Source organism: Sminthopsis crassicaudata, chromosome 4, assembly GCF_048593235.1.
Source record: "Sminthopsis crassicaudata isolate SCR6 chromosome 4, ASM4859323v1, whole genome shotgun sequence".
NCBI lineage: Eukaryota > Metazoa > Chordata > Mammalia > Dasyuromorphia > Dasyuridae > Sminthopsis > Sminthopsis crassicaudata.
The window spans coordinates 271,116,806-271,188,894 of record NC_133620.1 but is presented as its reverse complement, the minus strand read 5'-3'; the positions used below and the strand labels follow the sequence as shown (position 1 = coordinate 271,188,894).

The window sequence follows — 72,089 nt, the reverse complement described above, 5'->3', positions numbered from 1 at the left end:
TTTTCTGGATGCAATGAGCATCTTCTTTCATATGTTCTTTGTAGCTAATTTGGGTCTTTATAATAGTTTAAATGACTTACTCAAAACAACTTAAAACAATGTTGCTGTCACTGAACTAGATGATGAGGAAACAATGACAAAAAATCACAGTAGTCTTTTCCCTCAAGGAACTTATATTTGGAGGATAGATGAAGAGAAGAACACAATAAATATTGAGAAGATTATATATATATATATATATATGTATATATATGTATATACATATATACATATACATACACACACACACACACACACACACACACACACACACACACACACATATATATATATATATATATATATATATATATATATATATATATATATATATATATATATATATATAATCTATTTCCAGGGATGATGAGGGGATGAGAGAATATCACTAGCAAGTAGGTGAAACAGGATAGGTTTACTGTACTATCTCCTGTCCCCCCAATATAAAACCCTTGACAACATCTGTTTCCATTTTATCTCTGTGTCCCCAGTATGTAACACAAGGCTTGACACATAGTATATACTTAATAAATTGTTGAATTGAATTGAATGAATTTATTATCTCTAGGGCTTATAGTGAATGAGACCATAGATCTATTGGCATATTTAGTGATACATTGGAATGGTGAATGCATTGGATACATTTTATGGTGAGTACTGGCACAGGGCTAGTTGTTCACTCATTCATAGGATAGGGAAAATGGGAGCTCTGTGAATATGGTCATAGTAGCTTTTAGAATTGATTACTATGATAAGGAAATTGGGGCATTTAGACTGCATGGTGATTAAAATAAAAGATTCAAAATCAGGAAAGCTCATCTTCCTGAGTTTAAATCTGGCCTCAGACACAATACTAGCTGTGTTACTCTGGACAATTTAACATTGCCTCAGTTTCCTCATTTGTAAAAATGAATTGGAGAAGAAAATGACAAACTACTCCAGAATCTTTGCTAAAAATCCCAGCAAAAAGGGGGCAGAAAGAGTTAGAGATGACTAAAAAAATACCAACAAAAGCAATAGAGAATTTTACTGCCTACTATAAACCAGATACAAGCTAGAAACTGGATATTACAGAGACAAAATTGGAAGTCTTTTCCTTCAAGAAGCTAATATTATGCTGATCAATTGCCATTTGGACTGAGTTCTCTCTATCAGCCTTTCCTTTTTCCTAGGACCTCATTTTTGCTAGGATATGGGAGAATCAATCAATCAACCAACCAACCAACTAACCAACCAACCAGTGTTCTTTAAGTACTTACTATGTGCCAGGCACTGAGCTAAGCTAGGTGCTGGATACAAATATATAAATTATTTTCCTGAAGTGCAGGTCTGATTATTTCACTCCTTCTACTCAAACTACAGTAGCTCCTTATAATCCCTAGGATCAAACACTACAAACTGTGTTTGGCATTTAAAGCTCTTCACAATCTGTCCCCTTCATACCTTTTCAGTCCTCCTCAGTCTTCTCCTCCCTTTCCCTACCATTCTACTAAAGAAGTAGTCTGCACACATGGTTCCATCTTTTGTCTCTCTGATTTTCTACTTGCTTGTTTTCATCCCTCTAAGGAATTCACTTTCTTACTTTTAATTCTTGAAATACCTGCTTTCCTTCGGCATTGAACTCAAGTGCCACCTTGTACATGAGATCTTTACAGATCTCCGACCCCCATTAGTGCCCTCCTTCCCCAAAATACTTTGTATCCCTTTGTATTTATCTCACACATGTATATTGCACAATGTGCATTTCATCCATGTATATTATATGCACTGCATGTGTTGCATAATCTGATATACATGCTTATATGTGTACATGTGGTTCCCCATCTGAGCTCTTTCGGTAACTTTATCTTAACTATTGTTTTTATGTCCCTAGTGCATAACAAATATATGTTGTTGTTCAGTTATGTCCAACTCTTTGTGACCCCATGAATTAATACTGTTCTTAGATACTGGAGAGGTTTGCCATTTCCTTCTCAAATGAATTAAGACAAACAAAGACTAAATGACTTACTCAGTGTCTGAAGCCAAATTTAAATTCAGATTTTCCTGACTCCATATGCAATACTTTTTCTACTTGGAAACTTAGCTACCCAGTCTAGTGCCAAAGGAATAATTAATAAATACTTACAGGTTGATTAATAATTGGCATTGTATCCAAAATGCCTTGGTACTCAATAAATATTTAAACTGGGGATGTTTTGACTTCATATAATTCCTTATTTCAATATATTTTCCAAGATTTTGATTATAGCTTTTAATATTCTTTCTTTTTAAAATTAAAACAAAATAATGCTTTATTAATAAAATTTATATTTATAGCTATGTTCTCTGGTGTGTTCATTCCAATCCTTTATTATTATCATCATGGTTATTTATATTATGATTCTTATTTCAAAATACACAATCAATTCCAAAAATACAGTTAAAATGTTGACTTCCCCTCACTTATTCTCCTCCTTATCTGACAATCTCACTGCAATGCTCAGAGGTGAATTCCTGAACATGTTTAGTAACACGAATACATCTTTATGTTTAGCATTCCATTTTCAGATTTTAGATGACAATCATGAAATTTCAGGATTATACAGGGTTAAATATTTTTTCTGAAAGGCTTTGTATCTTCACATGTTAAAATATTATCTTTAAGAGGTCTCATTTGTATCCCCACCCTCATTTCACATCATTAGATATTTAAGTGGTATGTCCTTGAAATAATTGGCAGCTAGGTAACACCCTGGATAGAGCACTGGGATTGGACTTAGTAAAATTTATCTTCATGAATTAATTCAAATCTGACTTCAGATACTTAGTATCTGTGTGATCCTGGGCAAAATATTTAACCCTGTTTGACTCAGTTTCCTTGTCTGTAAGGATGTACTGGAGACTCCAGGATTTTTGCCAAGAAAACCACAAAAAGGGATCACAAAGAGATTGAAACAATTGAACAACACTTGAAATGACCTTTCATCGTCATTAAGGTTGCCCCAAATAGGGCTTGATCACTCCTACTTTTGACAGATTTCTTATACAAAACTTGAAAAAAAAACCCAAACTATTTTCTAGCAGGGCCAACACTATTCAATTCTCACCACATCCTGTTTCAAATAGAACTTGAGCAAGATTGATGAACATAGATTAAAATTCAAACAACATTATTAAGTGTTTATTATTACATACAATGTAGTTTGCTAGCCACTGAGGAATAGAGAAACTTAAGATGGTTCTTTTCTGATTAGAGTTTATAAGTTTGTTCCATCATATTTCAGTTATGTCTGGCTGTAACCCCATTTGGGATTTACTAAGTGAAGTTTTAGTTAATTGTTTTTGTCTTTGTTAAAAGGGGGAAAATATAACCTAAATTTTAATGCCACATTTCCCTACAACACTCTCCTGGTTTTAAATTATGATTCCCTAAAAGGTATATTAATTATTTCAGGCATTACTGAGGATATTGAAGCAATGACTTCTTTTTTTTTTTAAATTTAATTTTATTTTCAGTTTAAGTTCCCTTCCCTCTCCTACTTCACCACCTAATGAATCAATAAGAAAAACAAAACCCATTAGAAACATGTATTTGCAAAATATATTCCCATATTAACCGAGTCCATAAAAAGGAACAGAAAAGAAAAAAGGAAAGGAAATAAAATAGAAAAGAAAATATGATTCAATCTCTACTTTGTGTCAGCTTTGTCTTTGGAGGTAGGTGGCCTGTTTTTTTAAGTCCTTTGGAATTGCAGTTGGTCATTACTTTGATAAACATAGCTAAGTCTAAGTTGATAATTTCATAAATTGTTATTAATGTATAAATTGTTCTTCTGGTAATCTTTACTTCTCTTTATATGTTTTTATGGTTTCCTAGATATTTTAAAAACTATTTCCTTCATCATTTCTTTTTTTAATTAAAACTTTTTTATTTTCAAAATATATACATGAATAATTTTCAACATTCACCCTTATAAAACTCTGTGTTCCAATTTTTTCCCTCCCTTCCTTTCACTCCCTCCCCTAGATGGTAAGTAATCCAACATATGTTAAACATGTGCAATACATATATATATATATATATATATATATATATATATATATATATTGCACACACACACATATATATACACATATATATGTATATATACATATATATATTATTGATACAAATGCTGCACAAGAAAAATCAGACCAAAAAGGAAAAAAATGAGAAAGAAAACAAAATGCAAGCAAACAACAATAAAAAGAATAAAAACACTATGTTGTAGTCCACATTCAATTCCCACTGTCCTCTCTTTAGATGCAGATGGTTTTCTTTATTACAATACCTTTGGAACTGGCCTGAATCATCTCATTGTTGATGAAAGCCACATCCATCAGAATTGATCCTTTATTATTTCTTATAGCACAATAGTATTCTATCACCTTCACCTACCAGAACTTGTTCAGCTATTTCCTAATTGATAGGCAATCTCTCAGTTACAAAAAGAGATGCTATAAATATGTTTATTCATATGGGAACTTTCCCCCTATATTTTATTTCTTTGGGTATATATCAAAAAGCAATATTGCTGCACAGCTTAATAGCTTTTGGGGCATGGCTCCAAATTATTGCCTAGAATAGTTGCACTAATTCAACAGCTCCATCAAGTGTGCATTAGTATAACTACTTTTCCATAGCCCCTCCAGTATTTGTCATTTAAATTTTTTTATCTTTATAGTCAGTCTGAGAGGTATGAGGTGGTACCTCAGAATTATTTTAATTTGTATTTTAGTAATTATTAATTATTTAGAGCATCTTCCCCACATGGTTGTATTTCCCTTCTTCTCCCCCCCCCCCAGGAGAAATAACTTCTACTTTAGTGTTCTGAGAATTGATACAAGAGTTTCTGAAGAAGTGTGATTCATAGCTAGGGATGAGATTAGGGATTGGAAAAAAATTATCTTGTGATTTGACAGTATATTCTTCTTGTCATCTAACTAAAATGAATTCAATATTTATAGAAATTCTAGGTTAATTATCTTAATAAAAGATGATTCCTGATTTAATTGTTTTACAAATCTAAATTTTAGATAAAATTTTTCTGTATTAAGGTATACTTCTAATACCTTTTTTTCAGGAAATACTTTTAGAATCTTAAAGTTAAATCTACATAAGAACTCTGATAGTCACAAAATTACAAGATTTTCAGATCTGGAATGGACCTTTAGGTAGCATGGTTCAGTGGAATAAAATACCAATGACCCTGGAGTCAGGACTTGGGTGGAGGTCCCACTTTTCAAATGCTATGTCATAGAATTCTGGGTTCATTCATTAAGAAATGGATTTAAATTTGGTCTCATTATCTCATCTTTAAAGTATAGGAGTTGAAGTTGATGACTTCTAAAGTCTATGATCTAGTTCTAAATCTATGATCCTATGAATTATTAACAATAAGGAAGAGTGCCATATGGATCTACAAAGCCAAAGAAAAATGCCACTAAGCTCCTTCTTTCCTTAAAGGGTAATAAAAAGAGATGGGGCCTGAACCAAAGGTCACTTCCACTGTACTGGTAGGAGGCCCCTTGAAAGAAGACTTTGTAAGGAAACAGGGCCAAGGTCACAGTGATTGGAAGTCTGGGGAACTCTGGAAAAGTGGTGCTTTTGTTGGTATCTAATTCAATTAAATTCCAAGCTGAATTTAATTATTTTGAATTTACATATTTCATGCTTAAATCCTTTATTCCATCCTCCTTCATTTCTATTTCCTTTCAATAACTGATACAACTGCAGTGACTTATTAGAAGACAATTGTTGTTGTCTGATATAACTGATACAACTGCAGTTGTTATTATGTTAAAAAGGTAAGTTTACATTTTCCAACTACAGTTTTCTGTGACTAACTAGAAGACAATTCATTGTTAGAAAGCTAAGTTTGCACTTTTCAAGACTGACAATTAGCTGCTTCTCTTAATTTAATTCTGCAAGTATCATTAAATATCATACTAGGGGCTGAAGATAAAAGACCAAACTAAAAATAGATCTTCCCCTCAAATAATTCCCATTCTACTCTGTTTGACAAATTATGAGCACAATATTAATACATATAATGACAGCTTCATTGCTAAAGGAGTTACCTCTGATTCATTATAGGTCATTCTTCTTTAACAAAGGTGCAAGCACACCCACTACCACAATCAAGATCACTTCATTTGATGACATCATTGGGCAATACCTTGATTTTAACATCTTTGATTTAAAGAATTACATATACAAATACAATGAGTTATACTAGGTCTGAAGAATGAGATTTTCCTGCTGGGACATATATTTTATTCTATTTTTAAAAAATGTTGTTCATAGTTTCAATTATGTCTGACTCTTCATGTTTCCATTTGGACTTTCCTGGAAAACATACTGAAGTGGTTTGCCATTTCCTTCTCCAGCTCATTTTACAAATAATAACCTGAAGCCAACAGAGTTAAGTGCCTTAGCCAAGGTTACATAGCTTTTAAATGTCTGAGGCGACATCTGAACTCATGGAAGATTAGTCTTCCTAACTTCATGTCCTACACACTATCCATTGCTCCACTTAGATGCCCTATGTCACCTTTACTCAGTGAATTATATTTCCAGCAACTACTTGATTCAGTTTCCTGAATCCTATTCACCCAGTTCTCCTCTGCTTCACTTTGAGGGGAACTTCAAAGGAAGATGCCAGACATATTAGAATTGATCTAGTCTTTGTGTCTGAGATGAAACTTTTGCCAGTAGCACTTTATAAATTCCACATTCAGCTCTTGGAAAGTAAGCCTAAAGTAAAACTATGCCCTCCAATCTAACAAATGTAGATAGATGGCTACTAGGATTTAAGGAATGACTCAAGAATTTAGTGTAAATATAGAAGCCCAGTTTATGAAACAAAGGCCTCAAGACATTAGTTTTGGATGAAGTAAGGAAATTGAGGTACTTGGAGTTAAGATTCCTGAATTTGAATTTTAGCCTCAACTAGTGCCTTTACATCCTTATTTATAAAATGGGTTTTATAAATTCTTGTATAACCATGTTATAGTATTGATAGGGCTTTGTAAAACTTACACTGATAAATAAATGTGCATGGCATTATTTGCTGTCTAGAAATTAATTGCCTCTAGGAATGGGACACTTTGATCTTTTGATCTATGAGTCTATGTGACATAAATTCTTTCTAGCAGTAACACATACCCTTCTGAACCAGTGTGCTTTTTAGAAGCAAAACATTGTGACATGATCTAGAGTACCAGAGATGATGCTGACTGGATTCAGGAGAGATTACATTCTGGTTGGATACTGCTAAGGTCAATGAAAGAAGATAAACAAGGGACACTAAGATTGTTTACTAGGTTTATTTTGATCATTTCAAGAAAAATATTATATGTAATACTTAATGTATGTTCCAGACCTGTATATATACCTTTATATAACTTTACATATATATATATATATATATATATATATATATATATATATATATATATATATATATATATATATATATACTCTGCATCTTATTATGAGCTCCACAAATGCAAAGAAGAACATTGACTTTCACTTGAAAAAGTAGAGGTATATTAAACTGTAAATCTGTATAACAGATTATTTGATATATTATATTAAAATTCATATTATGTTTACATTTAACACCATAATATCCCAACCATCCTGATTCTAAGGCATCCAGGGTGCTAACTTGGCCTTCACAAGAACTGGGAAGAATATTCCTGCACCAATCTTCTGGGGTTATATTAGCTTTTGCATTAATTAAAATTGTTTTTCAACATGATTTTTCTTTATAATATGGTAATTACTGTGCTGTGTTCCCCTGATTCTGCTCACTTAACTGTGCATCACTTTATACAAATAGTCTTATTTTTTCTGTTTTTGTCATTTCTTATAGAGCCATAATAACTTAACTTCATATAATATAATTTGTTCATTCTCCTAGTGATCAGCATTTATTTTTGTGTTCCCAGTTGATTTCTATAACAAAAAAGTGCTGCTATAAAAACTCCTGTATATTTGGTTCTTTTCCTTCTGTGTGATTTCTTTCAACTATATACTCAGAAATATACTTTTGGATGAATGGTTTGTAACTTTTTGATCAGAATTTCAAATTGCTTTCCTGAATTATTTTATCAACTTACAGTGCATAAATGATAGATAAGAAATATTAGATTGATATGATAGATAAGAAAACTGAAATCTGAACTAAAATGAATTAAGTCACTTTATTTCTCTGTGTTTCAGTTTACTCCTCTGGAGTGTATATAAAGAAGCAGATTAAGTAATAAAGATTCCCTTTAGGCAGCTAGGTGATTCATAGAACACCGGGTTTGAAATCTGGAAGATTCATCTTCCTGAGTTCAAAGCCAGCCTCAGATACTTATTAGCTACGTGATCCTGAGCAAGTCACTTATTTTGTAATTGTCAAATGAGCTGGAGAAGGGAATGGCAAACCACTCTAGTATTTTTTTCAAAAAAAACCCCAAATGTAATGACAAAGAGTTGAACATTATTGAAGTGACTCAACAGAAAAAAAAAAAAAAAGTTTCCTTTAAAAGGGCTGAGCTGAACCTAAATGTGGCTTTCCTTTATTCTCAAATTTTTCATTGGGAGCATTTGGACATCAAGAATGGGGAAATGCTATAAGTCAGGACATTATGTATTGTTTTGTTCATAGTCTAGACTTAAGAATATGTTAATGATGCATAATAAACAAGAAAGTATGTACAATTCACAATACACAAAGTGAGTGAGAACTGAATGAGGACCTACTTCCACAGCCTTTACCATAAAGGGAAACATAATTTCTGGAATAGCTGTGATGAAAAAGTAATCAAAGTTTTTAAAGACAGGAAAGTAAAGAACTCTTCTACACAAGAGAAGATAAAAAAAGAAAGAAAACAGTTCTTTTGAAAGTGATGACAAAAAACAAATAATTGTAGAAGAAGCAAAGCAGATCTCGATGGTTGGCACTGCCATCCAAAGTTTCACATCATGAGTCAAGAAAAAAGATCTAGTATTTTTTATCTGAGAACCTGAATGTACATCTTTAAAAAGCAAGATTATTTGTCTAATTCTAAATTCTATACTAATTAAAAATATTTACAGGTTTTGTACATGAGTGGCAAGTAAACAACTTGGTTCATACTAAGGAAAGGTTTACTGCTTGGAGAGAAATTGGAAAGTGATGCAGTAGTTTTACTCAAAAGAGAACCTTTATAAAAGCTACCCAGAAATCACTTCTATTTCTGCAGTTGTATTACTTGGAAGACTGTAAATATAAATTTATATCTACACCCAGAGAAAGGACCATGGAAATTGAGTATTCCCACTCTTTCTATTGTTGTTTGCCTGCATTTTATTTTCTTTCCCAGTTTTTTTTCCCTTCTTGTTCTGATTTTTCTTGTGCAGCAAGATAACTGTATAAATATGTATACATATATTGGATATAACATATATCATAACATATTTAACATGTATTGAACTACCTGCCATGTAGGGGAGAAGGCGGGGGAAAGAAAGGGGATAATTTGGAACAGAAGATTTTGCAAGGATCAATGTTGAAAAATTACCCATCCATATGTTTTGTAAATAAAAAGTATAACTTGGCATTGAAAGCACATTTATGCAATGTTTGTCCACTTTAAGGAAAAATGCTAATTAAGTTGTCATAACTGTCATCAAATTATTATAGTATCTCAGTGTCCATTTCTATAATCTACATGACTTCTTAAATGAGGTAGTTGTTAATGCCTTTTTATTTTCTATTGAATTTACACTATAGAACAAAAGTAGGAGTTAAATGTTTTCTTCTTAGGCCATAGGGCCTTAAGAAAAGACCTTGGGATTTTGACTTGTCTTTTTTCTCTTACTAGATTGGGAATTCCACTCCCTCTGACTAGAAGTGAAAAGTACAATGTTTATCTATTTATTCCCTCTAATTCTTGCACTATTGTTTGTCTATTTACTTTTCCAATTATATATTTCCTGAATGATATGTGTTACCTTATTTCATCTACATTTTATACAATTTATGAGAATATATTGCAACTTCCTTGGATCTATCCACATAGCTCTCCTTCGTCCTTTGAGATAGCCAAAATTTTGATTCTTTGGAGGTTGTGGTGTTCTGTGATTAAATAACACTATAACATAGTATCACTGGGAGAATATTTGTATTTAAAAAGATCAGGTTTTCCAAAAGATAACAGAGCTTATAATTGTTGAAAGTGCCACAGTTTCTCAAGTACAAAATAGCTACTTCTTTTTCTCATGTTCTAGATCGACATAATCTCAATTGAAGATATATGGGTATATGTACTTAACCACTTGCCTTTCTTAGTCTGAAAAATATATATTCTTTGTGAACTTGTTTTCCCAGTTATCTTTTGCTTTTATTGTAGGCTTGGCAAATTAACACATATCTATCAAGGCATCAAAATATAGCTTATTTTTCTTCAGTAACCAAGAGGAATAACTATTATAGCAACAACAATAAGCATTTGGATTTTACAGCAGCAGTATGGTAAAGAATATCTTTCAGATGGTTACTGGCTATGTGACTCCTCAGGCAAATAAGTAGCTTACCCTTCCCATCCCCTGCCAATTCTAGTTTCTTCATCTGTGAAATGGGGATGAACGTAATAGCACCTACCCATTATTGAGGTTAGAGCAGTTTGATGACAAAATGGATAGAGCAACAGTCAAACAGACTTGAGTTCAAATCTGGTCTCAGATACTTACTAGCTTTATGACTGTAACACAAAGTCTTACAAACATGTATATTGAAAACTATCTTTACATGTATTTAGAAAAATGAAACAATATTAGAATTAAACAAAATAAAACAAATGCACTACTCTCAGAGAACTGGGTTTAAAGTAGAAAAGTTTAGTTGTTTTTTTTTTTTTTTTCCTGCACTAATGTCCTTATACTGTCTCTTCCCTGTCTTCTCTACTTTACTGATTTTAGACCCATATGAATTTTTAAAATAGGTTTAGATTAAAAAAAAACAAAAACCTTGTGACTGTTATATGGTTAGTCAATTGGAGCTGAAGCACAAATAAAGAAGGTGCTTTATGAAGATGTACCAATGTCAGGATTCCTCTGCTCTCATTTTCCCCGGTAGGGCCATCTCCAGTCATCTTAATCTGTATCTTGCCCCTGGTCTCAGATGGCTGCTGAGGAGGGAATGAGGCTGGTGATTTTGCACAGCCCTACATCATTTAAATCCAATTCACTTATGTGTCACGGCGTCAGTTCCCCGAAGGGAAGGACAAACAACAACAACCTCATACTGACCTCTAGTGGTCTAAAACTCCTCTCTAAAAGGCCAGTTCAGGAATGCTCTTTGCTGTACCAGCATAGCCAAAATTAGAAAACAGCTCAGTGAATCACAGAAAAACAGGAAATTTTTGTTAATTTTCAGATCAAACATAGAAATTTAAAGGAAAAAAAGCAGACTGTAGTTTTATCTATAATATTTTTAAACTACTTAGAAATACTCATGTTTAATGAATATTAATTAAGGTCAGGATTTTTGTTTCTAATTTTAAAGAAAAAAGAAGAAGAATCTTGATATGATGGAAAGAACTCAGAGTTTGGCATCAGAGGACTTGGGTGTAAATATTGTCTCTCTCCCCCATATTCCCTGTGTGTAGAGCCAATTAACAGCTACTCTGGGCTTTGGTTTTCTTATTTAAATGTGCCCATATATAATACACACATGCATATATATTTTTACATAGAAATATATGCACATGAAAATAAACATTGACTCTTCCAATTAAAATGGAATAGAGACAAGAAATCTTGAACTCATCTGTACTAAGGTATGAATAACCAACAGGACTAACCCTAGCAACATGATCTGAATTTTAATCTTTTAAAATACTAATGAATCTCTAATAGTTTTTATAATAATAACAATAACAATCATATTTTTAAGCCCGCTACTGTGTCAATTTTTATAATCATTATGACATTGTAATCCTCACAATAACCCTAGGAGGTAGATACTATTTTATCCCCATTTTGTAATTGAAGAAACTAAGGTAGAGGTGAGAGGTGTGCCCAAGATACCATAGCTATTAAGGGTCTGAGACCATATTTTGAACTCAGGTCTTACTGATTTCAGGCCCAGCGCTATCCACTGCACCATCCAGCTGCCCACATAAGTTTTTGATCAGAAAAGAGAGATTTTATGGAGGGAGAGGAGGTTAAATTTGGCTGCCTCTTCTAAAGCCCAAAGGGGTCCCCCAGAACACAAATGGAATAATATCACTCAGCCTGAATCCTCCTATCCTAGAGGGCTCTGGATAATGATTCAAAACATCTTTTAGGTCCTTCTGAACATAATGATTGCTGTTAAGTTCTTTAGCCCTTGATTTTACTATTCAAAGGGATAAGTTATGATGTGATTTTATACCTTGAAATATACCCTAGCCATGTTGGCTAGTATGTGATAATTTATTCACTGTTTCAAACCCAAAGTTCTTACCTCTGAAAAAAAGGGAGGAAGAAATGGCAGATTTTTCAAATAATTATTTATTTATATCAGATTATATATATATATATAAATAAATTTACAAGTAGTTGATAAGGGATTCTACATTCTTTCCTTTTATAAACAAAAACAACTCATTTGATGCCTCTTGATATTTTTAATGAATTGTGTTGTTTATTGGTCATTTTCAGTCATGTCCTACTTTTCATGACCCCATTTAAGGTTCTTTTGGCAAAAATACTAAAGTGGTTTTCCATTTCCTTCTCCAAATCACTTTAAAGTTGAAAAACTAGGTTAAGTGACTTGCTCAGGGTCACACAACTAGTTAGTGTCTGGCCAAATTTGAACTCAGAAAAACAAATCTTCCTTTCTCCAGGCCTTGTGCTCCAATTATTATAACACCAATATGCTTTTGTGTGTGTGTGTGTGTGTGTGTGTGTGTGTGTGTGTGTGTGTTTTAATGAACACACTCAAAAACCTCTAATAGGTATTTTCTGTGTCTTACTCCTCTACTCCTATTTACTTCTTTTCACCAACCGAAGTCTTAATTCCTCAAGATAACAAAAACCGTGGACAACTATGAAGTTCATTTTTATTAACATTGGTTAATATATTGTTACTTTACCCAATTACATGTAAAAACAATTTTTGATGTTTGTTTTTAAAATTTTTGAATTCCGAATTCTTTCCCTTTTCTAGTTTTGTTAATTAGTTCATTGTTGCGAATGTAGAAGACTTAACCAGTCAAATGCAAAATCTGAATTGAGAAACACAGATCTATCCAAGTTTCTCACTGTAAAGACGAAGGAAACAGGTTCAGGAAAGCAAACTTCTGAGTCCCCAAGGCCTAAAAAACTTGTTCAAAATCACACAATTAGCCAGTGATACTTCTCTAGCAAGTCAGAAACTTAAAGGCATTTAAAATAAAGCAACTACATGATAGAGCGGTGATGATAGAGTGTGATATTTGGGGAAGACACGACCAATGCAGGGATTTGTTTTTTGTTTGACTCTGTTTGTTACAGGATTTGAGTTTTTCTAACTGCTTCATTTGGGGATGAAGAGGGAGGTGAGAGGGATAATGCAAATCTGAAAATAGAGTAAAAGAAAATAACTACCAAATATAAAAATTACCAGTATAATAAGCCCTTAAGCTAATAGGAATAATGCAGGGATCTCATTATTTTATTTCATAATATCATTTTATGTTTGTGTTAATTAACATGCATTAGAATTTTATGCATAAATAAATATTGTCATAGCAACATTCCCATGTTCTATGCTCTTCCAAAGCAAAACAAAATGAAACTAAATATATAAAATCATTCTTTTACTCCCAACTCATCAGATACCTAAGGTCAAAATGCTACGAATTCTTTTTTTTAATATTTTATTTTTAAATTTTCAATAATTTTATTTTTTTTCAAGCACATGTAAAGATACTTTTCAACATTCATTTCTGCAAAACTTTGTGTTCCAGAATTTCCTCTTTCCCTCTTTTCCCTCTCCCCTCTACAAGACAGCAAGAAATCTAACAAAGATTAAATATGTAGTGCTATGAATTCTTGCTAATGCCTTTGCCCCTGGTTTTGTAAACTTATAGCTAAGGTCATCTAAAGATGCTTTAAAGGGATGGAGGAAGGGTCCTGGATTTTTGCTTTCATTGATGTAGGTCACTCTTTGTGAGAAAATTCCCTCTACCAATCAATTAAACAAATCACAAACACTAAGTATCTCCTCTGTTTGAGGGGGTGTGGATAGAAAGATAAAAACAATATCAATTCTTGCTATTATGGAGCTTCTATTATTTTGATGGAAACAAATATATGTGTGTGTGTGTATGTGTGTGTGTGTGTGTATTCATATATATTTGTTCAGTCACTTTTCAGGAAAAAAATCTAACTCTTCATTGAAACCATTTGGGGTTTTCTTAGCAAAGATATTAAAATGGTTTGCCGTTCTGTTTTCCAATTCATTTTACATATAAAAAATCTGAGGCAACCAGAATTAAATGACTTGCCCAGGATCACATAGCTGGTAACTGTCTGAGACCAGATTTGAACTTGTGAAGATTTTCTTGACTCTAAGCCTGGCACTTTATCCACCTAGAGATTCACATCCAGATGGATGATAAATATATGCATATATATACATATACACATACTTACATATATAGGTATAAATGCAAGGTATTTTAGAGAAAAAGGGTACTAGAGATTAGGGGTGTATTGAGGAAAAACATTATCTACAAAGAAATGCTGAGACTTGGAGCAAAAAGATGGACATTATGAGGTAGGGTTGATAAGAAAGAGCACTATACATTTGGGGAAGGGTTAGGGCAAATGAAATTGAAATTTATGTGTGAGGGAAAGCAAAAAGGCCACTTTGATTTGACTGAAAAGTATGGAGTAGAGAATAATTTATATTGAATCTGGAAAGGTAATTTGCGATCATGCTGTGAAGCTCCTTAAAAGGCAAATAAATAGCTCACTTTTTAGATTAGAGGCAAAAGGGGAGCAGCAGGAATACATTTAGTAGAAGAGTGACAAAGACAGATTTCTGTTTAATGAAAGTCACTTTGGCTGCCCTGTGGAGTATGGAGTGGAGTGGGGAAGAGATTTGATGTAAAAGACAAATTAGGAGGACTTTGGAATAATTCAGGTACTGAAGTGTTGAGGTCCTGAGCTGAGAGGGTTGACTGTGTGAGTAATGAGAAAGGGATGGATGCCAGAGAAGTCATACAGATGAAAATGCCAAGTTTTGGCAATTGAACACATTTGTGTGTGACAGATAATAAGGAGAGGAAGATAATTTTAGATATTTTTGATACTAAAGTAGTCATTCTGTGCAGCATTCAGCAAACTGTTGGCTCTTTGTTAATATTAAAGAAAATGCAAACAAAATTATTTTGCTGTTGTTGAGGCATGTCTGATGTTTTGTGACCCCACTTGGGGTTTTCTTGGTAAAGATACTGGAGAGTTTTAACATTTTCTTTCTCCAGCTGTCTTTTTTAAACAGATGAGGAAACCAAGTTAAATGACTTGCCCAAGTTTACACAGCTAATGAGTTTCTGAGGTTGAATTTGAAACCACTTCCTCTTAATTCCAGTCTTGGCATTCTATCTTTTGCATAACTTAGCTGCCCTGAAATTAAACATTTGACAAAATAAATCTTTCAAAGTGTATCTATACATGTAAAATGAAAAATTCAAGGTAAATTTCCACATAAATCAACCCCAAATTCCACTTTCTGTCTCAAAATTTTGTAGTGAAATTTGTTGAGGTTATCTAATGATATCTCTATATTTGTTCCATATGATCATACCCAGATTTTGAGTGCTCTTTTATTAGGACCAAGATATGAGTGCTTTTAACATAATCTGGCCAATCCCCAACATACTAAGAACACAATAAATACAAAATGACAAGAGGAATAACTTCAATGAAAATATGAAAATTATGATATGAAAATAAAAGTGGAAACTCATTTTTCTGATGATTAAAAACATAAGATAAAAGAAAGACACGTATCATAAGGTAATATATGACATGGTATACTGAAAAGATGGTTAGATTTATTTATAAAAATCTATGTTATAATATGTTGAAATCTTAGCTTTGCTACTTACTACTTATGTAACACCTTAGGTCAGTCATAATTTTTCTGTGACTTAATTTCCTCATTTATAAAATAAAAATGTTTGGACTAGTGAGCAATCTCTAAGGTTTCTCCATTTTTTTCATTGTCATGCCCCACTCTTCATGATCCCTTTTGGAGTTTTCTTGGCAAAGAAACTAGAGTGTAGATTTTTAAAAAATATGACAATATTTATATTTATATAGTGCTTTAAAGTTTGTGAAACATTTTTTACTTAATGTTATTTTATTGGATTTTCACAGGAACCATGAAGTATGTGCTACCTCATTCCCAATTTATACATGACAAAATTAAGGCAGAAAGTAGTTACAGTCATATGCTTAGTAAGCATCTGAGGCAGGATTTGAATCCTGATCTTCTTCCTTCCAGGCCAACACATTAGTCTCTCTAGCTACCATGCAAAAAGTCAAAAGAGTAATTTATGTAAGGAAAAAGGCTTTTTTGGGAGGTGGGCCCATGATGGCAGAGTAAAGACAGGAACTCCGCAATCTCTCCCAAACTGCTCTAAATTCCTTTAAATAATGACTGCTTTAAACAAATTTCAGAGCATCAAAACAATCAAAAAGAATGGATCAGAACATTTTCCAAGTGAAGGCAACTTAGAGGTTCAGCAGAAAAAGTTTGTGGCATCAGGGTGGGAGCCTCGTATACAAACCCAGCACAGGTCCTGTCTTAGCTCCATCTCTTGCCCTGACCCCAGCATCAGTGAGGTTTCAAAATTATCAGCAGTGCTGGAGTTTTCTGGACCTCTCAGCATGGAACACCAGGGAAAGACAAAGAAGGTCAGTGAAGAAGGTCTGTAGCAATAGGGTGGGAGTCTGGTGTGCAGTCCCAGTGCACTCCCAGCCAGTAGAGCCCTAGCCCCAGCCAGTAGAGCCCCAGCCCCAGCCAGCACACTGGATCTTATACTATGGGGTGGGGACACCCTAACAGCTCCAGGGGGAAAAAGAATGCTTGTGGTCAGACTTCCAGAAGGATTTCTGAAAACAGCTGTACAAAACTCCTGAAGCTTGAGAACAATGCACCCTCCATCCTGGAAACAGAGCCCTACTTTAACAAACAGTTAAAAGCTGAGTAATAGGCTAGGAAAATGAGCAGAAAACAAAAAAAAAAGTTTCTGACCATTGAAAGTTACTATGGTGACAAGGAGGACCAAAACACACACTCAGAAGATGATAACAAAGTCAAAGCTCCTATATCCAAGCCTCCAAGAAAAATAAGAATCAGAGAGTTCAAAAGGGATTTTGAAAATCAAGTAAGAGAGATAGAGGAAAAATTAGGGAAAAAATTGACAGAAATGCAAAAGGAAATACAAAAAGCTAATGAGAAGAATGCCTTAAAAAGCAAAACTGGTCAATTGGGAAAGCAGATATGAAAGCTCACTGAAAAAAGAAGTCCTTAAAAAATAGAATCAAGCAAATGGAAGCTAATGACTTTTTGAGAAATCAAGATACAAGAAAGTAAAACTAAAAAAAGAAAAAGAAAAAAATGTGAAATATATTATATGAAAAAACCACTGACCTGCAAAATAGAAATAAGAAATATAATTTTAAAATTATTGGTATACCTGAAAATCATTATCAAAAGAAGAGCCTGGACATCAACTTTCAAGAAATTATCAAGGAAAACTGTCCTGATATTCTAGAACCAAAGGGTAAAATAGAAATTGAAGGAATCCATCAATTACCTCCTAAAAGAGATCCCCCCAAAATTCCCAGGAATATTATAGCCAACTTCCAGAACTCCCAAATCAAAGAAAATATTTCTAGCATCCAGAAAGAAACAATTCAAGTGTAGTGGAACCACAGTCAGGATAACACAAGATTTAACAGCTTCTTCATTAAAAGAACAGAGGATCTGGAATATAATATTTTGGAGAACAATGGAATTAGGATTGCAATAAGGAATCACTAATCCAGCAAAATTGAGTATAATCCTTCAGAAAAAAAGGTAGTTATTTAGTGAGACAGAGGATTTTCAAGTGTTCATGATGAAAAGACCAGAGATGAATGGAAAATTAAATTTTCAAATATAGGACTTTGGAGAAACATAAGTAAATAATCAGAAATGTGATATCATCTGTTTACATTCCTGCATGGGAGTATGATATTTGTAATTCATTAGAACTTTCTTATTGTATGGCAGTTAGATGGAATATTTATAGACAGAGGTAATGAATGTGAGTTGGATATGAAGGAACATATTTTTAAAGAAATGATGAAATTAAGGGGTGAGAGAGGAATGTACTGAGAGAAAGGGAAAGGGAAAAATAGAATGGTGCAAATTGTCTGTCCCACAATAAAGAGGCAGGAAAAAAAGCTTTTACAGGAGAAAAAGGGGGAATAAATGAACCTTACTCTCATCAGAATTGGCTCAAACAGGAAATAACATACATACTCAATAGGGATATAGAAATCTATTTTAACCAGCAGGAAAATAAGAGGGGAATGTGATGTGGGAAGAGGAGTGGTGATAAAAGAGAGGGTATATTGAGGAAGGGAGTGATCAATAGCAAAACACTTTTGAGAAAGGACAGTATGAAAAGAGAAAGAATGAATGGGGGAAATACAATTAGCAATAGTAATTGTAAAAAAAAATTGAAACAAGTTTCTCTGATACAATATTATTGCTCTCTCGAAAATGATGAGCAGGATGCTCTCAGGAAAAAAAAATTTGGAAAGTCCTTCATGAACAAAGTTAAATATACTGTATACAAAGTAATAGCAACATTCTGGAATGGCCAGCTGTAAATTACTTTGTTATTCTCAATAGTACAATCATTCACAACTATTCTGAAGGATTTATGATGAAAAATCCTATTCATACACAGAGAAGGAATTGATGAAGTCTGAATACAAACTGAAGAATTCTCTATCTTTTTTTACTTTTTAACTTAATTTTTCTTAAAAGTTTTTTTTATTTTTATTAGGGTGGGAGAGCTATATTTTCTTTTACAACTCGACTTTTATGAAAATGTTTTGAATAACTTCACATGTGGAGAATAATGGAGGGAACTGAGAACTCAAAAATCTTAAAAATAAATGTAAAAAATTTGTTTTTGAATGTAACTGGGGGAAAATATTAAATAAATTCATTTTTTAAAAGATAGTTTTTTTAAAGCCACTAAGCAGAAAAGAAGAGATGGAACCATATTCCCTTTGCTCCTTTGATGTAACTTTAATACATAAAACCTCAGATTGTCTGAACCCAGTGTTTATTCCCCAATGGCAATTTTTCATATACTTATGTTTAGAGTAGGCCCAAGCAAAGCTGTGAAGCAGGTAAACTTCGTCAACTGCCCAGCCTCTCATTTCTCCCTTCTTTTTCTACCTCCATCATCTTTTTGAGTCCTAGTCCCATTTATAGGCATTCTGTTCTTTCCCTCCCATAAAGAACTGTTCCCAGAAAAGCATCTGATATCAGCTATTTACACCTTAACTAGACTTTAAATTAAAAGCTTACCCTCTTAAAAGATATTTGCCTCTTAAAATCTGTCTTTGATAAAGTCTTCCTAACTCCAGGATTAGTGCTCTGTCTACTGCACCATCTCCCTATCCCACTGTAGGCTTCTTCACCATTCTGCCATCAATGGACATTTACTTTATTTCCAGTTCTTTGCAACCACAAAAGTCTTACTGTAAATATGATATTTAGGTGTGTATATGTGTACACACACACACACACACACACACACACACACACACACACTTTACTTTCCAACTTTGACCTCCTAGGGATATATCCCCAGCAGTGGGTCAAAGGGTATAAACATTTTAATCAGTTTCTTGGCATAATTCCAAATTATTTTCCATAATTTCTTGGACACATTTACAGCTCAATTCACAGTTAATTAGGCATTTGAGAAGGAGACTTTAATATCACAAGGTTCTTTACCTCTCTCCTCCCCTACCAACACCACCTTAATGACTTCCAAGTACATTCCATTCCCTACTTTTAGAAATATTTGTCTGGGGGATATCACTCAACTTGTTTTCCCATATAATCTTTTTTTTAACCATGTAAACTATGGCAACTCTACAGTGTTTGCCAAGAAAACTGGGCATCTAAGCCCTTGGAATTCAGGAGCAGCTTAAGCCAGCTAGAAAACACAGGTTTTGCTTTTGTTTTTATTTTTGTTTTTCCTTAATATCTGACTAAGCTATTCCAGAGCATGATCCTAGCAACCCCGGAAAGTGATTGGAAATAAACACAAAAGGAACACTTGGTCCTTTTTGGATTGGCCCTATTTCTGCAAAATAGAAAAAGGGAGAGATTATTAAAGCTTTGAAATACAAATCTTACATTTAGGCAGACAAGATAATAGATACCATGATATGTCATTATTTCTTCTGCTTGCTTCTTTAATCTCTAACATCCAGTCTAATTCCTTATCTTATAGATAAGAAAACTTGAGACCCAGAAAAGTTCAATGTGTAAGCCAAAGCCATACCAGTAATAACCAGTAATAAATGACAAAGATCACATTTGAACCCAGGACTTCCTTATTCCAAGTCAAATACTTTATGATCTAAATCATGCTAAACAAATTGTTGTATAAGAATATAAGGGAATTTGATGATGAGCTAATGTGTAAAATATTTCTATTTAAAGCACTATAGAAATATTATTATGCTACATTTAAGAAATAATGAATGTCCTGTAGGAGAGTTCTGTATTTGAAAGTTAAATTTTTCTCTTCTAGTCTTTTCATCACAAATGCTTAAAATTCTTCTATTTTATTTGATATTCACTTTTTTCTCCCTGAAGATTTTGCTAGATAGGTGATTCTTGATTGTAATCCTTGATTTTTTTGCTCTTTGGAATATCATATTTCAAACCCTCTGATTCTAGAATATCAGGGCAATTTTTCTTGATAATATCTTGAAATATGATGTTTAGGATCTTTTTATTTTTAATGTTTATTTTAATAGTATTTTATCTTGGCCTCATTTCCAAAATATATAGAGAAATGACTCTAATTTATAAGAAATCAAGACATTCTCTAATTGATAAATGGTTAAAGAATATGAACAGACAATTCTCAGATGAAGAAATTGAAACTATTTCTAGCCGTATGAAAAGATGATCCAAGTCATTATTAATCAGAGAAATGCAAATTAAAACAACTCTGAGATACCACTACATACCTGTCAGATTGGCTAGAATGAGAGGGAAAGATAATGCAGAATGTTGGAGGGGATGTGGGAAAACAGGGTGACTGATACATTGTTGGTGGAATTGTGATTAGTGAATACATCCAGCCATTCTGGAGGGAGATTTGGAACTATGCTCAAAAAGTTATCAAACTGCACATTTGATCCAGCAGTGTTATTACTGGGCTTATAGCCCAAAGAGATCTTAAAGAAGGTAAAGTGACCTGTATGTGCAAGAATGTTTGTGGCAGCCCTCTTTGTAGTGGCCAGAAACTGGAAACTGAGTGGATGCCCATCAATTGGAGAATGGCTGGGTAAATTATGGTATATGAATGTTATGGAATATTATTGTTCTGTAAGAAATGACCAGCAGGATGATTTCAGAAAGGCCTGGAGAGACTTATATGAACTGATGCTGAGTGAAATGAGCAGGACTGGGAGATAATTATATACTTTAACAACAATACTATATGATGATTAATTCTGATGGACGTGGCCCTCTCCAATAATGAGATGAACCAAATCAGTTCCAATAGAACAGTAATGAACTGAACCAGCTACACCTAGCGAAAGAATTCTGGGAGATGACTATGAACCACTACATAGAATTCCCAATCCCTCTATTTTTGTCTGCCTGCATTTTTTTATTTTCTCCACAGGCTAATTGTACACTATTTCAAAGTCCGATTCTTTTTGTACAGCAAAATAACTGTATGGACATGTATACATTTTTTTTAATTTAATTTATACTTTAACATATGTAACATGTATTGGTCAATCTGCCATCTGGGGGAGGGGGTGGGGGAAAGGAGGGAAAAATTGGAACAAAAGGCTTGGCAATTGTCAGTGCTGTAAAATTACCTATGTATATATCTTGTAAATAAAAAGCTATAATAATAAAAAAATAAAAAATAGTATTTTATCTTTCTAAATATATGCAAAGATAGTTTTCAACAATTATTTTTGTAAAACCTTGAATTTCAAGTTTTCTCCATCTATAGGTAACTATCAGTAGGCAATCTGATATATGTCAAACATGTGGAATTCTAAGTATATTTCCATTTTTGTCATGCTGTGCAAGAAAAATATCAAAACAGAAAAACAAAACAAAACAAAACAGGCAAACAACAACAACAAAAGGTGAAAATACTATGCTTTGATTCACATTTAGTCTCCATAGTTCTCTTTCTGGATGTAGATGGCACTTTCCATCACAAGTGTATTGTAATTTAGGCTCATTTTTTTTTTTTAAACTTCTTTGAGTGCTAAATATTAGAATGGAAGTCAGGAAGTTCAAATCTGGTTTCAGATAATTAGTAGTTATGTGACCCTGGATACTTAACCTCTGCCTGCCTCAGTTTCCGCAACTGTACAATGAAAATCAAAATGGTACTCACCTCCCAGTGTTTTGAAAATTGAATTACATATTTGTAAAGTGCTTAACGCAGAGACTGTTGCATAGTAAGCTTTTAATAAATGCTCGAGCTATTTGCTACCAAGTTTCCTCATCTGTAAAACAAAGGGATTAAACTTGCTATTCTCTTTCCAGTTCTAAATAAAGAGGCTATAAGCATATACCAAGCTTTCTTTTTTTCCTGACAGAAAGTTTTCAATTTGTAGCTTCTTGATCATGCTAGTGATCAGAGCGGGCGGCCTCATGCTGCAGTTCTCCACTAGGTGGTAGTAGAGCCATGGATACCCAGGCAAGGTTGGAGGAGCGACCCAGGAAAATGAATTCTGAGATGTGGCAGAGTGTCACTCGCTCACTCACTCGCTCCTGCAGCTGGAGACAACTGCTTGAGTTTCTTCCCACCACAACAACCATCTGGGTTCTAGGAAAAACTTGGTGTTCTCGAGAAGCCAAGCCTAAAAGGTCAGTAAAGGATGGTACAAATTCTCTGCATTAAGTAAATGCCTTCCCATCAGTATCCGACTGGAATCATAGATGTGAGGAACTAACTCCTCAAAAGGAAATAATCAAAAGCATTCAAGCATTTTGCCAGTTAGTGACTGAAACATCCTTTTTCTTAGTAAAATATAATTCCTTAGTCCCTTTGTACCTATTACCTTAACATCATACTTTGGGGAAGTTGTCTAACTTCACTGTGCCTGAAGTGTTCAATTACTTAATCATTTGAGTGATTAACTCCAATTTATGTTTGTTCATGATAGTTTTCATGTTCTTTTTGTTGTTTTTCAATCACATCTGACTTTTCATGACGCTATTTGGGGTTTTCTTAGCAGAGATACTGGCATGATTTGCCATTTCCTTCTACAAATCATTTTGCTGATAATAAAACTGAGGTAAACAAGGTGAAGTGATTTGGCTATGGTCACATAGCTAGTATCTGAGGCTAGTTTTGAACTTAGGAAGATGAATCTTCTTGCCTTCAGTCTGACACTCTATTCCCTGCACCCTCTAGCTGTCCCATTAAATTAATGGTTTCCAATTGCCTCTGGATTCTCTTGAGCTTTTAAACCTTTCATAACTCAACTCTCTTTTACCTTAAAACCTCTTAAAGTCTTTTTAGACTTTATTTCTTTTTTAATAAAGCATTTTATTTTCATGACACATATAGATAGTTTTCAACATTCATCCTTGAAAAACTTTGTGTTCCAATTTTTTTCCCTTCCTTCCCCCCACTCTCTCTTCTAGATGGCAAGTACTCTGATATATGTTAAATATGTGTAATTATTCTATACATATTTCCACAATGCACAAGAAAAATCAGGTCAAAAAGAAAAAAAAGAGAGAAAGAAACCAAAATGTAAGCAAACAACAACAATAACAAAAACTGAAAATACTATTTTGAGATCCACACTCAGTCCCCACAATCCTCTCTCTGGGTGCAGACAGCTCTCTCCATCACAAGCATTGAAACTGGCCTGAATCACCTCACTTTTAAAAAGAACCATCTCAATTAGAATTGATCATCATATAATCATGTTGTTACTATGTAGTGTTCTCTTGATTCTTCTCCCTTCACTCAGCATCACTTCATGTAAGTCTCTTCAGGCCTTTCTAAAATCATTCTACTAATTGTTTCTTATAAAACATCCTGCTGGTTGTCTTACAGAACAATAATATTCCATAATGTTCATATGCCATAACTTACTCAGCTATTCTCCAACTGATGGGCATCCACTCAATTTCTAGTTCTTTGACACTACAAAAAGAGTTGCTACCAATATTTTTGCACTTTTGAGTCCGTTTTCTTCTTTTATGATCTCTTTGGGATATAGGACCAGTAAAGATCAAAGGGTATGCACAGTTTAATAGCGCTCTGGGCATAGTTCCAAATTGCTCTCCAGAATGGTTGGATTCTTTCACAATTCCACCAACAATGTATTAGTCTCCCAGTTTTCCCACATACCCTCCAATATTCATCATTATCTTTTCCATCATCTTAGTCAGTCTGAGAGGTATGTAGCGGTACCTCAGAGTTGTTAGACCTTATTTCTTAACCAGAAATGTTCTCCTTCTTTGTCTCCACTTACCACCTTCTCTGATTTCCTTTAAGTCCCAAGTAAAATCCCATCTTCTATAGGAAGATTTTCCCACCCCACCCCCTCTTAATTCTGGTGCCTTCCCTCTGCTAATTATTTCTTAGTTTTCCTATTTATTCATGGCTTGCTTTGCATTTGTTTTCATATTGTATCTTCTATTAAATTTTAAGGGGCTGTCTTTTACCTCTTTTTATATGTGCAGCACTTTGCACAGTAATTACTAATTATTTATTAACTATTAAATGAGTACCAGGGTAGTGATTTTGTCTCAGGATCACAGATCTAGAACTGAAAGAGATTTCAGAGGCCATCAAATTCAAGTTTTTTTCATTTTTATAAATGAGGAAATTGAAGTCCAGGAGATTTGTTACTTGCTCACATACATGAGGAATATGTCAGAGTGAGCATTTGAACCCAGGTCTCCTGATTCTTCTAAGTCTAGACCTAATGCTCTTTCTGTGATTCTAATCTTGATACGGGTCATTTGAAAATCACCATGGCTAAGCACAATTTAGAAGACTATTATTCAACTTTCTCTTGGCTCTTTCATATGCATAGGGATGATCTGAGTTTGAAGTCCAGACCCTGGGATGGTTACTAGGGTTTGGTCTCCAATAATTATCTTTCCTCTTTCCCCAACCCCAGTTCATATTAGGATCATGGATGAAAAACATGGCTCCCCTAAGACCAAACTGTAGTCTTCATCTTGAAATATATAGAGTGTTCACGGAGGACTAGCCCCTCTGGTGTAAAGCCTTGATAAGCCCTTTTTAAGGCTGCTTTGGTGTCCAAATGGTCGCCCAGTTCTTACCTGGCTCCAAGAAGTTACAGAACTTGCCAGTGGCCACACTCCAGTCAAATTGTCTTGATAGACTAAACTAGGTTGAGGATAAATAACAAGACTCAAACTCATCAGTGAGTTAGGGGATGTCCACTCCAAGCATGTGAAGACTTCCCTTGGCAGATGAGAACAATTTGTTTCAGTATTCACAAAGGCAGCTGAAGGTGCTGTGTAGTGCCTAACTAATGCTTGGTCAGACAACAGAAAAATTATCATTCTGATAAATTATATATGCCCAGAAAGGGGTTTTTGGGGGACAAACATGTTAAAAAATCTATTCAGGGTTTTGTAGGTCCTTATGAGAACAATCAAATGAGTTACCTGAAGGACTGATCACAGGAAAAAATGGTTCAGAAGATAAAGTAAATGAACTAGAATGAATGAACTAGTAAATGAACTAGATTCCTACTCTCTAAACTCCACCACTTGCACAGAGCCTAGTGTTCTCCCTAGAATGATTTATTGGTGTCCCACTCAAGTCTTGAAAAGATTCTTAGGTTTCTTTCTGCACTCTCAACCTCAATGTCAGTACCTAAGGACCAGACACCTAAAGTTTCCTGAAGCTACTTTTCTAATAGAAGAAGGCTAAAAGGATGTCTCTATGTCTCCCAGAATCTCCTTTAACCTTCTAAATATATATATGTTTGTGTATGTATATACAACATATATGTATATGTATATACAATATGCATTTTTGGCAGTGACTTTTTGGGCACAGAATCCCTGACTTTATTGCCTAATTTAAAGTAGTGACTCAAAGTAGTATTTATAGGAGCCAGAAAGAAGAGAGGAGAACTTCCTGGGAGAACTTCTGGAAAAATTGATGTTCTCTAGCCACAATCAATAGGATCATAGGATCATAGATGGAAGGGCCCTGATAGATCATCCAGTCCAACCTATTTTTCATCTGTAAAATCTAGAGTTGGAAAGGATCTTTGAAGTCTTATAGTATCTTGTTCTATTTAATTAAATTAATTAGTGATCTATTTAATGTAAATGACTTGTCCAAGGTCACAAAGCTAATGACCTTTATACTATACCATACTACCTATTCTCATTTCATGTAAACTCAAGGTTGATCACCATACTAGCTAACTAGAAGTCAGCATAGAACAAGGGTTCTTAATCATAGTTCAAATCTGACCTCAGACATTTACAAGCTGTAATGTGACCCTCAACAAATCACTTAATCTTGGTCTGCTTAAGTTTCCTCAAGTGTAAAATGGAGATAATAATAGAACCTACCTCCCAGGATTGTTGTAAGAATCAAATTAGATAATATTTGTAAAGTTCATAACTCAGTGTCTGACACATAGTAGGCACTTTATAAAATTGCCTTCACTTTTGTGTAATGATTTGGTGAAATCTGAGGTGTCAGTAAATTTTTTTTTTCTCTTTTTGTGTCAATCTGGTGAAGCCTGGACCCCTTCATAGAATAATAATTTTAAATAAACAAAACACATAGAATTACAAAAGCAATTAACTGATTGCTTTTGTAATCCTATGTAGATTTTGTTTATTTAATTTATTTTACTGAAGTATAATTATATATATATATATATATATATATATATATATATATATATATATATTAAATTTCATAGATTCCAGATCTTTTTTTTGGAAAGCAGCTCATCCCTTGTCTGAATTGTGTAAATGCTTAGAATAAGCAGTCACCCTTCATACCTGTGTGGGCAGCTTTTATTGACAGAGAACTTGGTGATGAAATACACATAGGAAGCAAGAACAAATGCTTTCCCTCCTATTTATATATCTAAGGTGGAAAATTTATGAGGCAAAGAAAAAACTCTGAAATACAAAAATAAATGTCTTCCTCTTACATGACAGTATACATTATCTTACAGAGAACAGAGCATTTGAAAACAAGCTGAAAATCACAGACAGGACAATATGATACAGAGAAATCTAACAATAGAGAAAAATAACCTCTAGGAAAGCCCATGGGTTAATTGAAATAGGAAAATGCTCATAATCTGGAACATGAAATTCATTGCTTTGCATGGGGCAGAGATTGGGGGGAGGGGATGCCTTAGTACTAAAGAGACATTTTTGAAGGACAGGGAGACAAAAATGTAAGTATTTAGGATCAGGATTAGACATCAGCCTGCCTATCCAAACATCTGACATCAGCCCATACATAAAGGACATATTAGCCAGAAAGGCTATATTGAGAGACAATTGGTTCCTAGAAGATCACTAGTCTTAGAATTCCTTTACCATAGTTAAATGTCATCCATTTTGTGGATTTCTGTAGATGGCTTCTTTTTTGGAAAGTGACTTCTTTCACTTTTGCTCATAGACCAAAGAAATACAGAACCCAGTTGCCCTAAAGCCCAGCTTCTTAAATTGTGCATTGTGACTCCATATGGGGTCTTTTAACTGATGGGAAGTTGTGAAATTATGATTTATTACCAGTAAATCTTTAATTCATTTAACTATTTTATATACCCAAGGTCATATAGAAATTTCTCTAGCAAAAACGGATCAGAGTGGAAAAATTTTAAGGAGCCCTGCTCTAAAGAATCTTTTTTTTTTTTTTTTTTTTTTTTTAACAGGGAAAAACCTCTGCTACTGGTCCCATTCTAAAGATACTTTGCACAGAACAAAGAAAAGGGAGCTTCATTTTGGCAATGAGCATTTTAAAGACTATAAGGAGCAGCATGAGTTATTAATTTCCCCCCCTGAATATACTCTTCTCAGAATAAAATTTAAATACATAAAATATGTAGAGTTACAAAGGAAACCAATTATATTAAAATACATAATTCTTTTTCCCTATCCAATTTATAGACCCTCTGAAATCTATCCACAGGGAGTCTGTTAAAAAATTCTTTTTTTCTAAAGGAATAGGGGAAAACAACTCACCCCCAACATCTTTTCTGATCATAGCTAATCAATATGCAATGAAGAATTTTATGGCAGGCAACATGTGACTAAAAATATACCTGACATCACTGATAGCATGTTATGTGGGGCACATAGTGAATTTTCTGTAAGTAAAGCTTGTAACTATTAAACTTTATTACCGAATTGAAATCATTTCTTAATAAGATTTCACTGAAAACTATCTTAGAGATAGTGAAAATGTAGGTAGAAATATTACCCATCAAGAGTCCCTGAATTTCAGGAAAGGGCAGTTCCTGAAAGGAGGTAACTGATTTACTAGAAATCTATTACTCTCATAATCCACAAATTTTAGCTAAGGGTATCAAATGTAATCTTTGCACTGTTGATAAAGATTTTCTCTTGGGGTTTCCAGTAGAGCTACAGTGACTTAGGTGGGGTAGTAGGAAAGTAAAAAATAAAATATCATCACTAGTTACAAGTTGAGAAATCTGGTTAAAGTTAGGAAGTCTAACATGGGAGCTAGTTGGTAGCAACAGCATTTTTGAATACAAAAAAGGAAAATTTGCAAAACTTTTGAAGTTCCTAATTGTTTTTTCTATAATCAAACATGGATCAAAACCCCACTCTCCAATCATCCTGGCAACATATGATTAAAAATTATGACTGCATTCACATAGTAAGAAGCCCTCTGAGATCTTTCTCCTAACTCTGAGATGAAGCATTGCCATTTAAAGCACCTTGAAACCTTACCCAGGGCACAGATATTACAATCCTTCATTTTCTGAGCAGTTGTTGCTTGTCCCAAATATCTGTTAATGACATAATAGAGTCAGGTCCCCTGCTTGCATTTACCCAGCCCCTTCTGAGATCAAAACCAAATTCCCCTGTTCTCACATTTCACAGGTAAAGAAAAAGTCAGGGGTTTTTGTTTTGTTTTGCTTTTTTCTTGCTTCAGATTAATTCTAGTAGTCCACTTTTGTCCACTGTTTACCACACAAAAGGTCATGACTTTCAATGGCTTTCACCTTGAAAACTCTCTCTAGATTTCATCTCTCCTATCTCCTCACCTTACTCATTACCCTCATTTTTCCTACATTCACAGTACTGTCTACTCTTTTCCTACTCCAATTATACCTCTCACCTTTTTTAGGCTTTCTAGGGACCACAGAAGATTGGGTTCAGTCATCTAGCTCATCATTTCATAGATTAAGATTAAGAACACATACAGAGATTATATGAGTTACTCAAAGTCGCTTAAGAAAGGAGAGATGGAGTTTATACTCCTTTGATTTAAATCCTATATTGTATTTTCTCTGACTTTATAACGGAAAACCTTACTCTCTCATATTTTGAAAATCTTAAGAATGTTTTCAGTTTTTTCTAGATAACTAGGTAAGCATAAGGAGCAAAGAATGCTGAGTTTTACCATCTCCAGGGGATGTCTGTCTTAAATCATTGTCTTGGGCTTAACAGAATGATGTTTAATAACTATTCCTATGTTTCACAAATATCAGTAGTAACACTACTAGACTCTAAAGTGTATTAAGTATAGGGATCCTGATTATATAAGTCGACATTTATTAAGTGCTTACTATATTCCAAAAAATTTGCTATTTCAAGGATATGTATTTCCCCCTCTATTTGTCCTAATGTCTTACACAGTGTTCTACAGACAGTAGGAACCTTCCAAGATGGTAAAAGTGGCCCTTTGGAAGGATGGCTTCATAAAGAAATTAGATTGCCTTTAAATTCTCATTCTGTTAGGAATTTCACAGATATTTCAAGAATGAGAGCAGAACAGCCAAAAGCAAACACTATTCCTCTCTTCAAATAAAGCAGACTACATCTCTCAGCTATCATCAGCCATTAGTCATCTTAATCAGCCATCTCTTTTCTATCCCTTAAGATTACCACATGAGTCCTAATTATTGAACAGGGAAAAATGCTCACCACAGGGCCAACTATGAAGATGTACATTCCTATAGATTAGGCCTCTTGTCATGAACACTTTGGGATCTCATCACTTAATTCTTTGGAGAATTCTTGGGGAAAATATCACCCAGTTGAAAGATCAGTGTTTGACCTCTGGACTAAGGCAAATCAGAAAATTTATTTTTCTTTTACTATCCTGGGAAATCTGGAACTGCATTTCTTGATCTATTTTCAGAGGAGCCCTTGAGTATATTGAAAGAGTGTGTGTGTGTGTGTGTGTGTGTGTGTGTGTGTGTGTGTGTGTGTGTGTGAATGTGCACCCATTTTGTCATGTAGAATTCAGAGGACGTGCTCTCATTCAGGAATTTGGGCATGATGCCAACAAAACATCCTATGTAATCCCTTTAAAATTTCCTGAAATTCCACAAACCTTGTTCATACTGTGAAGCACAATAATCTCCTTAGGGTTTCCATTAAAGCTGGTGGAAGCACAATGTATAAAATTAACAGCAGGATATAGATGTAGGGATTCCCATCTCTTTTCACTAAAAATCCAGATGTAAAAATTGCCATCTACTTTGGCTCATTCTTCCTCATTTGCCTACTTTCCTTCCTCGAATTAAACTAATTGTGTCTCGACTCTTTTCTCTTCATCTCTCTCTTTTTTTTTTTTTTTTTTTTTTTTTTTTAGCTGCAAGCATCAGCTGAGTTCTTATCATTTTTCCAGAGGAAAAGAACCTTCTATTTCACTCAAGTTCTCTCATTGGTATGCATCCTTTGCCCTAGAGCCTTTCAAAGCCTTCTCAGTCTTAGGGTCCAGAAATATTACTTGTGTGATCTTTGGCACATCTTTGACTTCCCTAAGACCTTTGTTTTTTAAATATTAAGAACAAGGAGGCTAAACTAGGTGATTTATAAACTGCCATCCATCTTTAAGTCTATGGAAATGCAAGATTTCCTCTCAGTTCGAGTTATATGGACCCATTAGGCTGTTTAATTTATTATAGGATCACATAGTAGGATCACAGATCTAGAACTTTAAGGAAATCCAAAGGTCATTGGAGACGAGGAAACAAAAGTCTAGATGCTCTAGTTGCATAGAAGTGCCAGAGGCGAGATTCCCTAATTCCAAAGCCACTGTTTTTAATGGATGTTTAGCCATGGAATTCTCAGTTGGACCATCTGTTGTGCAGTTCTTAAGTATACTGGGGGGGGGTTCTTCATTTTTGTGAATGAATTAAAAATAAGGAGTTCATCTACTACTAAGCATAATTTATCGGTCTTCCCTATACCATTTTCAGGCCTTGTTAGAAAATGTAGAAATAAGAAGGAAGAAAATGAAAAGTCAAAACAAAATAAGAAAAGGAAGGCAAGTTAAAATACAAAAAGACAACAATCTATACTTATCTGTCTTGTCTTAGAGGGTGAAGGTAAGGCCCTATGTATTCTATATAGGCACTGTGCCTAGCAAAATGCCAAGAGTGTCAATAAATATTTATGGGTGCTGATAATCATTAAAATGAGTATTATATTCCCTAAACCTTAGAAAAGGCTCCATCATCTGTTCACCAAGCAGAAGTGTCATTAGGAGCACAGAAAAGGTAGCTAAAAATAAAACCTCTTGTAGAAGATTTTGTAAGGGGTCTGAATGTAGTGAGTCTGAAACACAGGAAACATCTTGATGCAAACTGGTCTGAATGGGAAGTCTAGGGGAGAGAATGTACTGCTGTCTGATACATCAAGAGAAACTATTACCTATATCATTTATCATCATCATCATCATCATCAAAGAGCAACAACACTATGAAAAACCTACTATATAATGCACAGAGAAGTACCTGGCTAAAGCTCTTAAATAATCAGAATATGAATTTATTTCCAGTGCAATAATAAAATTTAGAAATCAGAAAATTCCTTATCATTGGGACACATTTCAAAGAAAGGTCTCAATGAGCATCTTTACAACTTGACTTGTCTTACAAGCTCTACTTAATTTGACCAATAATTAGTTTTTGCTTGGGTTGAACTATAACTAATCATTTCTGTACCTGGGACAAGTTGGGAAGAGGGTAGGCTTACCTGGAATATAGAACTCCTGAGAGAAGGAAGTTTTACAAGTTGCTGAAATGGGAGGAAGGGCAAAAAACTGCAACCTTGGCAGTGCGGTCAGGAAAGGAAAAAGGTAGAGAAACATGCCATAGAATGACACTATAAATATCCTCTAATTTTGACACCTTGGAACAAAGCTCCAGTTACCATGCTTTAGTTACAGCTCTGTGCTAAGGTTTATAAAAGAATAATCTCACAGTTTCCCTTGCCCTTTTCTCTTTATAACTAAAACCCCAAAACATAAGAAGAAGGCTATTAAGGGCGTCATAAATTTCTTCTTTTTTCCTGGTAAATTAGATATTCCAACTGAAAGTATTTTTGCAATGTCATTCCCTTTCTACTTTTCCCGTTTCCTTACCATTAATTTTTCTCTTTACTCAGGTTGCATAAGCAATTGATTTGGGAAAGCTTTACTAAAGCCTGCTTTCTGTTTTCAATGTCTAGTCTTTCTGAAATTTCATTATTTGTAGCATATGACATACAAGGTAGCTTACCTTGGACAATTATTATTGGAATATAAAACTGTTCTTATTGAGTAAAAAAAAAAAGTCACAATTTTTTTGTGTTAATTCTTTAGTCCCTATTATTTTAAGCAAAACAGCATTAGACCCCAGCTGGGAACCATGACAATGTCTCTGAAAGACCTTAATTCACATTCAAGCCAGAGAAGAAGCTAGGTTTTGGGCGACATATGTGATCATTTAAATACTGTACAAATTGGGGATCATTTCAAAGAAAAAAAAAGTCAAAAGTAAACAATAAAACCACTTGTAGTCAAAGTCTTTACACAATTTAGTGTGACCTCTTCGCTAGTGCAAAAGTCCGTGCCATAAGGTGTTGAGGGAGAGGATGTTTTACATATAACTGTTTTACAGGTGTCTCCCTTTCTGGAGCTTGTCAATGAGTGGCAAAGTCCACTGTTCCCAGAAGTTACGCAAATCTGGTTTTCTGTTTTCAGTTAAGCAAAGAATAAGCACTGGATGAGTTTTCCACAGATGAGCTGGTTGTTTCTGGGGTTGACACGTTGTAAGTTCCTAAAAGACAAAGTAGAAAAAGGGATTCCCATCAAGTAAGCTGTTCTCAAGGAGGAAAATAGATGCTTCATTATTTTGCCCACCTGGGGGAGCTCTGCTCTAACGTAGGGGCAAACTTTTAACATGCCTTAAAGTAAGTCAGAGGGTTCTGGTCCTCCACCCAACCATCAGAACTCTCTAGACTAGGACCAAGTTTATTGCTCTCAAACATGCATGGCAGCAGAAAAGCCCCACCTACATTTCATGCCACACTAACAGCCAAGGAACAGCCAGATCTCTACAAAGCTCTGAGTGTAGCTATATACCCCCATAAGCTTGATCCAAAGCCACTACATGCACAGGACAGGAGGGGCTGGAGTCCCCATGCTTGCAGTAAGTGGCAGGTTTGGTCTGAGCTGACCATTTTCCATTTTTGGTTTCTGTGACCTGGACAGAAATAAGGAAGGACCAGAAGTGACCGGGAAAGAGTGCAAAGGAAAAAAAAAAAAAAAGGAGGGGAGGAACATCCAGGTAAAATTGGGCAAAGAAGTGGAAGTATGAAGGTAGGATTCAGAAGAAGAGGGGCTTTGGGAAAGTGAGGTGAGAGAATGAGAGCTGGAGTTGAGTGCAGGGACCCACATATGTGTGGTTGGGAAGGGGAGGGACAAAGTGCCCACCCTACCATCAAAATCATGGACTGCAACAGCCAACAAGGCTTCCATCACTGCATAAAGGACCCTTTGTGACTGCTGACAACATAAACCAAAGTAACAGTCATTACTGAACACCAAAGAACACCAAAACTCCAATGGAATAAATGATGGAAGAGAGGTAAAGGGAAGTTCAGGCAGTCATTGGGCTTTTTAATTTTCCATAATTCTCACAGCTTCTAGCCTTGTCCTATATAATCTATATAGTTCCATCCAAAAATTCAACTTTCAAATCAAGATTTAATCTGGATAATTCTAGTAAAAGCTTATGTAGAATTTTTAAAATTTAAATTTTATTTTCAGGCAATCAGGGTTAAGTCCTGCCCAAAAAATCACATTGATATTGTGTCTGAAGCCTGATTTAAATTTAGGTTCTCCTGATTCCAGGGTTCATGTTTTATCCACGGTGCCACCTAGCTGCGCCTATGTTTTCTTTTTGGTTTAAATTATATGGATAATTGCAACTGTACAAACATGACTTATAGAGTTCCCAGAATTTTATTTCTAATATCAAATAACTCACACAAATGACTGTCTTTATAATAGCAAGGTGTTTTATTGGCAACATTTTCAGAGGGTTTAGTCATTTCTATTTAGCCTGTGAGAATGGTTTATTTGCAAAGTAGAAGTTTGGTTGTACTCTTTTATTATTTAAACAAATAACCCACCATAAATCTATATAGAAAACACCATACCCTCTAGAAATATTTGTCAATAAAAGGGTTTTCTAGGGTTTGTTTTCAAACAAAACATCATAGCATGGACACTACTGATAATTTTCTAGATTTGGGCACGTGAAATATCTTGTCAGATTTTAAAAAGATGGGGAATGCTAGTAGTTCTGAGGATGCTCTCTACTTCTGATGTTATTTGTCCTTCCTTTTATGAAGAAGACCTGCTTTAAGATATAAATGCTAAGTATTTATTTTGCCAGTATGTGTCCTAAACGCCATTATATTCTGTGCAATTCAGCATACTTTGTGTAGCTTGAAAAAGTTGAGAATTCAGTTTTTCATGTTTGCATCCAAACTGCAAACCTTGACAGAAATATGGAGCCCAGATGGAAAAATTTCAGTTTTCAAAGCTGCAGAATCAGATTATCTTGAGTTAATCATTTAGATGAGCTCAAAGTTGATGGCAATGAGGCTTACAAGGATGACTTGAACATAAACATATAATATATAATGCAAACAGTGCTTATTGGTTTATAAATAGAATCACTTGGGAGGGAGGTGTTATGTGTATGACACTCAAGTTACATCTTTCTTAAATTATGTTTAGAACCCTAAGACATTTTTTAATTTTATACCCACACACAAGGAATAGGGATTTTCACGTTGCAAATAATTACCTGCTGAAATTTCCCTTCACATTAACTATTAAATTTTTTAAAACTAGGCATTTAAGTGAATTAAAAAAAAAAAAAAAACAACTAAGCATCCCCATCCCCCCTGCCCTTGGCTAAATAAAGTCTTTACATATTGACCCTAAAAGTGTCAAGGAAGGTACCACAGGACAAGAAACTTAATCAGCTTAACTAATTTGAAAATACCCAGAAGCGATTGCATACCTGTTTTACCAAACAAATTATTAAATCTTCTTGATATTGGAGAACTCATGGAAAACACAGGAGTGGATGAAGCCAGAGATGTTGACTAAAAGGCAGAAAAAAGAACATCATTTAGAAGCAACACAATTTTGTTTGTACTACAAGTTGAATTCTAATGGGTTAGCTTTTGTCTATTTGGGAGCAGGGGCAAAGTGGGGGGCATCCTTAGCTCCAACCACCAATCAAGCAAGTCATAAGGGGAATTAACAGAGAAAGTGTGGAATGGTATGCATTTCAATTTTTTTTAAAGTGTAGCATCAGATACAAGGCATCAGGGAACATTAGAGAAAGAATTCTTATTAATAGTAGCCATAAAGTGGCCTTTATGCATAAAGGTAACCACATTATATTGATGTATAATAAGTTTGTTTGTTTTTCCAGAAAGAACTATAGTTATTAGAAGTTAAATTATTTCTTTGAGTCTTGGATTCCCCTAAGTATATTGATTTCTTAAGTCTGATTTAAATTACTCAATTTGTTTGAAATTCAATTTAATTTTAACTGAATTAAAAATCATTGCCTTAGGCTGTCCACATTCATGATATTCCAGCTTAAAGATGTCCTGATTTATACTAATTAAAACTGCAAGTCTGTACTTACAGAGGCCAAAAAAATGAGAGTGGGGGGGGTGGGGGTGGAGAGAAAGGGAAGCTGAAGCAATTTCCTTGATAAATGATTTTAGTTCCTTTAGGGCAGAGGCTGTTTATTTTTGTCTGTATATTCTTAGTGCCTAGTACAGCGTCTGGAACTTAGAAAGTGCTTAATAAAAGTTTATTAATTGAAAAGACTTTTATTATCCATTTTCCTGGATCAAAGTCATTGCTTAACTCTGTACTTGGCTACTGATCATGTGGGGTTACCTATAAAAAGCAGAGAAAAATCTCCAGAAAGTTTACTTTTACCTTTGTGTGCTGTGAGGACCATCTGGATAGGGAGAATTTATGCAGCAGAGCTTCCTGTACCTGTATTGTTTGAAAGAAGTCAACAGTGAATCCGTTGAGCAAGACTAAGCCATAAGCATCACAGGATATCCTAAATTTGGGGATTTAATTACTAGAACACTTACCTTCTTGTCCCAGAGGCAGCCAAATAACAAAATGAATAATCCCTAGGGGAAAAAATTTTGAAAATTAGATTTGCTTTTAAGCAGATTGTAGGCACTCTTCCTCTCTATGGAAAATTTTGTGAACTTTGTATTAATTGGTAGGTACCCCTGCTTCGTGCTGTTTTTTTTTTTCTCCAAAATCTGGAATTAGATAATATAGATCATAATGATCAATATATAGATCAATATAGGATAGTGGTATCTACATAGACATATTCCTGTTTTTCCAACCGTCTGGCTGTCTGACCATCTGTCCATCTGTCTGTCTATTTATATATCTCTTTCTATCTGACCACCTACCTATTTATTATTTTTAAAAATAGGCTATGTTAGGAAATAAATAAATAAATGCTCCACCCTGGTTAATTTTTTTTGCTTTTACCCCTTGGAAATGAAGTCAAAGAACTTCAAAGATACTGAATCACCTTCACAGTTAGTTACTATGGTGATAAGAATGAAATAGAATATGATTGGGATAGCACAGTGGATAGAGCACAGGGCCCAGAGTAAGAAGACATTTTCCTGAGTCTGGCCTCAGATATTTACTAGCTGTATGACACTGGGCAAATCACTTAACTCTGTTTAACTTAGTTTCCTCATCTATAAAATGAGCTCCAGAAGGAAATTGCAAACCACTCTAGTATCTTTGCCAAGAAAACTCCAAATAGAGTCTCAAAGAGTCAGATAAGATGGAAAAATCACTAAGCAAAACTAACAATATAGACATCAAACTATTCTGGGTGTCAGAACAAATTTGGAATACAATTAAATTAAATCAACAGAATATTTATTAACTGTTAATATGTGGAAAGAACTATGCTAGGCACTGTGTGAAATATAAAGACATATAAGAAGAGAGAGAGCAGTTAGGTGACTTGCTGGATAAAGTGCCAGCCTAGACTCAGAACAACTCATCTTTCTGAGTTCAAATCGGTCCTCCGATGGTCCTACTAGGTGTGTGACTCTGAGCAAGTCACTTAATCTGTTTGCCTCAGTTTCCTAAACTGCAAAATGAACTGAAGACAACAATTGCAAACCACTTTAGTATCCCTGCTAAGAAAACTTCATATGGGATCATAAATTGATGGACATAAGTGAAATGATTGGACAATGACAAATGATTAGTGTAGGCAGTGTGGTGTAATGAAAGCTTAGAGGTAGGATGATATAAAAAAGCAATAGCTCTGGAGTTTAAGAAAATAAGTTCAAAATCTAGCTCTGATGCTTACCTGGATGACCTAGGATTAATTTTATATATATAATTTGTGTGTGTGTGTATACACACAGAGTATGTTTAGATTTATATTGTTATATTGTTATTTATATTTATATATATTTATGTATCCCCAAAATCCTAAGTTTAGAGTGAGAGCAACTGGGCTAAAATCCTAGTTCTCTTTATATGCAAGTCATTCAACATCAATTAAGGTTTCCTCATCTGTAAATTGAGGGGCCTAGACTAGAAGAACTCTAAGGTCCTTTGTGATTCTAGAGTTTTAAAAAATTATTTTCTGGTCCTATTTCAGTCAAAAACAGAACCTTTGAGATGCTGTTAGATAAAGATAAAGGCAGAACCATTATTTAGATGCAAGTGTGGTAGTCCAATGTCCTTCCTATTATATAGAACTGCTTCCTATTTTACTAATAGCTAATATTATCTATTTCAGAGATATTTTATGTTTATTTTTTATTAATTTTCAATTTATAAGATCTCTTAACACTTAAGCTTTAATATTCTATTTTCCAAGCTACTGTGTCAAGGAATCAATGGCCTGTGAAGCACTTAGATGAACTTGGAGAATTAGGAGGCTAAAGAAATGAAAAAAAAATGAATGAATAAAGAAATAAATAAAAACCTCCTGGGGGCTGATGGATTATTTTTGAAAAGCCTGTGAATATATTTATAATGTGAAACAAATTTTTTTCCAAATTTTAAATTTCCAAATATAGTGAGACTTCAATTTCTTTTTCAAACTATATTTATATAATCAAGAGGCAGAATGATGGAGTTTATAGAGAGGTGCACTTGAGAATAGAAAAATAGAGTTCAAATACTGCTTCTAATTCACATTGGTAGAATGGTTCTGGGCAACTAACATAATCTTTAGATGTTCTAGGTAACTCTAAGAATCTCTTTCACACTATAATTTACAGAAAAGATATCATTCAGTTCTAGTACAAGGAATTTCCTTATCAGGGAGACTCCTTATAGAAATGAAATCTCAGATTCAGTCCCTAAATCTGGAAGAAATTTCAAAGATATAAAATCAAATCTTAGTTTATAGATGAAGAAACTGAAGTCAAGAGGTAAAGTGACTAGATCAACGTCATATAGTAAATAATAGAGTCAGAATTTGAACTTATATTTTTGGATTCCAAATTCACTGTCTTTTGGACAATGTTTGTTAGAAGGGAAATAATGGCATTTGTGGATTTCTAAATCTTTGTGATAATCACCGCATTGTAGATGGGGTCAAATAAATGAACCTCCTTAAAGAGGATGATGCTGGTGAGGAGAACATTTTTTTAAACGAGGATAACTTCAACTGAGGAAGGATGTCTTTAACCTCCTTCATTTTCACTTAGATCCAGGTTAATTTCCCAACCATTTGAGTGATAAATAAAAAATGAATTGGATATATTAACCAACAGGATTGCATTTTATCAGGGGGTAGGGCTAATGTCGAATGAAGGGCTAAAGGAGGTTGAAGATCCCTTTGTGATTTTTTTTTTGTTCCTTTGAACCTCAGAAACAGGGGAGAGCACAAATACAGTTCCCCACTATCACATTATGCACTGGAGTTTCCTGCATTTGGGGACATCTCACAGGTCAGCCCATCTGAAGTGCAATGGATAAGTCTTGCCCTGAGGAAACCACCTTCATGATCATGGAATCACCTCTGCAAGGTAAGTGTGACCCCCTTGTGTTTAAACAGATCTTGCTATTTAGAAATATGACCCTAGACTAACTTCCTAAACATTTAAATAAAAAAAAAATAATTGGACAGTTTAACTAACAAGATCTAAGTGGTGAGAACTGCTTAGACATAAGAGTATACAAAGAATTTTGTATCATAAATATGATATGCAGTAAACTCTCTCTCTCTCTCTCTCTCTCTCTCTCTCTCTCTCTCTCTCTCTCTTTCTCTCTCTCTTTCTCTCTCTCATCTCTTTTCTAATGTTTCATTCTATTACTTGAGCTTTGCCTTGCCATAGCCCTGGGCATCCTTCTGATGGGTCCATGCTCTGTTTACCTCCAGATTCCATGAATTTTGTTGCATTCCATGTCTTTTGGAGGCATAGGAATGATTGGTATTTTCACAGAAAAGGGGGCTGGATGTGAGTTAATGGGTGGAGTGCTGGACTTGCACTGGGTTCAAGTTCTGACTCTGACACTAGTTATATGATCATGGGTAAACTAGCATCTGAGTTTCAGTTTCTTCATCTGTAAATTAGATATAATATTAACTAATAATTAGAATGTTTAAGTTTTCCAAATGATGTGGATATATATAAGTGTATAATATAAATCTATAGTATACTATATATGCATATGTTACCTTATTTAAGCTGTAAAACTTAAATTCTTTAAAACCTTATGAGGTAATGCAATATATAATATTATCTCATAACTATATATAATATATATATTATATTGCATTACCTCATTATATATATATAGTATATTGTATTACATCAATATAATATATTGTATTTCCTCATAACTATATACATAATATTATATATAGTATTGTATACATAGCATATATATATATATATATATATATATATATATATATAATAAAGGCATTACTATCTGCCCTTTATGAATGAGAAAATTGAAGCACAGAGAAGTTAGATGACTTGTTTAATATTACTTCAATGGCATGTATCAGAGGCAGGTCAAATTATGCAGTATGATAGACTGAACTTAGTATCAGAAAGGCCTGGGTTCAAACCTTGCCTCTTATTTTTTTAGTCATGTGACATTGAGCCAACCATTTATTTAAGATTTCTGCATTTGGGCCTATTTGATAGAGTTGTACCAAAACTCAAATGGAATAAATTATGTAGAATGCTTTACAAAAATAAAAGTAAGATATATTCACATATGTACCTCCATGTATATATGTGTATATATGCATGCATATGGGCATCTGGTTTTTATCATGAAATTAACTTAGGTAGTTTTTATGAACACATTGGCAAGGTAGACTGCTTGATAAGAGAAAGAATTCCTTTTCTGTAATATTAATATGAAGGAAACTTTCTATCAAGCATGAATCTACACTTTTAAAATTAATTTTTCTGGGCTTCCTGAGTTTAGGGATTCCTGCAGTTTGGGACAGACAGCTTTCCTGAATTATACTTTCCTGATTTCTATTCTTAGTTTTGTTTCTGTCATTACTGTCATCACATGGAAAGAAGGACTTGTGTTCAAAGTTGGCCTTGATCACTACCTAGCTATATTACTTGGGAATATAATCTAGCTGAATATCAGGTTTCTCATCGGTGAAATGGGGATAATAATTGCTTCTATTCAAAGGATTGCTGGGAAGGTCAAATAAGAATGTAAAGTGTAAACTTAAAAACACTGCATATTTATTTGCCATTATTAATAATCCCAATAACTCTTATAATAAAGTAATACTCTATTAATAGTGATAAATGGTTTTATCTTCTTCCCACTTCCCTCCCCCAGCTACCCTCACCAAAGCACTTACTTGGAAAGCATTCAATAAGGTAAAAACAATGTGGAACACTGCACTGCTTCCCTGGAACACAGTGGCCAGTCCAAACCCCCAGGTGAGTCCTAGCAAGGGAGTGAGGACACCGATACTCTTGCTGATCTGAAACAGACTGTTCTTTTCCTGAATGCTTGGCTTGTCCCCAATGGAGGGCCTCAGGATTTTGGTGATGACCACAAATGTTATGGTGACATTTATCACCACAATGATCAGTGCAGGAATCACAAAAGCCAGGAGGGCCTTCGTGTCATCCCAGTTAAGCCAGCAAGCATTTTTCCTCATGTACACATCCTTTGGCTGGGTGACCCCCACTGTAATGATGGAGATGATCAGTGGGCAGCCATAGCCCAGGGAGAAGGCAATCGTCTTCTGGATAGACTTGCTTGTGTCGTGGAGGATGAAGACCAAGCGGTAGAAAAGCATGAGACCCAGGGTCAACATCCAAAAGAAGACACTGAGATAAAAGAAGTGAATAAAGAAGGTGGCAGCCACACATGCTGTTTCACTGAATAGGTAGCGCTGATCATGAATGGCGGCAGACACGATGAACCAGCAGTCGGCAATCAGGAGGGAGGCTGCAATGTTCACAATGCAAACATGGCGCATGTAAGAGGTTCGATTTTTGGTCACTGATTTCCAGACAAAAGCTTCAACAACAAGACAGGCTGCTAGACTCAAGATGGAAAAGCCTAGGCCGATATAAGAAATGATATCCAGCAGTATTTTTAGGAGGGAGCTGGGATCGGGAGAATCAGGGGACATCAGGATGGAAAATGAGGTTAAGTGATTACAGGTGCAGAAGACACTGTCATCTTTCATTTGTTCAACATAGCATCCGCTGTTGTCCCATCCCCCCGTATGGTTGGAGAGATGATAGTTCCAGAAAACACATTGGGGGGCCACCAATGACAGGTCGTTTTTCTTAAACTTCATAGAAATCTTGAATGTTGTTGTCACCCCCTGGCTCACGGTGGTGGTCATCACCAAGCCATTCACAAAGTTCTTGTCCTGGACACTCTGGGGCAGGATAGCTTTTAGTGTTGGGTAAGCCACTGTGACAATGGATGAATTTGGCTCCAAGCTTTCTATCTGATGCCTGTCGATAATTACCTGGCCCCAGAGATTGGAATCGGGAAAGAGAAAGTGCTGGTCATAGTCTGTCATGTGTGCAGCCGTAGTCACGACACCCCTCATTTGCACATTAGGATGGGTGATGGAAGGAATGGTGCTGACTCCCTCATGCAGCACCCTGGAGAATCTCTCCACAGAATCCAATAACCTGGAGCTCTCATTGGCCTGTTGCTGATGCAGAACTTGCCAGGTACTCAATATAGGTTTGCCAAGAATGACATTAACTGTAGAAAGCACGTGCTGTAAGAGAGAGAGAGAGACCAACACAGTAGACTGTTAGCTCCTTGAGGTCAGATATTATTTAGTTTTTGAATATGTATACTGAATGCCCAGTATAATGCATAGCACATAGTAGATTCTTAATAAATACTTCAATTCAAATGAATGCACAGTTAGGTTAAGAAACAGAACATTACTTGAGAAAAGTATTAATTTTTTTTGTCAAGAACCCCTTTGACCCCTTCTTAAAATGACATTTTAAAATACAAAATAAAATATATAGGATTACATAGAAAATCACAGAAATTATAGCAAAATAAAGATTTATTTTTTTCCCTTCTAGGTTCATAAATACCCTGAAATCTATCTCTAGATTTTTGATGGTACATAGACAAGCTAAGAACCTAGAAATTGTGAGTCAGTGATGGGTGGAGAATAAAATAGAGGTAGAAGAAACAATGTAGAAATTAAAAATTTGAGCTGAAACATCCCACAACAGGCAGTAGGAATTGGGGGGGGGGGCAAAATCCTTTGATAACTATTTTTCTCTCTCTTTTGTCCTGTGAAGGTTCTCTTTACTTCAAATATAAGGAGAATAAAAAAATCAGATTGTCCCAGTAATGCCACTTGCTCCCCTGCTCATGAGCACTTCCCTTTTACCTATGATATTCAAATGTAATATTTTGTCACTCACTGCAAATGCCCAAAAGCTTCAATACCTTTGCACAGACTCTTGTCAAGGATGATTACTCAATTCCCTCAACTCCATATTATAGGAGGTGACAGTAGATAGAAGACTGGACTTTTGAGTAAGAAAAATAAGAGTTCAAATCTTGCTTCAGACACTTACCTCTGAGCTAGTCAATTAATTTCTTTCTGCCTCATTTCTTCATTTGTGGAATTGGAATAATAATAGCATCTATCTCCTAGGGTTGTTGTGAGGATCAAATGGAAAATTAATTGCAAAACACTTAGAATAATTTGTTGTTGTTCAGTTATTTCATCTAGGTCTGATTCTTTATGACCCCATTTAAGGTTTTCTTGGCAAAGATGCTGGAATAGTTTGCCATTTCCTTCTCCAGTTCATTTTACATATGAGGAAACTGAGGCAAATAGGGCTAAGTGACTTTCCTAGAGTCACACAGCTTGTAACTGTCTAAAACCAGATTTGAACTTAGGAAGATGAGTTTTTCTGGTTACCGGCCAGGTACTTATTTATGAAGATACCCTTACCTAGTGTAGATAGATAGAGAGACAAATAAATAGATAGAAAGATAAAGAGACAGACAGATAGATAGATAGACAGACTAAGAGGAAGACAGGCAGACAGACAGATAGACAGATATATCGATAGATATATAAGTGCTATATCAATATTAATTATGAATTATGAATCAATAAAATATTAATTATCCTTAATATTATTGCATTTAAGGGTTTGTGTGAGAATCTAATGAGATAACATTAATAAAGTGCTTTGCTAACTTTAAAGAACTATATATATTCTATTATCATTATTAACTTAGAATGTTTAGTGTTTAGTGTCTTCAAGGCTCCAGCCTGATGTTTCCCTTCTATGAAAAATCCACACTGACTATTAGATGTTAGTACCCTCACTAGCTTCAAATGATCACCTATTTATTTCTATTTATTATTATATTCTCCAGTAAAAAGGCTGGGAGTAGAACATTTTTGTTTGTTTATCTTTGTAGTGGTATACAGTATCTAGAAGAGTGCTTGATGTATAAGTAGATGCTTAATGAATTAAATTGTCTCATAGAAGCTTTTCAATATGGCTTTTGTCTCTGAGTAGTGGTTATGCTTCTCAGTGTTACTGATACAAAAAAAATGAATTTGAGAAAAGTTACTACAATTCCAAAAGACTTGGAACACTGGATTTAACCAATGTCATCTTGTAGTGTGACCTTGGTAATGACCAATTGAGCAAGAAACTGCTCTGGCATAGAAGTGTCCTTTGATGATATCTCCGGAAGTGATTTGTTACAGTTTAAAAAAAAAAAGAAAGAAAGAAAAAGAAACAAAAGGGATGCTGAGTTCATCAGAGAATCATAAATGTCAAGAACTAGAAAGGATATCAGACATTATCTAGTTCAACTCCTTTCCTTTACAGGTAAGAAAACTGAAGCCATGAAATAGAAATGAGTTTTCTGAGGCTTCATTGGTAATAAGCAGCAAAGACAGGATTTGAACCTAGGACTTTGGAGTTCATTTCTCTGTACTACAGTACTTCCTAATCATTTGGAGAAAATGTGCCATGTGGACTGAGAACATCAAATCAAACAAAGCTCTTAAAATTTATAAGTATAACTTACTGTCATTATATCTGTATTCACTTGGGTTGGGACTGTTGATAACAATTCCAGGATGGTAATAATGGCCTTCAAGTTTCCAGGTGATGATTTGATCTCATTTTGCACTTTCCCAGTACTACTGGACAGATCTTGAACATATGTTAACAGTTTCTCTTCTTGCTCAGGGCTCATAAGCAAAGCCTAGGTTAAAAATAAAAATCACCAGTTAGTGAGCAAACCTTATTTCTTCACAAAGTCCCTCAAATCTATCCCTCTAGCTAACCTTTCCATTGCTACCAACCATGGATCAGACCTTCATTGATTCTTACTTGGATTGCTGAATTAGTCTCAGTTTTACCTTCCAGTTTTACCCTACATCTCTCCAATATGCCATGAAAGATTAGCTTTCTAAAAGTACTATTTAGATTATGATACTCTCCTACTACCTTCAAAGGCTCCCTATTGTTAAAGCAGAAGTTGTCATTGTTTTGCATGTATCATGAATCTCACTGGTGAAGTTTATAGACCTCTTCTCAAAATAATCTTTTCAAATGCCTAAAATAAAATATATAGGACTACACATGAAACCAATTATATTGAAATACTATTATAACAATTTTAATAAAATATCAAGTTCATGGACTTCAGGTTACGAATCTCTGGTCTATAAACCAAGGTCAAGTCCTTAGCATGGCATTGAAGGTACTCTTACTAATTTTTCCAGGCATATCTTCAATTGGTCTCTATTTTCACTGAAATGGTGGGTCCATTGTCTAAAAACTCTGCTTTGTTTTTGTTCTGCTCATACCTTGTCCTTGACTGAAATTTCACCCCTTTTCTATCCATCCAAAGCCTTTATCTTTTTTTTTTTTTTTATTTTGATGAGATAATAAAATTTAAGTGAATTGCCTAGGGTCACCCAATTAGTAAGTGCCAAGTGTCTAAGACTGAATTTGAACTCAGGATCTCCTGACCCCAGGGCTAGAGCTCTATCTACCGTTCCACCTTGCTACCCTCAAAGCATTTATTTTTTTGGAATTCAGCTTAAATCCTTTCTGCTCATGAAGGCTTCCCATATATCTCTTGTACAGTGATATTCCTTTTCTAATGAAATTCTATTATTAACTTCTTTATGAGATTTTTACATTGTTCTGCTTATTTGTCACTCATCTCTGACATTATTGAATTTTTATGTTTGTTTAATCTCATCTGGGCTAAGAATTTCCTGAGGGCAGGGGAAAATAGCTTCCATTTCTTTCCTTTCCTTATGTTACTTAGTAAACTGCCTTATATATTGCTCGAGTTCAACAAATATTTGTTGATTGATTAACTTATCTCATTGGTTAAAAACAGTAATTTTCCTTCCTTTCTTTTTTCTTTTCTTTTTTCCTTTTTCCTTTTTTTTTTTTTTTTTGATATGAAATCATTACTTTAGTGGTGTGGACAGCTCCTGATGAGTAAATTTCCCCTACCAATGTAGTCCAGCATCTGATCTAGAACTTAAAATCTTAGAAGGTTCACAGAGAGATTATAGTCAGTATATGACAGAATTGGGTTTGAAGATAGAATTTAGTGTGGTCTTCTATCCACTATGCCATATTGCCTCCCTGATAACAACAATAAGTAATAATCATTCAGCAAGCATTAACAAACACTATTCTTTCTATTGAAAATACATAGGCAATAATCCCTGCCCTCAAGGAGTTTACATTCTAAAGGAGAGACAACATGGACATTTATAGGGATACATACACACACACACACACACACACACACACACACACACACACACACACAGAGTAGTTTTGATGGGGAGGGAATTGACCCCTGGAGAGATCCGGAAAGGCTTCATATGAAAGGGCATGCTTGAACTGATTCTTGAAAGAAGCTTGGGAGTATTTAAAATGGAAATGAAGAGCAAGAGTCTTTTCAAGCATGAGAGATAATAAATTGATATGGGAAATCAGAGTTGCATCTGTGAGAAATCAAAAAAAGTCCACTTTGACTAGACTGTAGAGTGCATGAAGGAATATAAGCTGCTTCGTCATAGGAAAAAAAATTGCACTTAAGGGAATATTTTGCATTCTGAGTATAAACAGTTTCATTAAACAAGTCACCTGTGCAGTAATTGTAAACATTTGCTTCCATTAGAATCTTTTTTAGTGGCAATATATCTACAGAGGATTGCAGTACTAATTTGGAACGGGGTTGAAATCACTTCATATTGTGATCTTGAATTTTATATATAGTATATTTCACCCAAAGTGTATCTTATTTTATAATTTACAAAAATCTAAAATTTATTCATTATTATATCTTCAGTACCCAGCATAGTGCCTGGCATATAATAGATGCTTAATAAATACTTGTTTGATTGTAGTATGGTTTTTCTAACTGTGTTCTACTCTTTGGGACTCCAAAGAGTATTTTTTGTTTTGTTTTTTAAATTTTTTTGGCAAAGATACTAGAGTGGTGTTGCCATTTCATTCTCTAGCTCATTTATAGATGAGGAACTGAAGCAAACAGAGTGAAGTGACTACAATATCTTTGCCAAGAAAACACCAGAGTCACAAAGAATCAGATGTGACTAAAATAATTCAACAACAAATCCCAAGATACTCAAGATGCTCTTAGTTGCAGAACAGCTGCTGATCTGCATTGTTGGAAGGAACTTCTACATCTGGAGTTCCTTTTCCTATGGAATTAATACTGATGAACTCATAGCTTTGGTAAAAATAAGTATAATATCTGGTGTTCATATAGTGCCTCAGGATTTACAAAGTACTTTCACATACATCTCATTTGATCCTCACAAACAACATTGGGAGATACTATTATAGACTAAGATTCCTTTTTTATAGATGAGAAAATTGAGGTTCAGAGGTTTCTAGCAACCTGTGTATGTGTATATATACTTGAATTTGTAAATATTTGAATATGTAAAGAGGTCAATTCCAACCCAAGACTCTCTGCTTCCAGTTTTCACTATAAAAATTTATACTGACATGTCTTCTTAGGAGTAATTAAAATCATCATGAGATGGTCAATATAGATGAATTCTAAGAGGCCCTTTACTTTATTTCTCCTCCAACTTTGAAGAAGTAGTAGAGAGAGATCTGTGATGAAGAAGAAGAAGAAGAAGAAGAAGAAGAAGAAGAAGAAGAAGAAGAAGAAGAAGAAGAAGAAGAAGAAGAAGAAGAAGAAGAAGAAGAAGAAGAAGAAGAAGAAGAAGAAGAAGAAGAAGAAGAAGAAGAAGAAGAAGAAGAAGAAGAAGAAGAAGAAGAAGAAGAAGAAGAAGAAGAAGAAGAAGAAGAAGAAGAAGAAGAAGAAGAAGAAGAAGAAGAAGAAGAAGAAGAAGAAGAAGAAGAAGAAGAAGAAGAAGAAGAAGAAGAAGAAGAAGAAGAAGAAGAAGAAGAAGAAGAAGAAGAAGAAGAAGAAGAAGAAGAAGAGAAGAAGAAGAAGAAGAAGAAGAAGAAGAAGAAGAAGAAGAAGAAGAAGAAGAAGAAGAAGAAGAAGAAGAAGAAGAAGAAGAAGAAGAAGAAGAAGAAGAAGAAGAAGAAGAAGAAGAAGAAGAAGAAGAAGAAGAAGAAGAAGAAGAAGAAGAAGAAGAAGAAGAAGAAGAAGAAGAAGAAGAAGAAGAAGAAGAAGAAGAAGAAGAAGAAGAAGAAGAAGAAGAAGAAGAAGAAGAAGAAGAAGAAGAAGAAGAAGAAGAAGAAGAAGAAGAAGAAGAAGAAGAAGAAGAAGAAGAAGAAGAAGAAGAAGAAGAAGAAGAAGAAGAAGAAGAAGAAGAAGAAGAAGAAGAAGAAGAAGAAGAAGAAGAAGAAGAAGAAGAAGAAGAAGAAGAAGAAGAAGAAGAAGAAGAAGAAGAAGAAGAAGAAGAAGAAGAAGAAGAAGAAGAAGAAGAAGAAGAAGAAGAAGAAGAAGAAGAAGAAGAAGAAGAAGAAGAAGAAGAAGAAGAAGAAGAAGAAGAAGAAGAAGAAGAAGAAGAAGAAGAAGAAGAAGAAGAAGAAGAAGAAGAAGAAGAAGAAGAAGAAGAAGAAGAAGAAGAAGAAGAAGAAGAAGAAGAAGAAGAAGAAGAAGAAGAAGAAGAAGCAGCAGCAGCTTCCCTGATAGAAGATTGTCTTTGGGGACTTATCAGGAATGAATTTCATTACATTTTAAAGAAGAAACATTGAGTTAATCAACATGAGAGGGATCTTATCCTATGGGGTTTTTACATATTTGTGGAAAGGCCACATGATGAACTTGAGAAATATTTCAAGGTCACATCACAAAGGAAGTTCTTCTCTCCCAAGCTACTTCTCTGATTCATATTAGTTTTTTTGCATTTTAAGATTTGTCTATCTCAGATTTTTTAAAGACAAATTTTTGTCTCATGAACTAAAAATAATCCATACTCTGTATGATGAAGACAGAAAGAAAGGTTTCTTATGTTCCAAAATATGTATAGTAGCATGTTCTGTAGTCATAAAGAACTGAAACAAAGAAGACCCACAGTCTGAGGAATGATAATTACACTATAGTCTATGATGGAAGTAATAATAATTATTATATATGGGAAGAAATATAATAAATACAGAAATATACGAGAAGACATAATTGGATGCAAAGTAAAGTAAGAAGACCCAGGAAGATAATACATCATTGCTACCACAATGGAGGTAGAAAAATCTGTAAGAATAAAATGTTGCTATATAATTATAATGATGAAGTTTGATCACACAAAGAAATTGGAAAAAAATTGATTCCCTTCCTTCTTTGAGTAGGGATTATATGGAACACTGCATATATTATCAGTACTGGGGAATATGTTGATTAATTTTGCTGAATGACTTCCCACGGGTGCTCCCTTTTTTTTTTTTTTTTTTTTCTTTTTTCAGTCCTGGTTATAGTTCACAGTTCTGGGTAGCAGATTGGACAGAGGGGATATACTTGGAATTACTGGTGATATTGAAACAAAGTTATTAATAAAAATTAAACAAAAAATGGATCAGTCAGATTCTCTTTCTTCCAGGGAACCTTTTCCAAGATTTCTCCAAAGATAGTCAGAGAGTGACGATTATATATGTATATGTATGTGTATGTATATATGTATACATGTATATAATATGATTACATAGTTAATATAATATTATATATATATATATATAACATGGTCACAGTATATACATACATAAGAATATTCATGTAATATGGGTATATATATATATATAATAAGGATATTATATATATATATAAAATATTGACAATATAAATAATATATAACATATAATATTACATATAAATAAGACATAACATATATTTAATATATTATAACATAATATATAGCATAATGATAATAAATAAATATACAAACATGTAATTTATGACTATAGAATAGCAAATTAGTAATTGTACAATTATAGATACAATAATTATATCTAATATGGAAATATACATATACATGCATGCATATATACAACAGACACACGTACAACATATATAAAATGTGGGAATTACCTTTGCCAAGCCAAGCAAATTATTGATTGGTGCAGCAATGCAATTGTTGCTCTTTACTTTCCATGTAGAACCTTCACATATGTAAGTGATGGTTCCACCCACTCGATGGTTTGACTTGTTAGGAATCTTTGAAAACTGGCACAATTTCTGAATCATTTTCCCTGGCTCACCATTGCCTATGATGGGATCTTGGCATGTGATGTTCTCCTCTGTAGTGGAAAGAAAATGAAGCCATGGGGGGAAAAAAGGAATAGACTCAGGAATGGTCTTTGATAAAAATAATGATATTTGTTAATTTATTTCAATTTCATTCAATAAGTATTTGTTAAATTCTTGCTATGTGGAAGATGCCATGCTAGATACTAAAAATACTTTCTTATCATTTCTTCATCTTAGAAACATAATTTTTCTTCTAACTCCAATCCATTCTAAGAGTACTGCTCTGGATTCAAGAAGACTCATCTTCTTTAGTTTAAATTCACTCTCAAATGCTAGTTGTGTGACCCTGAACAAGAAATCTTGTTGGCCTCAGTTTCCTCATCTGTAAAATAAGCTGGAGAATGAAATGGCAAATCATTCCATATCTTTGCCAAGAAAATCCTGGCAAATAGGCGAGTTGAACATAAAGAGATGGACCCAATTGAAACGACTGAACAACAACAAAAACAACAACCACAAATGCATAAAAAATCATACTAAGCACTAGGGTTCCATTGGAGTTTTTAGTATTTAGTATGACCAGTCAAATTGTGAGTGCCCCTTTGGTCCTCTTTCTGTTGCTGTCACATGATACATGGAGGACCAAGTGTGTACTTAGGGCTTACAAAATCATGCCAAAATGCAAGTTTTCCTAGTGCTAGACTACTGCATGGATAGAAGCAGTTTCCAAAGCTCTCATGTGTCCAAAAGAAATAAGAAGGATGCATGGATGTTTAGTGCAATGAATGGGTCTGAAGTCAGAAAAACCCAAGTTCAAATTCAACTTTAGAAATTTACTAGTCATGTGATCCTGGGCAAGTCACTTACCTTTTGTCCGCCTCAGTTTCCTCAACTATAACATGTAGATCATAGTAACATTTACCTCTCAGATTGTTATGAGGATCAAATTAGATAATATCTACAAAATACTTTGCAAACCTAAAAATGCTGTGCAAATTCTAGCTATTAGTAACTGTAAACATGGTCCTCATTACAAAGACAAAACCAAAATAGGTCTTAAATTGATTCAAATATATCATCATATAACCTGATTCTTATACTTGTTCTCTTTTTGTATGTGTGTGTATCTATCTATTACTCTCTTTCACACACTGGTTTTTTTTTTCCCTTCCCTCCCTACTTTGCCTGTTTCTGTTCCTGTGATGTCTCACTTTCTCTGTGTATGTATGTGTATGTGTCTCTCTCTCAGTCCGTCTTTTTTTCTCTCTGCCTTTTTTTTTTCTTGCCTCCCTCCTGTCTCTCTTTCTCTGACTTTCTGTCTCTCTTTCTCTTTCTCCCTCCCTACCTCTATGTCTCTTGTCTCCCTTCCCTCCTTCTCCCTCACTCTCTTCCTCCTTTTCTGCCTCCCTCTTTCCTCCTTCTCTCCCCCCCCCATCTCTCTGGCTCTGTTTTTGTTTCTGTCTAGCTATGGCTCTCTCTGGCTCTGTCTTATTTCTCTCTTCTCTCTATTGCATCTCCCACCAGCTCTGGTTCTGACTCTGTTTTAGAACTTCCTTCCTCCCCTTTCTATGTCTCTCTTTGTCTCTTGGTTCTTTGTTGTTCTTCTTTCTCTTTTCCTCCCTCTCTCCTAAAGTTATCTTGTATTTTCTTTCTTAGGTGTTTGTTGTATTTCCGGAGGGTTGTAGAAGATAGCAAGGACTTCTTAATTTTTGTCTTTGTATCTTTGGTGTATTGCACATAGAAGATGCTTCATAAATGTTTAAAATTGAGCTGTTGCATAATAACAAAATTCTGTCCTCAGGAAATGAAATCTAATGGAAAATAGGGTATGTACACAAAATCAGTATGAGTAGAATACAAAAAAAGGGATAGGAAAGGGTCTAAAGCAAAGTTTCCTAAACTGTGGGTGACATCTCCATATAGGGTCATGTAATGGAATGTAAGGATAGTCAAAAATTTGGCAACAGTAAGAGGTATCTATTTTTGTAATGATTTGATTCTTTATTTAAAAATAATCAACATATTTACCTCATTAGGATGCAAATTTACTTTCATCTTTAATAAATGGCAAAATTATATTTATGCCAGAAAATTGTTTTAAAATAATTGTTTATATTTATTGTCAGTAAATACTTGGTTTGTATATAGATTATATAAATCTATATATGTCACATAAACATTTCTTGGGTGAAAAGGGGTTATGAGTGGAAAAGTTTAAGAAACATTGGTCTAGACAAAGTGCTATAAAAATATAAAGAGGGATCATTTTCATGTGGACAGATCAAGGAAGGTTTTACGGAGAAGCTGGAATCAGAGCCAGACTTTGTAATATGGAAAAATGTAGAGAGAAAATATTTCAGTCATAGGGGATAGGAAAATGGAGACAGTCTATATATAAAGCATGATACAGGAGAGGGTAGGAGAGAATGGATCAAGTACATTTACTGAAATGAAGGAAACTGAAAAATACCAGCCAGAAAGGTAAGAGGAGAATGAGGAAGGAGTAGAATTTTCTAGAGACCAAAAGAAAAAAGCATCAAGGAGGAGGGTGTGGTCAGTAATGTTACCTGAAGCAAAAATGTTAAGGTTTGTGAAAAGAACACTGGATTTAGCAACTAGTTAATTGGGAATTTGAGAGAGCACAACCTTAGTAATGAGAATTGAGAACCAGGCTACCAAGGATTGCCTATGTGAATGGTAAGGAAGTAGAGATAGTGACTAATAATTGCTCTTCTCAGAAAATTAATTTGTAGGCAGAAAAGAAAAATTATGCATCTCTATATTTGCACATATAATTAAAAACCAATGTAACAAAAGTTGGTAATTTTTTTTTTTATCAAAAGCCTCTCATGCTTTTCTTTATACCTTGAAAAAGTTTTGCATTTGTTGATAATTGTCAAGTTCATAATAAAAAAAGAAAATTTAATTTTAAAAGATTTAAGACTCCAGACTTAGAACTGGGAATGATCTTGGATATTATTCTCTTCAATTTCCTCATTTTTGGAAGAGGAAACTGAAAAGCCCAGACAGGAAAAGGAGCTTGTCCAATGTTCTCCAAAAGGAGTAAGTGATAAAATTAAGATTTAAATCCAGGCCTATTGTGTTTAAAACAAATGTTCCTTCTACTACAGAATTCTGTAGGTCAGAAAAGAATTTACTAGAAACAAAAGGATTAAGATAGAGAAAAAGAAAAATTATCCATGAAGCAATGATGTAGAAAGGATGGAAGATTTGGAAGACATTAGCTTTGTCAAGGAGAAAGGTCACTTCAATTTTTTTAATATAGGAAGGTGGGTTGAGAGGATAGAAAAAGTCATAGAACACAGAGAAATTAAATTAAGCACAGAGAAATTAAATGACTTGCCCAAGCTATAGAGGCAAATAGAGAGATCTGAAATCAGGATCTCTGACTTAAAATCCAACATTCTTTCCACCATATCATGTTTACTACCATCTACTCCCATCCCAAAAGATTTCAAAGAAGAAAAAAAAAAGAAAATAGCAAAGAAGATACTGATATATTAATGATTTTGTGAATAGAGGATGAAAGGAATGGTTATCTACTATTTTCATTTATGATGGTATTTGGGGGAAATTTCATTATCTGAATGTTAGGTGATTTTCTATAATCCTGCTCCAGTGTCAGAGTAATTGGGCAGGTAGATAGGTTGCTTTATTCACCAAAAATCTTCTATCAATATCGTGCTTCAACTCAGCACTAACTATATTCATTGATTCACTCATTCATTCATCTATCCATTCATCAATCATTTTGTTAAGTGCCTACCACATGCAACATATTTTATTAGGCAACAAGAGGATGAAAAGTTAGAAAATCAATAGTTGTGCCCTTTGGATTGAAGTCCCAGCTGTGTTATGGAAGTGACAAAAAACTGGCTCCAGGTGAACTGGCTGTAGCTATAAAAAGAACAAAATGAAGTCTTACCAGGAACTAAGTGAAGAGTCACAGGTGCACTCTGAACTGATTCATTGACTAAATTGATGAAGGTACAAGATGCCTGAACTGTTTTGGAACACCAGGCAGTTGTGTTTGTCATTAAACTGTATTCGTAGCAGACTCGGTTTCCTTGAACTTCTTTTGCTAAAAAAAAAAAAAAAAAAAAAAAAAAAAAAAAAAAAAAGAAAGAAAAGGAGATTTGCAGAGATTCACAGTGCAGCCTTGAACATGAAAGATGCACTTCCATCTGAGAGGGATGGGATTTGGTCAATCATCATATCTCTAAAACAAAACACTTGCTCTAGCCAGATTATTTCCCTCACCATCTCAGGAATATGCTGATCACCGACTCCAAACTTTAACTTACACTATCTCTCCTATTGCAATGCTCCTCTCTATCCCCTTGTCCTAACTAAATCATTTTCTTTTTGAAAGGGTTGCAGATGGAGTTTTGGACTGCTGCTTTCATTGGTAGTGGGAACTCCGGGTGCAAAAATTTCATTTATAGAAGTCCATCAGGTAGACCAGAAAGAGTACTGGTTCTAGAATTAAAAGTCCAGGTTTGAATCCAGCTTCTGATGCCTTTGTAATCTTCAGGCATATCATTTAATCTTCCTGGGCCTCAGTTTCCCCATAAGGGTGTCATTCCAGCTCTAGAGCTAGAGTAAGAAAGTTGCCTGAAATGCTAAGAGATTAAGAAACTTGCTATTATGCTTAAGAGGTAGGTCTTAAATTTAAGTTCTCTTGACTCTAATCCTGGTCTGCTATTCATGGTGCCTTATTAAAGGGCCTGTTAATCCCTACTTCCCAAAAGAGGCCTTTCTTGGTTCCTCAGGGCCACATTGATATACCTGTCCTTGGAAGGCAGAGGCCATTTATTTTCTATCTTATAGGTAATTAGGCGGCAAAAGGGAAAGAGTACTGGACCTGAAGTTAGGAAGATGAAAGTTCAGATCCAATCTGAGACACTTACTAGCTGTGTAACTCTGAATAAGCCACTTAATTACTCTTTGCCTCAATTTTCCCATATGGAAAATGGGAACAATAATAATACTTAACTCCCAGGAGTGATGTAAGGATAAAAATTAGATAATATTTGTAAACAGCTTTATTTATATTGCTATATTTTATCACTAATATGACTATTTATCATAATTATATTATATTGTTATACACTGTTGTATGATTATGATTATTAATACTTTATTATTAACAATTGGAACTATTAGTTGATCCTTATTAATTATAACTCAAATCTGTTATTAAGTATTATATTAATATATATAATATTTCTAAACTATTCTATACATGTACATCTTGTTCTCCAAATGGATTTTAAACTCTGAATCTCAGGCTTCTTTATAACTCCTCTCTTCAAATGAGGAGACTAAAGAAAGAACTACTTGAAAGTAAGGAATGTTTCATTCTTTACCTTTGTATCCCCTACATTTAACACTGTCTGATAGTGAGTGAATTAGAAACACATAATAATTGGTCTGTAAATACTTAGTGAATAAATAAATGGCATTTTTGAAGAGCTGAGAGGCTTTTCCATTAAGAACTTTTAGAAATGAGATTTTAGAAGCTAGAGGACTAGGAAGATTATCCAGTCCAACCCCCATCATTTTATAAATGGATATACTGAAGCACATAAAGGCAAGCCCTTAAACTGATTCTTGGGTTAGATTCTTTGCAGGGAAATTGCTCTAGCTGCACAAGCCTGCAACAAAACAAAAATTTGACTATGGTTGACTCAAAGAGATGCAGTGATGAGACCAGGTCAATGAAATAGACACTTTAGTCTCCATTATATCTAAGTATGTAGCAAAACATGATGGTAGCCAAGGATTATGGAACCTGTTGTCATTGCTCTTGTTGCCCACTTTCCTTGTTGTCTTACCACTATCTTTATGTAGTGCTTATATCCATGTACATGAAGCAGTATGATCAGATGATACAGTAGTTGCTCTTACCAGCAGGAAAGGACAAGCCATCAATTTGGAAAGTAACTTTGTAGTCTGTATCCTCATTTATGCAACAACGTAAGTGGCAGATGCCCCCACAGGGAATATCAGCTTCCAAAGGATCGAGCAGGATGTCATGTTTCAGCGGCAATGGGTAAACTGTAACATTCTTTGTGGCTATGCTGTATGAGTTCTTATACCTAAATATGCAGTGATAAACCCCTGGATGGAAGTAAGCAGAGATAGGCTATTAAAAAAAATCAACTCAATCATTCTTATGCTAAGGTCATTTCACAATATCTGTTATCATTGTTGATCACATCCCATTGGATAAATTTAGAAGGAAAAATACATGTACATCATAGTCATCTTTTCTACATGACAATTTTCCTCATTGCTGTTTTGATATTTTGTGGATCAACATAAGAAATTAAAATTTCTTCTTTTTTTGGTAATTTTTGGAATTTTGGAGTTTTGCACGAGCCATAAACAACATGTGAAGAGCTATCAAATCATACAGAAAAAGTTTAGAAACTCAGAAATGCTTAAATATATGTATAGTATTTATATCAAGCCAAATTTACTATGAAAGTAAAAAAAAATTCAGACTTTTTCTCTGGTACAAAGGGAATGCCAAAATATTTTATGAGGCATGGGGACTCTATTCCCTTAATACCTACAATGTGAAAAGGATAACTATTATAATGATTTGACATCTGACATTTACATAACAATTTTAAGTTTACAAATAACTTTACTTATACATGATATCTCGAGAGATTTAGTTGAGTTTTAAGCTATGGGAACTTAAAGCTTTCATAAGCTTAAAAGATCAAGAACTTTAAGATGCATTTCCTCATTTGAACCTTGAAGCAGCAGTGTGAAGCAAGTACTTTAGTTATCATTATTCCTGTTTTACAGATGAAGAAATTGAGGCTCAGAGAATTTAAATGACTATAGCTAGTAAGTCAGAGGTGATATCTGAACCCAGATTCCTTGACTTCAAATACAGTATTCTATCTCTAATAATAATATAATAATAAAATCACTCTAATTATAATTGTAATATCATGACAAACTGGTAAAAAAAATAGTTAGAAATGTTCAAGAATAAGTAAATATCATAGAGCGAGAGTAAATGCTTATTGGAATCATCAAATATAACTGAAATCATCTTATTTTGGAATACAACCTATATAATTTCAAAGATCTAAGAATAGAACCAAAAGCTCTCCATGGAAGCCATTTGCATGAATTTAATTAGCATTATATTGCTAAAGTAGTATCCAAGAAATGTCTGAATCATTCCAAATGCTTTGCAGGAATAGAGAGATTTTATAATCAATACAATTTCATACTAGAGAAGGGTAATCTTTAAAGAATTTGGATTTAGTGGTCCATATAGAGCAAGTAAGGAGATGGTAGAAATTGGGCATCATATAACTGCAGGTTGTTAAATTTAGCTCCTGTCAAATATCTAGCAAACATGTTGGCAAGAATAATACTTCAGTTACTCATTTTCCCTCACTAACCCACCATAGTTCCCCAGACTACAAAGATAGACTAAAATATTCTATAGAATTCAACCAACACAGAATGAGATAATAAATATAATTGATCATTATATTACTATAATGCTTTATCGTTTGTAATGCACTTATAACCATAAGAGGTTGCTATATAAATATTTGTGCCCCCTTTTATAGATAAGGAAACTGAGATTTTCTCAGGGTCACATCACAAGCAGATTAGAGAATTAGTCTTGGTTTTCTTTTAGCTGAGTATAAAATCCATCGAAGTTTTATACTGTGCTACACTTTTTTAAAGTACCTTTCTACAATGAGTTTAAAGAAAATTTACTTTGTAGACATTGTTTAATTGATGACTTGTCTGTCTTTCATTATCTGGGGACAAGAGGCATGAAATTCTTGTTGTTGTTGCTTGTCCTTCATTTTCAAAGAGGACCATGATTTCAGGGAGGTTATATCATGATGTGCAAATGAATTGAAAGTGAGGAAAGGCTGCAAAGTCACTAGTCTCACTTCCTCCTCCACAGCCATCTAGATCTAATAACAAAATATCGATCAAGACAGCTGGATATTCTTTGTCCTTCCCCCCACTAAACTATCAACTAGGATTTACAATGGAGAGCATTTACACTGAGTTTTTCTGTTGTTTTGTTTGTTTGTTTGTTTGTTTGTTTTTTAATTTGTTTAGTTTTGTTTTTGGCAGCTTCCACTCAGTCAAGTACTCCATGGGACTACCCAGCTAGAAGAACTGAATCCCTTGTTATTTTCTTTAGTTTACAAATCAGGATGCTAGTCAAACAAATATCACATACCAACCAGCAGAATCATGGCTATATACATCAATTGAGGAATGATTAAACAAAGTGTGCAATGCACGAACATGATATGATATCACTGCACTAAAAAAAAATGACCAATATGAAGAATACACAGAAGCAGGAGAAGACATAAGAATTGACACAAAGTGAAGTAGAATATAGAATACAATATATACAATGACTAAAGCAATGTAAAGGGAAAGAACAATAAATCTGAAGACTGGATAATTAATATGAACAAGGTTGACCCTTAAGAAGAGATATAAGAATTACACCTTCTTCCATTCTAGGCAGCGAGATAGTGTTTTGGATAGAATAGCACACTGGGAGTAAGGAAGACATCAGTTTAAGTCTGATTTTAAATACTTATTAGCTATGTGACCCTAGTTAAGTCGTTAGTCTGCCTCAATTTTCTCAACTATAAAATGGGAATCATACCTCTGAAGATTGTTGTGGGGAACAAATGAGATAATATTTAAAAAGCACCTGGAACATAGTATTTAGGCATTTAAGAAATATTTATTCCTTCCTCCTTGCTATGCACAAGTGGGGGACTATGGATGTGAAATATTTCATATAATGTTGGACTTGGTAGTAGTAAGTATTGTTGAATTTCTTGTTTTCCCTTTATTTTCTTTTTTTTTTCATTATGTGGAATATGTATGTTATAATTTAAAATGATATCAATAATAAAAAATTAAACCTTCAATAAAGTGATATTACAATAGTAGTAGTTAACATTTATGTAGTACTTACTATGTGTCACCCACTTTGCTAAGCATTTTACAATTACTATGTCATATTTGTCCTTTTCACTTACCATTCCATTCTTTTGTTGCAGTGTTTACAGTAAGCACTGATTCAGCTCTATCAGGATATCTCTTGGTGACATAAAACTTTGGATTTATTTTGGTTCCAGCTGAAGTGTTCCAGAATACAGAATCATAGCTACTCACATCACTGATGCATTTTATGGAGAAATTCTGTCCTTCAGAAATAGCAATCCGGTCTGGAGTTACTGTCAGATTGGCTGGGGGAGAAAAAAAAGGCAAAATACAAACAATGTCTCAAAATCAGGCTTTTTTGGTAGCATCCAGAGGAAGAGCTTCTTAGAGTAAAGATGGATACAATGAACTATCCTGTCCTTGGTCTGGACAAGATGGGGTCCTCATTGTTCCGTTGTTTAATTAGTTTCCACCCTGTTGCTGATGGTACTTTGAGCCACACATTTCCACCACATCCCTTCGGAACTTATTCACTTCCTCTTATGGCTTAGAATTATATCCTGATAATCAACAGTGACAAAAGGCTGAAAACTCACAGGTGTTGACCTCTAACCCAAGTCACACTGCTAACCCACTTGTTCGGAGCATCTAACATGGATACATCAGAGCACAGAAAGGAAAGACCAAGTGGCTAAAGCAACTCTTAACTCTATTAGGTTGAGCTGATGGAATCAGAGGTGTTTAGATGGGAGAAGAAAAGGCTGGAGGTGAGGTTTAGTAGTGGAGGAAGGGAGATAGTCATGGTATTAAAATATTTAAAGAACTATCACAGGAAAGAGGAGTAATCTTTTTGGTCCTAGAGCGAATTAGAGCAATGAGTGAATGCTATAGTTGGACATAGGAAGTGGATTTGAAGATTTCAGGTCCATATAAGGAAAAGCTCTCTAAAATTATAGTTGTCCCGGCATGGAATAGAGTACCTCACCAGAGAATAAGATTTTCTATGTCACTCTAAAGCATCCCCTTTTCAATTTATTCCTAACTTAATAAGAATCCCAAATAGTTTTGTGAAGAATTAATTTATTTTTATATTTGGACTGGGTTTTTATTTTACCTAAATTTCTACTCATACTGAAACCCCCCACTCTCTCTCAGAAAATCATCTCTTATAATAAAGGAAAAAGAGGTATGGTGGCAAAGGATTGGAACTTGAGAGGATATCCATGAATTGAGGAATGGTTGAACAAATTATAGTATGTAAATATAATGGAATAATACTGTGTTGTAAGAAATGATGAAGTGAGTAATTTCAGAAAACCCTCTGATGGAGAGACTCTATGAATTTATGGAGGATCATCAATTTAGGTCAACCAAGTCATTTAACCCTTTTTCCTCAGTTTTTTCACCTGCAAAATGAACTGGAGAAAAAAAAATGCAAACTATTCCAATATCTCTGCCAAGAAAACCCTAAATGGGCTCACAGAGAGTCAGACAAGACTGAAAAATAAGTAAATTATCAATTTAGAGTTTCAAGGGACTGCAGGGTCAAATAGTTGTACTTCTTCGTTTTTTTTGACATTTTCATGCTACCTTCAACAGGAAGTCTTTCCTAATCTCTTCCCAGATTGTCCCACACCCAGGACCGTAGCTCCTCTTATATTGTGGCCCTACCCCACTTCTGACAACATAAGCTCTTTTGAGAGCCCCAATTGCTTCCTGACTGTCTTTGCATTTCCTGGGCTGAGCACAGTGCCTGGAACATAGAAGGCACTTAAGAAATGCTTACTGAAAATAAAATTTTCAATGAAATGTGAAATGAAAATGTGAAATTTTAATGACCCTGCTTCATCTCAAAAATTCCCTTTCCCTCCCTGTAACAGGCTCATGCACATGCATGTATATATATATATGCACACATATACTTACATTCTGCTCCATGAGTGTGGAAGACTACATATAATGTTAAAATTGTTGTGATATATTTGTTTTGTAGGACTTTTTTCTTTAAAAACTATTAAAAGATAACTCTGTAGAAGGGGGTAAAAGAAGGGTTATAGGGGGATATGTAGGAATCATAAAAATGAAAGCTAGCAATAAAAATTATTTTAAAAAAGACAAGCCTAAAACTATGGAAATGCATAGTTCTATAGTGGGAGAACATATTTGTTGTTGGATGATTTATTGATCAAGGTAATACAAATGATATAAAAATAAAAGCTATTAATAAAATTATTTTTTTAAAAAGATAAACCTATTAGTCATGAGAATAAACAGATCAGTACTAGGGGAAAATGTCTGTTGGAGGATCATTAATTAGTCAATCTAGATACATCTTAAGCCCTTTGTCCATTGGCTACCACAATTTCTCACTTCATTCTTCTCTTATAAACAATATTAGGGGCTTCTCTATTTTTAGCTTGGTAGACAAAGCCAAGTGAACATGGCCTCACTCCTACCTTTACCTCCAGCCCCAACAATTCCATAATTGGATTTTTCCAAGTCTGCACTTCTTCTTCTTAGACAGGGCTTTGTCTTTATTAATTATAGATATACATAATGCATGTATACTTAACACATGTCAATAGAGGCCTGGTCCACTAAACATTGCTTTGACCAACACTGCTTTACAAAAATGCTATTAATATAGGGTCACAGATTAATAAATGGAAGTGATCACAAAGGTCATTTAGTCCAATCCTCTCATTTACAAATGAAAAAACTGAGGCTCTGAAAAAGGAAGAAACTTGTACAAGATTACATTCTAAAGATAGTCAAATAATAGCACTGAAATTCAAACCTGAAGTGAAATGAGTAGAAGAGAATGTTAGATAATGTAAGAACAATATTGCTTGAAGAACAACTGTGAAAAACGGTTATTTTGAGTATTATAAATATTCAAATTAATTACAAAGGATCTATGCAAGAAGATATTATCCACCTCCATAAAAAAAACAACAACTGATGAACAGAAGTACAGATAGTATGATTTTACCTATATATGTATACATGAATATCTATGTTTAATCGTGGCCTTCTCTAGTGTGGGAAATGGAGAAAGCAAAAAAAAAAAAAATCACAGCAGAAAATAAAATAAGAAACAAAATGCAGAAGGAAGTATTAAAAGATAGGGTAGCTTTAATATGGTGGTTAATATTTATTACTTTTAAAAAAAAGGTAAACAGCATGAAATGGAGGTTTATGGTTTCATATTGAATCTTTTTTTAGTGTTGTGCTATATACAATGGAATTTTTTTCATTTAAGTTCAAAATAAATAAAAAATTAAAAAAAGAAAAGAAATTCAAATCTGATCTGATATCAAATGGATTGCTCTTTTCACTGTCAAAGACAAATTTTAAATTTGTAAACTCCACCATTCATACCATTATGCTCACCATAAAAAAGAATCTGATCCCTTTTTCCTACACCTGAAGCTGTGACTTGATTCATTATTACCTGGAACATTTTTTTTTCATCTGACATTATGGAATATTTTTTTTTAATGAAATCAATGATGTTAGGAAGGACATACTTGACTGTTGGTCCAAAAGACAGTCATAACAATTGGCATGAAGAGTTTACATTGGAATTCCCACCATCCCAAAGAACAAATTCTTACCCACAGATGTAAATGTGACTTTTATCTTCTTGTTGCTACTGGCTCCATAGCCACTGTGGAAACTGCATATGTAAAATACCTCTGTTCCAGCTGACCCACTTAGACATTGGGTGCCATCAGCCTTGATGGTATGTTTACTGCACCTGGAATCTGTGGAACTGATTCCTATAAAGAAACAAATATATGGCTGTTACTAATGACTGTATCATTGATTTAGTTTGAATAAAGGAGAGGACTAGACCTTTCATTCATTATTATAGGGAACTCCCAAATGAAGAAATTTCATATATCACAGCAGGTCAGCAGCATCTCTGTAACTTACACTCTTAAAGAAATGGCTGGAGTTGTAACTTGACCAGGGTCACACAGCCAATTTGGGTCTGAGGCTGAACTTGAACTAAAGTCTTTGTGGCTGGGACCTTAGATCTCTATTTGCTATATGTATTTTTGACTTGGATAAAAGGGGAAAAAATAAATTATATTTTGAAAATTTTTTGTATGTCCAGTCTTCTAAGGGGAGAAATTATATATTATCTGCTTTATTTGAATCTTAATAGTTCCTTTTCTTATTCCTACCCTCCCAGGGCCTACTTATATTTTTGTATATGCATTTGTCTTGACCTAAAAAGACTCAATCACTTATTTTCTCATTGGGAAAAAAAATCACTGAACATAGGATGAAATATAAATTTCTTTACTTGGCTTTTAAAGCCTTTCATAACTTAGCCCCTTCTTATCTTTATAGTCTTCTTATTCTACTCTCTAGGACTCTGATGTCCATTGGCTTCATTATCTTCACTTGATTCTGACGAATTGTACTGGCTGTCCCTTATGTCTGGAATTTTCTCTCTCCTCATCTGTTTCCAAATTTCCTGAGCTTCCTTCAAGTCTTAGCTAAAATCTCATTTTTGTCTTTCTTGTTCTTCCTTACTTCTTTCTGAGTCTTCTAATTTACTGTTTGTACCTGGTTATTTGTGTGCTGTCTCTTCTATTACACTTTGAGCTCTTGGAGCAAAGGGAGTATTTTTTCTCCTTTTCTTTGTATTCCCATGCCTAACACATAATAGGTATTTAATAAATAAAACAAGAAATAGTGGAACTCTACTCCCAAACTTTTAAGACTCTTATCCCTATACCTATTCCCAATTCTTTCTACTATAAGGAGCTATCTTTACCTCTACCAATTTTTTTCCCCAATTTTGTTAACCAAGAAGGGACAATTGGTTCAGCTGACTGGCAGCTGAAGGATGGAAGAGGCAAGAATACCAGGGCTGCTTATTTCATTTGTCTCTGTCCCTCTTCCCTAATTCTATGGTTTTATGCTTCTCTGTAGCTGTCTCAAGGTCTATCTCTTCCTCTCTGACTATGGATTGGAGTCAGAGGATTTGAGTTCTGGTCCTCCTTGACTTCCTACCTGTGTGATTTCAATTAAATTGCTTAGCTTCTCTATGGAAAAAAGTATCAAGAGCAAAAATATACAAGTTAGTAAATCCATTTACCATTTACCAAGTGGATTGGTAAAAGAAGGACCCAGAAATGAGAAATACCATATCAGACAGCAGAAAGTAGAAAATAATAGCCATTAGCATTTATATAAGCACATTAAAGTTTAAGAAGGGTTTGAACTCAGGTTTTCCTGCCCAGTTTTCAAGCTGCTATGTCAAAGTTCCATTGATGAATATAAAGAAAGATGCTTTACTCTGACTTCCTTCCTAACCTTTTGCCAAGGACAGGGAAGAGGGAAAAACATCTCCTCACATCTGGATATCTCTTTGGTGTTTGGCAGTTCCCCTCTGCCCTAAAAACCCTATCCTCTTCCCGTTAAGGTTGCTGCCATTATCACTCTGGAGTCACAGACCAAATAGTTCTGGCTTTGGGCTATATACCATCATGAGAATCATTGCCGGGAGGATTTTGGAAGGCATTCATCCAGTGGGGGAATCTTCTTTATTATACCATAGTTGGGAAAAATCCACAGTTATTATTCCAAACTTAAGAAGTCATACTATTTTGTTGTCATTTAAAGAATACTTGATAGATGGTCTTTCAGTCCCTATTTGCTTCACAAAATGTCCATTCTACTTTTGAATGGCAATATTTATAAGTAAAACTATCAAAGGAAATAGAATTAAGTATAGAAAGATTAAAAAGTGTACCTGGAATAGATGGCTAATTCTATTTTTAGAAGGAAAAAAGATATATTGAATTATTATTGTTACCTTTTTTAACAAAAAACATAAAAGGCAATTTTGCCATAATCAACAAAGAGCAGTTAGGAGTAGGGAGGATGGGAGAGATTAGTCTATAATTTGGATTAGTCTATAATTTGGTGTATAATTTAAAATAATTGGTATTGTTTGTAGTTAAGAAGTTTATAATAAAATTTTAAAGTGAATACTCTTCATTATATCAAGCCTGAATTTGCCTTCCCATTGATCGTACTTAAATTCACCAAACTTTTGTTATTTGCCTACTGTTTGGTACCATGATAGGTTCTGAGGATAAAAAAAAAAAAGAAACAATGCTTGCCCATAAGAAACATACACTTTGCTCTTAATGGTATACAGGAAAAAATTACTCTTATTTACTTTTAAATATTTTATGGCATTTCTCATGTCCCTCAATTTAATTTTTATTTTCTAGATTAAAAAACTCCACTTCTTAAAACCTTTCTTCATATAATGTTGTCTATACCCTGACTTACTCTGGTCTACACTATAGCTTGTCAATGTCCTTCTTAATATGGCTCCTAGAACTGAAGATAATGCTTCAGATATGGTTCAAAATAATAAAAATCAGTGGAATGATTGCCTATTTTTCATAGATTCTATATTTTAATTAATGGTGATTAATGCCATATCTTTTTTTTTTTTTTCAGTAGTCACACCACACTGATGACTTATCTTGAAGTTAGAATCAACAAAAAACTAAGGTCTTCCTCAGACTATAAGGTGGTATAGAAAACTGGGCTTGGAATCAGAAAGATCTATCTTTATGAATTCAAGTCCAGTTTCAGATTCTTACTATCTGGGTGACCTTAGGCAAGTGACTTAACCTTGTTCGCCTCAATTTTCTCAACTATAAAATGATCTGGAGAAAGACATGTTACACTACTCTAGTAACTCTGCAAAGAAAACAACAAAATGGGGACACAAAGAGACTGAAATAACAACAAAAGTCTTCCTCAATCTGTCTGTTTGCTTTTGATTTTCTGAATGTTAAATCTAAGTGTAGAATTTTATATTTATTTATTTAATTATATTATATTATAATTATTTTATAATTTAATTATATTATATACAACTATATAAAATAAAACAATAAAATTTAATATAATAATATAAATTTTATAATATATTATATATAATTTTAAATAAAATTAAATATGATTTAATTATATATGATTAATATATGAATATATAATTATATTTAATTAATGCTCACCTCTTGAGTTTTTTTTCTAATTTAACAAGATCATTTTGGGGGCAATTTTGATTGACATGTCTTCATGTTAAATTCATTGTTAAATATGGTAAAGAGAAGATTAACAAACCCATTAATACCCTTGTGACATGCTTCTAGGACTTTTCCCTCAAGGTCCTGGAGCCATGGTTAGGAAGTAATATATACTATTAGTCCAAATTTGTTAATAGTTAAGTGATACGTGGTCATTTTAACTTTTCAGTCCTCAGTTTTGTCATATGTCATATTGTAATAAGAAGTGACCTGGCCCAACCCTCCCTCACTTAAATCCAATTCACTTGAATGTCATGGCATCATCTCCCTGATGTCATGATTTTCTTTGAGAACAAAGGACAGACAAGAACAATAGCCTGAAGTATTTCCCTCCAAAGATTGTTATGAAATCCCAATGAGATTATGTATGGAAAACACTTAACAACCACCAAAGTGCAATATGTTTCTTAATTATTATTACTATTTCTGTTTAAGAATTTAATTCATGTCACATTTCCAAGAACCATAGATTATTAGAATTAGAAGGGACCTTGAAAATCATCTAATCCAATGTACTAATTTTTCTAATAAGGAAATTGAGGCCCAGGGACAGAAAAGAACTTACTCAAATCATAAAACTAGTTTAAGGAAGAGCAAAGATTCACCTCCTCATTTTTGAGACATGCTAAAGAAGCTTCCAGAAGGCAGAAAGAACAGGTCAAGCTATTTGCAAGTTACACTGGTCATGCTATGTAAAATAATGACCCTTCCTCTACTTACCTGGAATGCTTATCAGTCCCTTGTGATTCCATTCAATATTACTCAAATTAAAATCGTTCCTTATGCAACAACTCAAAGATACAGGATTATTGTCACACATTACTTTCAGGTCTTCTGATGCTTCAATTTCTGTGGAAATCACTTTGATTTTTTTCTGGCCTTCATATTCAAAAATGTCATATGTTAGAGTACAGACATATTCACCTGAAAAAAATCCAAAACATATTGTTATTATTATGTGAATGCAATTCTTTAAAGTAATTGTGAACACTATGTGGATACTTAAATATAAAATAATTCGAAATCTTTGGTTGAATTTTTAAAAACAAAAATGAAGGGGCTTCTCAGTTGGGAGAAAATTTTGGATAGTATAGATTGGCAGTTTGGAAAAAGGGAAGGGAAGGGAAGCAAATCAAGTGAGTGATAGGAATTCAGTAAAGGGGGCAAATAAGTACAAGTTGTAAAGCTTTGGGGAAAAAGTCTTACATTTACATGGCAGATTCAGGATCCATGAGCCTAAGTTACACACCATTACAAATAAGGATTCAGACCAGAGAAATGGAATAAAGGTTATAATCACAAGATTAAATAATTTGGGTCAGAAAATAAGGGTGGATGGGAAGATAATGCAGTTATTTAGTAAGATTGAGGGAGAGTTGATATAAAACTTGTATGAACCACTGATACCAAAGCCCTCTTCCCCATGTTAGGAGAGCATGAAGACAGACCTGGCATGTCAGGTAGATCTTCTTTGGCATATTTACCAGAGTACACTGGGCAAAGTCTAAACATATAGTAACACAGAGAGCCATCCTTATAGCCAGGTGTGTTCCAGTTACACCTCTGACATATCCTGTGTGACCCTGGCCAAGTCACTTGCCAAAGTGGTCCATGAAGCACAAAACTGATTAAGAACCTCTGCTATAGTTTATAATTCTTGGCTCTAGTCACCATATGGGATCATTGAATTGCAGCATACGACATTTACTACAATTTTTTTTTATTTTGTATCTTAAATTAAAAAATGAAAGTGTTATTTCTGAGAATTCACTTTAAAGCTCTATCTAAAAGTAAGCAAACCATCAACCAACCAACCCAAAACAACCTAACCCACAGAAAATCTTTGTGGTCTCCAACAGATTTGCGTGACTTCTACAGATTCCACCTTAATTTTCAATTCAGTTTTGATGGCTTAAAGATTTTTTTTTGTTTATCAATTTTTATAACACATTCTCACCCCAATCAACTTACACATCTAGAAGAAAACAAACATACCAGCATCAATTAAAGAAATATTATAAATAGTGAGGATTGATATTGAAACTTGGCGGTTCAGGTAAGTATAAATGGAGAATCCACTGCTGTTCTGAATCTCTGTAGCCCTTTCAAGATGGCGCCAGGTTACGTTTGTTGATTGCACTTCATTTTCACATTTCATCGTCACTGTATCCCCTTCATAGATGATTTCTGGGTCAATGGAGAATTTTGTTTCATCTGAAAAGCCAAAGAAAAGATGTCACAATAAAAACACAAAGAAAAGTAAGGATGCTGGTGGATATCTATATAATAGCAAGCCTCTGCCTAGGATCTCAATCCTGTCAAAACCACTAAAAGGCCTATCTAGTAACGTTTTGGCACATCGCAAATGTATAAGATGAGGTAAAATTGATATATATTCTTCATTTTATCTGCTATAATTTATGTTTTGCATCAAAATACATAGTTAAAAGTAGTAGGAGGATATATACATCAAAGTTTTTCCACAAGTAAAATCAGTCACTAATTGATTTGTTCTGGTTTTTTCCCTCTTAATTAATATTCCTTTGTATGGCTTTTCTTTTCTTTTATACCTTTTATTCTGTTCTTGAGTTTTTAATTCAGTATAAAACAAAGGGAAAGTAACAAAGGCTAGATGATGAATATTTTTCTAATATTATCAGGCCTTTAGATTAAATTACCCATCACTGATCATCTTGCAAGGATGAATTCCAAACAAAAATCATTAAAAATTAATTTCAAAAAATAATATTAGTATAGACTTTAGAATTAATTTACTTCAATTTCCTAACCAATATAGGAATTTCTAATGCCCCTTGATGGACTTCAATCAAACTCTCTTCAAGTACTTTCAGCAATGAAGAGCTCCCTACTTGATTAGATATGCCCATTTCATTTTTTTGGATAGTTATAATTGTTACAAGGTGAATATACAGACATAGGTATAGATGTGTATATGTATATATATATGGACACACATGTACATAAATATATGTACATATATGTATATATGGCATACACATGTATGTATGTGTACATATTTCAACATTTTGCCTTTAGAGACACCCCAAAGAAATATAATCTCTTTTCTTCTTAATATTATCCTCTACCCTACACTTCTGGCGATGAGTTCTGACATATCTTAAAACAGCAAAATGATTTAATATTCACTCTATAATAGCTTTCTAAATATTATTAAGTGTTCTTTTATACAACAATGAAACATATATTTAAAATTAGGCACTTAGTTACTTAAATAAGAGACTATATTTGAATACCACTCATGATTATTGTTATTATCATATTATAGTCAAGAAAATGAAAGCTGATACAATTCTGATTTTAGCAATCAGTCACTATCAGGAATGATTGAGAGAGTGGCTGCTCTAGATAATTGAGTTATCACATGTGGATCATCAATATGAAGAGAATAAGGATATGGTAAATATATGCTTAATATAAAATTTGTTTCTAAACAAAATAATCTCTTTTTCAAATATTCAGTATAGCTTTTTAGACTTCATAGTGCTATGAGGAAGGGGTTCATCATTTTGAATATTAATTCTTGTCACATAGTGCTGTTGATATGGAAAGTATAGGAGATTAGACCGAATAGACCTTTCTTATAGAATGCCCTTTTGTAAATAAATTCTTTATATTAGTTTTGAAAGAATAAACCCCACACATTTGACTTTCTCAAGCCAATATAGCAGAGATTAGATTTCCAGTGATTTGAGTTTACTGGTAATTTGCCTTTCAAATCAATGGAAATTTACCATATGAAGGGGAATCATGATGAAGGTATTTCTACATGAAATTATACTTAATGTAAATCATTTTTAGGATCCGAAGATCACAGAGCTAGAACTGGATTTGGAATGGGAAGCTTCCTATAAAGAACTTCTCCAAGTCTTGATGTATATGGTTTTATATTTTGGAGAGAATTTTATTCTGTTTACAAGAAAATGTAAAGAAATTAAATTCTTACTATCAGGAGTTGCTTCAAAGGAGAGGGCCTCCATTCTATATGTTGAATTGATCAGTGTCTTGACTCGATCATTTGCTTCATTCATTTGTGTGGGTGTTGGTTTTGATGCTTGCATATTATAGTCAACAACAATACTCCAGGCCTGCACAAACACCAAAACAATAAATAATAATAATGGTTGAAAATGATATAGCACTTGAGAGTCAACAGCATATTATATATATATATGTATATATGTCATCTCACCTGACTTGAGTCACATAACTCTGTGGGTTGGGTCATGGGAATATTATTAACCCTATTTTACAGATGTCAAATTGACAACCAAGGAAGATGAACAAAATTGCCCAAGGCCATAAGAAAGTGACTATTTGAGTCTAAACCTCAGCTCCTTTCATGCCAAGTCTATAATATCTCTCTCTCTCTCTCTCTCTCTCTCTCTCTCTCTCTCTCTCTCTCTCTCTCTCTCTCTCTCCCTCCCTCCCTCCCTCCCTCCCTCCCTCCCCCCCTCTCTCTTTCTCTCTCTCTCTCTGTCTCTCTCTCTGTCTCTCTCTGTCTCTCTCTGTCTCTGTCTCTGCTCTCTCTCTCTCTCGTCTGTCGCTCTCGCTCTCTGGCTCTCTTCTCGTCTCTCTCTCCTCTCTCTGTCTCTCTCTCTCTGTCTCTCTCTGTCTCTCTCTCCATCTCTCTCCTTTCCTCTCTCCTTCTCTCAGTTTCTCTTTCTCTCTCATCTATATACTTATCTACCTATTTACTTATGTATTTATCTATCTACCTTTCTAATTGTCTATCTATATTTACTACTACCTATTGAAATATATATGTATCTATACCTCTTCATCTATCTTTCTATTATT

General features: G+C 34.2%; 1 protein-coding gene and 1 non-coding gene across 3 annotated transcripts; both read right to left on the bottom strand.

Moving 5' to 3' along the window:
- Window positions 1–31,886: 31,886 nt before the first annotated feature.
- Window positions 31,887–71,367, bottom strand: LOC141566333 (adhesion G protein-coupled receptor F5-like). Of its 2 annotated transcripts, XM_074310726.1 has the most exons (15): window positions 71,236–71,367; window positions 69,246–69,464; window positions 67,971–68,174; window positions 63,735–63,899; window positions 60,213–60,422; window positions 57,055–57,267; window positions 55,070–55,225; window positions 50,965–51,173; window positions 45,487–45,666; window positions 41,780–43,174; window positions 37,017–37,058; window positions 36,853–36,912; window positions 35,912–35,996; window positions 34,314–34,380; window positions 31,887–33,652 (listed from the first exon to the last, which is right to left on the bottom strand). In XM_074310726.1, exons 1-14 carry the CDS (start codon window positions 71,348–71,350, stop codon window positions 34,322–34,324), a joined length of 3,312 nt encoding a protein of 1,103 aa, XP_074166827.1. In that variant the 5' UTR covers window positions 71,351–71,367; the 3' UTR covers window positions 31,887–33,652; window positions 34,314–34,321. The 2 variants fall into 2 exon arrangements, with proteins under 2 accessions (XP_074166827.1, XP_074166826.1); XM_074310725.1 differs by lacking the exon at window positions 34,314–34,380.
- Window positions 39,809–39,970, bottom strand: LOC141541928 (U1 spliceosomal RNA). The gene has a single exon (XR_012481948.1). It is a non-coding gene; the product is annotated as a U1 spliceosomal RNA (small nuclear RNA).
- Window positions 71,368–72,089: the final 722 nt, after the last annotated feature.

Coding starts and splice junctions, on each gene's coding strand:
- LOC141566333 (XM_074310725.1), bottom strand. CDS start 71,350: ATGCAAGCATCAAAACCAACACCCACACAAATGAATGAAGCAAATGAT. Junction 69,465..71,235: donor CTTTGAAGCAACTCCTGATA/GTAAGAATTTAA, acceptor TTGGCTTTTCAG/ATGAAACAAAATTCTCCATT. Junction 60,423..63,734: donor AGTCACATTTACATCTGTGG/GTAAGAATTTGT, acceptor TTTCTCCCCCAG/CCAATCTGACAGTAACTCCA.